At 40.3% G+C, this 72089-nt stretch overlaps 2 protein-coding genes and 1 long non-coding RNA gene across 7 annotated transcripts; 1 reads left to right on the top strand and 2 right to left on the bottom strand.

The window, feature by feature from the left end:
- Positions 1 to 15017: 15017 nt before the first annotated feature.
- GTF2A2 (general transcription factor IIA subunit 2) lies at positions 15018 to 23574 on the bottom strand. The gene is made up of 5 exons (XM_077827995.1): positions 23478 to 23574; positions 21715 to 21866; positions 20475 to 20579; positions 17298 to 17424; positions 15018 to 15333 (listed from the first exon to the last, which is right to left on the bottom strand). The coding sequence occupies exons 2-5, from the start codon at positions 21784 to 21786 to the stop codon at positions 15308 to 15310; spliced, it is 330 nt and encodes a 109-aa protein (XP_077684121.1). The 5' UTR covers positions 21787 to 21866; positions 23478 to 23574; the 3' UTR covers positions 15018 to 15307.
- A 182-nt stretch (positions 23575 to 23756) lies between these two features.
- Positions 23757 to 40501, top strand: LOC144270914 (uncharacterized). Its single transcript, XR_013347272.1, has 3 exons — positions 23757 to 24002; positions 38121 to 38229; positions 38841 to 40501. It is a non-coding gene; the product is annotated as an uncharacterized LOC144270914 (long non-coding RNA).
- On the bottom strand, positions 36470 to 68552 carry BNIP2 (BCL2 interacting protein 2). 5 transcript variants are annotated; one of them, XM_077827859.1, is made up of 12 exons: positions 68423 to 68512; positions 64574 to 64631; positions 55689 to 55786; positions 54164 to 54231; positions 51763 to 51930; positions 49296 to 49472; positions 48335 to 48437; positions 47969 to 48100; positions 46653 to 46739; positions 46421 to 46519; positions 42376 to 42411; positions 36470 to 37900 (listed from the first exon to the last, which is right to left on the bottom strand). In XM_077827859.1, exons 3-12 carry the CDS (start codon positions 55736 to 55738, stop codon positions 37852 to 37854), a joined length of 969 nt encoding a protein of 322 aa, XP_077683985.1. In that variant the 5' UTR covers positions 55739 to 55786; positions 64574 to 64631; positions 68423 to 68512; the 3' UTR covers positions 36470 to 37851. The 5 variants fall into 5 exon arrangements, with proteins under 5 accessions (XP_077683985.1, XP_077683986.1, XP_077683984.1 ...); XM_077827860.1 differs by having other exon boundaries at positions 64574 to 64611; positions 68423 to 68510; XM_077827858.1 differs by lacking the exon at positions 64574 to 64631 and having other exon boundaries at positions 68423 to 68552.
- Between the last annotated feature and the right edge of the window lie 3537 nt (positions 68553 to 72089).

Genomic DNA, 72089 nt, shown 5'->3' with positions numbered 1-72089 from the left:
TAGATTTCGTAGAAGTTACCAGAGAAACACAGTTTGGCACTTCCATATCCAAGGTTCTAATGGAGATACAGGAGGAAAGAGTATCTAGTTCCTGTTTGGCCATTACTCACCATTTAATTCAAAAATATTTGAGTTCAAAAAGAGGAGTCCTGTATCTTGCTGATAAATGTTTTTTTTTAAACTCAGACTCTTTTCAGAATTGAGCTAGTTTCTTATGGAAGGACAAGAGTTAACCCCAGAGATGAGCAAAGACAAATATTCTGACGAAGGAATGTTCTTAATAATTCCATTCAAAAAGCATTAGAATGATCAGATTTGTGAACCAAGGCATACATACCAAACCAGCAGTTCCACTCTAGATTAGTTAAGGGACAATGATTACAATTAGAATATACTCAGCTCTTATCGAGATCCACAGGAGGTCAGAATCATTATATCCTTTTACACTTTAGGAAACTGAGGCACAAAGACATGCTGTGACTTGCCCTAGATCACCCAGCAGGCCAGTGGCAACGCCAGGACTAGGAACCAGGTCTCCTGAGTCCCAGTCCAGTACTTCACCCATGAGCCCACACATGTAACCTACCCATTCCTCCATAAATGGGTCCAAACCTCAGACTGTCCAGAACATTACATAGTTTACATATAGAAGTATCCACACCAGAAACCTTGTCAGTTACTCATCCAATCAAGGAACCAACATACATTGTGACCGATATCTACAAACTTCACATTTTGAATATCACGTGGCTAGCAATCAACTGCTTACAAAATCTATTGCCCAAGAATGAGGTAAATTAACTATCTGGTCAATAAAGTGAAACAAATCGGAGGAAGCCAGTTTGTTCTCAAACTGAAAAAGGCAAAAAGTTGATGAATAAATGATTCATGATTGTTCACCTGGATCTAGCTAAGACAAGCAAAACAGAGGTCTTGACTATTCGCAGTTACTGAAGATCCCCTGGCACTCTGCAAGAATCAAGGAGCTAGTATCAGTGAACTGACCAGATTCCAACATTTGACTTACTTAGGGAGGTAGTCTTGATACTATTCTATAGGTTCCTCCAGCCCTCCCCAGGAGATACTGACTTAGGACCCAGTCCTACTTGGAGCACCACACTGCCCTGCACCCACTGAGAGCCCCACTAAAGCCAATGAGGTTCCATACAAGGATTTGTCCTTGCAGAGCTCAGGGCCTTAGCCCAGCTGTTGTTCTGGATAGGAGTACATTAGACATTTACCAATAATCTTTTAGACGAGACTGACATTTATTGGCTAATTCTGACTCGGACCATTGAGACGCAACTCAGCTGGCTTTAGTGTCACGTTTTAGGTCAAGTTCTCATTTATCTTCACAAAAGGTACTTGATGTGAACTGTAGTCAGTGTAATGAACAGTGACAACAGACACCTGCAGGGAATGCTAGCAGAGCTTCCGCAGTCATCCCTTCTTTCTCTACTCAGAGATTGGTTGCCACAGGTGTCTTTGTTTTCCAAGATCCTACTTGTACATGTGTAGGTGTGAGTGAGAGAGAAATATAACAGAAAAGGAGGATTAAATTAAAATATATTAAGAGGAAACTAAATTAAGTAATAAATCACAAACAGAACCAGGGGCAAGAGATACAATAGACCACTAGGAAAATCTGCAGAGTTATCGTTGAGGCAAATGTGGGATCATCTCTTTTCTCATTGGACTATGGCAGAATTTCCTAGCTGTGAGAGAACGGCCAGGGAGAGAGCTCAAACAAGCTGGGATCATAGCAGAATACTACACACTTCCTTTAAACATTTGTAGAATTCAGATGCTTTGAGAACAAGAAGAGAAAGCACAAAATATCTTACCCTTCAAAGGCCCTGCCACAAAGAGAAGACTCATTTCTGCTACAGTCCCAAAATAAGGGGAGAAAATACTTACCCCACCACAACAAACAACCTAAGCACTATCTAACTTCAAGCCAGCATGTACCCTTCCTGCAGGCTTATATACCCCACAGCTCTTCAGGGAAACAGCTGCCTGCCACTAACAAGACTGGTTTGCCTTCTTACGAGGAACACTTGCACTGCTACCCATCCACATTAGCCGACTGCAGAGATGCTTAACTCTTCAACAGGGGAATTTTAACCCTTTCCTCGCCAGAACCTTTGTGTGGACTTTTACTCTGTCAACCAACCCTATCAATCACATAATTGACCAGATATAATTTTCTAAAATACTCATAGCCCTTCTGCCTGGGCACGGCAGAAATCATTGGCTTCTTTCAGCAGCATAAGGGGAAACCTCCCGTGGGACTCTACTAATACTAGGCCTTTGGGGGAAAAAACTCTCTCATACGTGCTGAACACCTGAATTCACTTATCTGGAGGAGAAATGTCATGAGCATGCCCTGCTAGAAGCATGAGGGCCCATTAAGCCATGCGGGCTGTATCAGCAGCTATTTTTGGGTGGGGGTGGGGGTTCAATAATGTAGTATATTGTCATTTGCAGACTCATTTTGCTAGCGAAAAATCTAACGAGCAGCAAGTAGCATGTCCTCAGTGGGATGGAGAATGTTACTAGGAGATGGATCACCTAAGCATAGCCAAGCTATTCCAGGGAAGTTAGGGGTGTGCTGAAGAGCATTAGAACTTCTTAACAGATTTCGTACACAATCAAGACAACAAAGAAATGTAAAGAAAACCCCCTTTTCAAATTTCAGTATCCTGGGCACAATGCTTGTAGCATTTTACAGTCTCTTAGCACAAGAGCAAATGACTACACAAACCACCCCCTCTTCCCCAGAGGGCCCCGAGACATCACCCTTACAGTTTCTTTTGCTGTGACACGTTGCATCTGGCAGCAACATGAATGCTGTATAGGACCATACCATTGCAAACCACTTCCTATGAGAGGCAAGTCTGCAATTGCAGCCCAGTTTGTTAAGACTTGGTACAATATATATGTTCAGCAGAAGCATTATGTGATGGACAGCTCTGTCCCCGTTTGAGCAATGCAGTGGAATGATATATGCCATAAACATTATGATATTGACAGTATCTCATAGCTTATGTCTGAAAAATAATCCAGGTGGCAGAGCCTATTAGAGCACATGGGCGACTCAGGAACTAGAAGGGGTTAGCATTTGCAGACACCTGAAAAGAGTATGGCTTTCCCAGGAAACACGGCAGAGAGTGTGCAGGGACCAATAAATCTTTGCCTGTACTGGATACCTTCTCCTGAATGAGCTTCCATTAAAAGCCAAATTAGCTTTAAAAGGAGAGTGGGAAACTTTATCCTCAGGTGGCATGTGCATGTGATTTCACGGGTTTCACAAAATACGCTGGACTAGCTGAGTTTTAAAGTACTGCCACTGTATTTTAACCATGTAACCACATATAAAGTTTTGCCTGTGTTGGTAAAGAGTTCAAAGGTTGAACTAGTTTATTTTACTACAGCACGCAGCAGTCTTCTCTTAGTTCAATTTTAGCTGCCGTGTGTCTGTTTTTAAAGCGCTAGGACGCTGAGGATGAGTATTCAGTATATCAATTCATCGTCTGTATCATACCTCTGATCACAACTGGACCCTCAGTCTACGCTCTATGACAGTTCTTCTCTGTCCCGGACTCAGCTCCTACCACCCCAGGCAAGTTCCTAGCCTGAGGGAGTGGCTGGGAATGGGTAGAGAAGAGAGGCAGGTTATGATCTGGAGGAGGCAGGGAGGAGAGTTCCCAGAAAGAGGCAGGCAGAAAGTTTCAGTACTTATTTCATGCTAAAGTCTGGCCCCGACTCCAATTCCCAGAGGCCAGAACTACTCCCCCACCTTTCTCAGTACAAGGTGCCTAAGAGGCCACTCAGTCCCCATGTGAACTATTCTTCCCCAGGTACCATTCACATGGGGATTAGCCAGTTTCCCTAAGGATTAAAAGTACTGTGAGAATAAATCTTTTAAAAAAAACAAAACCCCAAATAACAGCGAGAGAATGTTTGGCAGCTGGTGGAAACACAATAAGTAATAGATCACCTGAGGGGGATGAAAGTGAACTGCCAACCTTAGCCAATTAGAACCAATTACTTGCCTTCCCATGTTGGCAAAAAAGCCAGGCAAAAGTAGCTAAGTTTAACATCTTTTATGTCAGTTGAGTAGTGGAACACGTCCTTGTTTGGCCTGGGAACAGAACCAGAAACTGTTAACATCTATTGCTTTTGTGTAAGCTCTAAATGTGAAACAAAGCAGAACAGAGTCTAATAATGAAATAGTGTTTTTTTGCCACCATAAAGGTCAAAATCTAAGGTCCTGATCCCACAAAGAGTTGTGGTCAGGCAATAGCCTGCCCTTGAATGGAAGTAAGTTCAGAGGAATAGGGTCTCCATTTGCAACAAACAATGTAATCAACAAATTTTAACCCCTTTTCCAATTCCCAAACGATCTGCAAACAAACTTTACTGGAAAAAAATTGTAATCTGTAATTATTTTAGGAATGACTTGCAAACATATTTCAGCCTGTGAATTTCTTGTCACTACTACTAGTTGGCATTTGCTAGTCACACAGTGTCACCGGTCATCTCCAGCATATCCTGCTATACCCACAAAGAACTGCCAAGGTGGCATTGTGAACATTTGTGTACAGTTATCCATGTGAGGAGTCACACTTCTTCCTTCCATATGCAAAAGTGCACTCATAAGAGTATTCGTGGGAGGCAAACAAATAGGTAAGCGGGCAGAGAACGTGGAGGTGAATTCATGATTTTTATTCCAATAGATGCTCAGGAATACTTCTCCCCACCCCCTCCAGTATTTGCCCAGCTATAATGAAAAAAATCTTCGTCTACTCACTTTTAATCTGAGCTAATAAATACATCATGATAGCTACCACAACCAATAAAGATTCGGGGTGGGGAGTTGATATTTTAGACCCACCTGTAACTTGAAACCTGCTCTTTTGGTTTCTGCTAGTTATTTTTTTAATCATCATTGGCCATTAATTTCTTTCAAAATTGATGATTTTAGCTGAGTTGCTTTGGAATAGACCAAGCGAAAAACAAGGCAAGCAAGCGCTCACTTGATATTAATTCCTTCTTGTTCTCCTCATTCAGAACTAGTACCAGAATTTTATGTTTTTAATACCCAGTTAAATAAATGAGACTTGACAGAGTAACAGGTCCAACTCCAGTAAAGCAATAGTGGTTTTATTCAATCTCCACTTGATTTCGTTTCATGGCACTTTTCCAGGCACTTCCTTGATATCATTTAATTACTAATATAATTTAACAGCTGGATCTAATTTAATTATTAATGTACCCCTGTACTATTTTTGGTTCTATACATTGCAAATGCTAAAACTCACTGGATTTTTCTCCTTTATTTTGTGCAATTTTTCTCCTTTGGACCTGGAAAATCAATAGAGAAGAGGTCATGAAGGCCTTGGGCTCCATGGCTGAATCAGTATCTGATTGCCTGTGAAATTATCTGCTCTTATAAGAAATGCCTCTGACCTCCCCGCCGTGAGCCATGTGAAAGGGAAATACTCCTGAAAGGAGTATATGTCCATTCGACCTACACAGAAGGACATATCATGCGTTCCCAGGTGATCATCCCATAAGTGACAAAAGTGCACTTTAGCAGTGGTCACTACCTTCTTTCTTTGAATATACATGAGTGAATCTAGGGCCTGTGTAACAGGGGCCCACCGCCATGGGCGCCAGGTTTGTATAATTTTTGGTGGTGCCCAGAATGGGTCCAAGCAGAGCCATCCCATCCCTAAGACGGGACCCAGGCCCCACGCTTTGGGGGGCCTCAGGCAGTCTTGGGAGTTAGCAGGGGGCCTGGTGCTGGCAGCAACAAGTGACCCGCCCTCCCCAGCCCGCATCGCTCCATCCTGCCGGCTCCTGGCATTGCTTGGGGGAGGGGGTGGAAGCCGGAAAGAGGGGAGGGAGGGATAGGGGCTTAGGGGAAGGGGCAGAGCAGGGGCGGGCAGGCTGCGGTCTGGTTGCTCGCTGCTGCCAGGTCCCCTGCTAACCCCCCAGGCTGCCCTGGACCCTGTATCCCCCTGAAGCATAGGGCCCTTCCAAAGCACAGGGTCTGGGGGGATTGCCCCATCGATCCTATGGATGGGATAGCTCTGATAAAAATATAAACTCAAACATTTGCAGAGCAAGGGCACCATGGGCCCATATAACTCACCACCTATACCCACCACCACACCCGTTCTCTTCCCTGCAGAAACCACAGAGACTCCACAAAGTGTGCGCTCAGCAACAGTTTATGTCTATTTCCCTCCACCAGTATCACCACAGTTCCCCCTACTCCTGCCTCTTTGCTGAGCTTTAGGTCCTCTTAGCAGGACCTGAGGGGGAAGCAGAAATCGCCCTACTCTGAGCCCTCTGCATGACTAGCCACATTCCTCTCTTCTTCCCTCTTTGGGCTACCTTCCTGTGCCTCTTTTATCAGCCCTGGGCTGACCTGGCCAATTGAGTTGTTACCCCCACCCAGCCCACTAGCCTGAATGGATCATTAGCCCCTAATCAGCTTCTCCTGGGGCGCTAATTAGCCTCCATGTGATCAGAGCACAAGCTCTCCTACTCACTCCCTGCACTTTGTCACAGCCTGATCAAGTGAGTAGCTGATCAAACAGCTTTTCCCTTGTTCCTTCTGTCTTATCCCCCAAATTATCTGTTTTGGTATTACTTAAAATGAGTTAGTTACCATGAATTTCCCCAGGCTGGACAAACAGCTTGGATTGTGCACCCTTCTGCTGTGTTAAGCAAGCTATATAATCCCTTTAGTTCACAGTTATTGCAAATATTAAAAACCAGGCAGGGTCTAAACACAGGCTGTCAGAACCCCTTTATCGGGTTAGTCTTTCTCTTGCTTTCTTCACTTCCTTTTTATTTTCTTCTTGCTTCTTTCTAAATGCACAGGTCCCTGGAATGCACGATCTGGGCAACTTGTGCCTTTTGACTTCCCACCACTGCTGGTTGGGCTGATGCCGTAGAAGCTACAAGAATGGCCCTTCAAAAAGCCACCATGTTACAGGCACAGAGGAGCCAAGAGGCAGCTCCCATTACACCTGATGTTGCAGGAACAGGGATGGCCTGACATGTTTGCAAAGGAAATAACTTATGACAGTGAATGGTAAAGTAGCTCAAGTCACACTGAAGATGGATGGGACTGGTGGCATTGTTGTTTTGCCATACTAGTCAAAATAGTCAGAATATGTGGCTAAATCAAGTAGTACATTAAAAAAGTGATAGCAAGCCCTTTCCTAGTTTATTAACATGTATTTTAGCATGTTTACCACCACATATTATCTAAAACCATGTTGATTCATACTCTCGCCGATGTGGGAGATGGTAGGATTAGTATATTCATGTCAAACGCTCATCTCACAGCACCTCATACAACCAGATAGTGCATGATGTAGAGATTGTTTTAAAACATGTCTCCATTGTGCTGTTTCCCCCCACGCCCTGTGATTTATGAGATGGCATTTTCCTACCACTTCAGCATGCTGGACCTATTCTTTGAAGTTGCCCTCGGAATGGGGCCAAAGTTCTCAGACAGCCTCTGATTTTACATACCCAAAGGTGTGTGCAACTGCTTGCATTGGCAAAAAATGGGTGTATATATCCATTTGAAATACAGGAAAGGCTGTTTTTTATTCACAAATGAATCTGAAAAATCAAAGGCCAGGGCTGAAAATTTGGCCCACTGAAGGTGGTGTTGGAAAAAGCCTATGGCCAGTTGTAGTGGCCCTACCAATTCTGCCACTAAGGAGCCTTTCCAGAGAATATTTCCCAGTATATTTACTTTCCGCCCTCAATATATATAGCCTGATTAATGCATTTCTGATTAAAGAAATAAGCAACTAAAGATTAGATGAGAATGATGACATGTTTCAGTCCAGGCTGTTCTCACAAATTGATTTCTTTTATTTCCAGTTGGGTGGGAGTTGAGAATGAAAAATGTTGTCTTCATGAAATCTTAGGACACAAAGTTACAGTGTGACATTCTTACAGAGGGGTAGAGTCCTCCATTTAACCTGTACACACAGAAAATCATTGATAAAGCCAGTTAGGACACAGATATGAAAAAATCCTTATTACCCTATAAATCAATATTATCTCCTTAACATGCTGCTATTGGGTCTTTCTGCAGTTCCCGGCTAAAGAGACGGTTTGCCTGTGAAATTTACTCTATGGCCCCTGCTGCTGAGGTCCACATCGCAATAGAAGTTTGTCTTGTATGTTGTATTCAGGGAAAAGGAAGACACGTCGGAGATTTCAATTTACCAAATGTCAAGTCATTTAAGAACTTCAATCATCTTTCATTTATTTGAAATGACTTAGGTACTTTGGCCTGGCCTACAATATTCTACACTACAGATGTTTAAAACGTTCCCAGGCTGAACTAATAATTTCTGGTGCATAACTAGTACGTCCCGAACACACAAAGGCAACTGGAAACACACTAATTTTGGGTCAAAGCTGAGGCATATCTTGGCTGGATACATAAAAAAAGGGTCTCTTCATTAGCTTAGGAATGTCAATGGACAAGTGCAATATAAAAACCTTACAAAAGTCATTTGCATGATGACAGCAGAGAGGTTATTGGGATTTGTAAATAAAAGTCTTGAGACAGTGATTGGGGAACCTTACCTGAATATTTACACATATCCTGCTGTATAGGTGTTTGGCTTTTTAAAAAAATTACTGATACACCATTTGTAATTTGTGGTTTTCTTGTTTTAAAAATTAAAATATTTTCATTTTCACACGATGAATGTGAGTTTTGTCTGTATGTTGTCCACTTAGATTGCAAGCTCTTCTTGGCAGGGATGTGTCTTATCTTATCAGCTGGGAAAGTGCCTTACGCATATTGGGTGTTATGCAAGTAGCATATTTTAAGCTTGAGTGCTCAAGACATTGCCCAAAGTGGATTGTGAATAGTGCATGTTTGATTGTAAAATTGCTCCAGCTTGGTGAGTTGTGGCATTTAAATCAAGAAATGGAAACAATGCCATATAGCAATTAACTAACACAATACAACTGCAACTATTTGGAATTCACAAATGGTCTCCAGCCTAAAAATTATTTAAAACATTCACAAGTGATTTTTAAGAGTTTCTCAAGCTGATCATAAATAATTCACAAACAGCAGGGGAAATAGCAAAGAATTGTCAGATACATTAGAATTTATTCTCCTATTTGATCAGTATCAGTCAGCAGGAAGTTGGAAAGCTCATTTCCTGGAGAGGGTTCAGTATGAACATAAGGTTAATTTCAGCACTCAAAGATTTAAATCAGTGGACAAGGTTCAAGGAATCACAGACTTTGAGAGGCTTTAACCAGATATTTTAATGAGGTGATAACATTAACCTAAAGGAAAATGTTCATACTGATTTAAAAACTGCGGAACATAATTTAAAAATTAAGAATGAAAAATATTTAGGAAACTCAGGAAGAAATGTTTAAGACAAAGGGCAGTTAGCATATGGAATAAAATGCTTGAGAAGAAGATTGAACCAGAGGAGGTTTCCAGGAGCAATTCCAATTTAATACACTTAATTCATGCAGTTCATTCATACCGGTTGTTTTAAGTAGTGATAAGCTGTGCATTCACATTGTTAAAACACACTATCACGGATAGTGCGTCACGGATGTACTGTGGCACTCATTTAATAAATCCTCTTGAATGCAAGAAGCAGAACTGATGTTTTTGGATGCTTCTGAATGCTATAAATACATCACAGAAATTCCAGTGAACAAGAGTCTAGTAGAGAATTAGTACAAGCATCTCTTAGGATTCCCATTGGCTTCAACAAGTACAGACTATGTAATCAAGAACCACACTGCAGATCAGAAAGGAAAGTTCATTCTTCTTGTAGCACAGATGTATGCTTGCCATTCTAAACAATTGATCAATCATTTGTAACTGGATACTATGGCATAACAATAGCAAATAAATACATAATGTGTATCCTCTAGGTGACTGGGAAGCGTAATAATGTGTCTTGGCAAGTGTGCTGCAACCTCAATATCCTGGTCAGAAAACACTGTACAGTATATGCAAATAAGTCTAAAATAGTCAAGCTTAAAAACAAAACACTTATTTCACAAGATACACTTACAATATGTTGAAGAAATGTAGGAGGGACTCTATCTGCGATGTCTATATGTGAAGTGTCCAAAGTGATGGGTTCCAGAACAGCGACTCCTTTAAGTCAAACAGAAAATCCTAGGGAATCTAGAGATAAAGGTACATCGGTAGGAAAGTTTCAATCAAGAACCCAAGATGATAAACTCAGCCTGAGCCTATTTATTTTAAAACAGTGGTTTGCAACCTGTGGTCCGCAGACCGCGGTCCGCAGACCGCTTGCGGCCTGCAAACTATGTCTAAGGGGTACACAAAAGCTGACTATGAAAATAAAGTTTCAGATCCCAGAAAATGCATTCCGTTCTTCTGATCAAAAGTATGCGACTACCCCCAGTCAAAACCTGGAAGTGTTGTTGTTACCACAGAAACCCACAGTTTAGCGCCTTTTCTCATGCGGTGTCAAATGCCATGCTGAGCATGTGCACCATTTACAGTTGAATTCTGTTCAGTCAGTTTTCAGTCCAAGACTTCTATGGTAGGGGTCTGCGGACCACAGGCTGAATTTCCAAAGGGGTCTGCATCTCCATGTGAAATTTTTTAGGGGGCCCCAAATGAAAAAAGGTTGGAAACAACTGTTTGAAATCATCCTCAACCATTAGCCAGGGAGCAGCAACATAAGGAAGGTCAGGTCTTGCCTTTAGTATTTTTTTAAATACAGTTCTTATTTTTGCTTGGTGACTTCCACTTGACAAATGGATGAATGGTCTCTCTTATTTGACGGATGTGGCACGAAAACCAAGATTAGACAGAAATTCAGCTACATCTCCATTGGGAAAGCTAATATTGCCTTTCTGAGTACTCTTCTTTCTCACTCAGTTGCAGGCTGTGCTTCACCCAAAGCACCGTTATCTCCACAGCCCACGTTCAGACATGCAATGAGCATTAACTAGTTTATTTACTTGCTCTGGACATTCTTACATCAATTTTAATATTTCACAGTATCAATGATTCAAAGCATCATAAAAGATGGCCTATCGCAGCGTAATAACTCAACTGGTTACTGACAGGGGTTAAGAAAGGTGAAGCATCTGTCAGAGAATGGAAGGATACCTTATTGTTGAAGAATGGGATAGGGAATGAGATCTGGACTTGAAATTTCAAAAGTTGCATACATACAACTGTGCATAAAGTTGCTGCCATTGTGTAAGTATTGCACAAGTTTAGGCCCTGGGTTCTATAATTGGCTCTGCCACAGCCTTCCTCTATGACCTTGGAAAAAGTACTTAATTGCTCTGCCTGCGTTTTCCCAGCCATAACATGAGGATGCCAACCCGCTTCTTTGGTATATTGTGAGGCTTGGTTTATATTTGTAAAAGATTACAAGATGCTTAGATACATACAAGTGCAAATCATAGTGAACTTGTATCAAGGACCCTGCAATACCATTGACAAGCTACAGTCTAAGCCTTGACACCAACAGTAAGCTCCAGAAGGCATGCCCAGCAAAGGAAACATCAGGCAGAATCTAGGGCCAGGATTTTCTACTTATACAAGAATTAAGCACATTAGTAGAATACGAAGGGGAACAAAATGCAAGAGGGAGACAAAGGAGTGGCGGGGACGTGCACAGGGAGAGGGTGTGTTTTAGAATAAAATTAACAGTCTGAATGCTACACAGCAGGTTTCCCAAAACAGAAATGAACTCATCCTTGTGAATTTAAAAAACAGGAGAAGAAAGTCACAAGAGCAAGAACATTCAATTTTGGTTTTGCTCTTATCCCCTTGTGATTGTGGCAAATGTGAACAATATTGCCAGTTGACACAGTCCAACCAGCTGTCAACGAGGAGGTCACGCAGCCAGCCATTAATGCTATGTGACATTGGTAATCCAACTCTGGGTTGAAATATCAGTCAAATATGAAAATCAAGAGACTGGTGCGTTGATAATAAATTTCCACAAAACTCTTAGATGTTAACCCCAAAAACTGGCCAAATTCTTATTTGTGTAATTACATTCTGTCCACCGTTTTCCGCTTACATTGTCAGTTAGATACAGTGTTCTTTACGTTCTCTTCCAAATTGTTAATACCCTTGTATACTCTTAAAGAACACAGTCAGGTTAGTTATTTCTAAAATTTATATATATATATTGTCCCCCTCTTACTAACATCAGATTATTCAAACTGAAAGTATTTCTGCAATCTAAGTTTACAGTGCACCATGTGTGATCCTTTTCCACTTAATTCAATCTGGATAATTAACTAATCAAGCACATCTTGGAACTTAAGTGAAAATGTTGATTTCCAATGCACCAGTCACAGCACTACCAGGTTTGGATTGTAAAAAGTGTAAGTTTAAATCCAATTCAGAATGCCCACTTAAAAAAATAAAGCCCAGTTATTTGATAGAGAGATTCTAATTATTACCTCAACACCTAGACAACGCAGGAATGATGGTGTATGTTAATTAAATGGATCTAAAATGTTTACCTCTGCCGTGAGTTACCATGGTTTCATGGATTTAGAAGGGAAAAGTGATGTATTTGATGTTCTGCATTTGAAACTGTTTCCTGGATGGATCTTTTGAAAAGTGAATTACCAACAAAAGTACTGCAGATACGCAATGTGTACATTTTGGTTTCTTCTTGTTCTTTGACATGAATTCACCGCATGCAAGGAAGTAAACCACTTTGGCAATGAAACCTCTTTTACATTCTCAGTTTGAAACTTCTGATAAAGAGGATAGGAATTGGCATTCAGGATAATTTACTTCTCCACCCAGACATTGTTTTATTTTGATTAACACAGCCCGAAGTAGGGCTGAGCAAGGGTAGAAGGAAGTACAGAAAGAGATAGCATATGGTTGGTATCCAACAGGTACAAATAGCAACTCTGCCCTGAATCCAAACTAGAGTAAATTATTATACAATTATTACAGTAGTTCCTGAAGGCCACAGTCACGACTGTGGGGAAGGGATGGTCTTCTACAGAATGGGGAAGAGGATGGTCCCTCCCCATTACAGCCAATCAGGAGCCTAAAGAAAGGTGAAGAGAAATAGATCAACATGATTTTAGCTGGTTTTAACTCACCAAGGGACAAATAAAGGAATGAAGGTAACACCTTTATGCAAATGTATATTTATCTTGTGCTGGGGTAACAGGTGCATATGAACAGAACTTCAACAACTTTCGACATACAGAATATTAAAAAACATGAAAGCTGGAAGGTCTCCCAAACCCACTAGATATTTCTCCCAAATTTTAATACCTACAGGATATGACAGACATGCCAAACATATACATGAGGGATATCCCCAAGACATTAAAGACGTGCAAATTATTGGTTAACAAGGAAGAGACCCCATAGATCTATATCACCTGAAAAGGGAGATGTTAAAAGGCAATGCACATTTTATCTTGGATCAATACAAAACATTTGTAGGCCTACTTGACAGAGATGTCCTTTTGCTATTGTAAGGCTTCAACTTGTGTCTTGATGCTGAAAAGGCTTGATTGACCACTAATGGACATAGTTCCTTTGAAAGTTAAATGATAAACATGAATCTGTCACCAAAAATTTCCAGTTTAAGAGTTTTGCCATAAGACACAACAGGTGTGTCTACATATGTCCATTTTGTATAAGCCCTACACATGCCTGTACCTACAGCATCAGTGTGAGACTTAGGTTTCCAGGCAAGTAGCTAGAAGGATTAGTGCTATCTGCTGAAAATTGGTTTGTGGCACAACCACAAACATATAGCCACAAAGTTGTTTTTTCTGTTGTAACCCCAAATAAGCCTTTACACAAGTTAGTAGAAATTACATTGCTCTGGCAATCAGCATGGTATATAATTTTTACTATGATCACTATTACAAGTCATTCCACTTTTTATAACTGTCTTTACATGTCCTCTTGTTATATGGCCTAATCCAAAAAGCTACAGCTGATCTCAAGTGGTGAATAAGGAGGGATAGTAATTGAATTATAAATACAAAAAGTATACACTACTAAGTTTAGGCATAAAAGTATATTTGGTTCAAAATTCAACCAAGAATTTTTTTAAATAGTTGGTTTAATGAGAGATGTGTTCTCTGGAAGTTTTAATGCCTCTAAACAAGGCATAATTACCCATTCTAAAAATATTTATCGACAGATCCAGCAGAGTTAGTTAGTAGAGGGAATAAACTTACACAACTATTCCCGGAGCTTTTTCAGCTGTGACACTTCAGATTCCAAAAGGACCTGCCTCATGCATAAAAAAAATCCCTATGTTTGTCGTATCCAAATCACAGGAAGAGTAATTTTAAAGCATGCGATGGAGTATTAAACAGGATTTTTTTAAAATTCATAGCTGAACATTAACAGAATTTCAATAGAGCACTGTATTGAAGTCTGATAAGCGTTCAGTCAAATATATTAGACCAGAGCTTGAATAAAATAAGTGAGATAAATTCTATCTATACACACCTAACATTTGAGAATTTAGAATGTTCTCATGGGACTGGACTTAATCATTTTCACTTCACTGGTTAAGCCCATGACACTCATTTTCTAATATGTGAGTTAATGCAGGGTTTCTAAAGGATGCAAAACCGACAATGCTACAAATGGAAAGATTTTACTCCAGAAACAGGCACAGCACATGCCCTGGCAGCGCAAGTGCACAACATATTGCCAGTGTGCCTCCATCCCATTTATAGCAATCATTTCTAGTGGTGACAGTACGTCAGACTCCAAGGCGATTTAGTCACTAACCGCAAACAAGTGTCCCCATTTGTTTCAGTTATGTGGGCCACATTCGTACTAGTGAGCTAGAGCTGTATGCCTCTACATCCTGTTTCTCATCACTACTCCAAGAGTAATTTACCTAAGGCTTAAAGTAATTTTGTGAGAAGGTTGCTTTAACTAAACAAACACCTTTCTAATTATCACTCACTTCTCTAGAAAATTTTAAATAAAAGTTTATTAGAGAAATTACTTTGAACAAAAAAGGCAACAATATTTGTTTTGTCATTTAGAAAAGTAACATTGTTTTCTTCATGCCCTATTAGGTGAATTGAAGAAATGCTACAGAAAGATATTTATTTTCACTGCCTTTCTGCGATGCATTCTAGCATGGATTAACGCATGTCTGCATCACTAGAATAAATTATGAACAGTTCTTTTCCATGCTTCTCTCCAGAAAGTGCTGCATATTAACAGAAAATGTTGCACAAAAAGCCCCCACATTTCTCGTCATTCTGCAGTATTGGAACCAGTATCTAGAAAAGAAAGAGAAAGTGTACAAATAAATACAGATAACTCGTACTCAACTTTGCAATGTCTTAACAAAAAATGAACATTCTCTATGTTGGAAAATGTTTCCCTGCTGACCTCAAAATACAGTGACTTAGCATCTGTATTATAAAAGCTGAAACAGCGCCACACCTGGATAATTTTGTTTCCATATGTATCCTCCTTCATTGCCAGGAAGAAAGTGTGGCATAATTGTGTTATTTTACTTGGTTAGCAGTAATGAAAACTTTGAACACAAAAAGTCGCTGTCCCCATACAGGGTTTGCTAATAAGTCCCCATTTTTAAAAACTGAAGTAAGTTTGCTCTCAATTAGAGTAATACACTTAAACACTTGATTCTAGCCAGCTTACAAGATATGCTCTTTGAGCATGCAAGTGCTAGAAAGCCATGTAGTGTGTTCAAGAGATAGGTCATCAGATGTCAGATAGTGACAACGTACAGGCTTTTGTAGAGACTGGGCAATAGTGTATTTAACATAGATTTATAGACATAAGAGTTCTTTATAAAGCTGAATTACTTAAACACACAAGCAACAGTGTATTCTGTAAGAGAGAGGCTACAAGCTGATATTGCTATTTCTTATATTTGCAACTGTTACTTCTCTCTTATTCCTGGTGGCATGGGACAAATGAGTAGTCTAGTTATTGACACGAAGACAAGATAACAATGGATAGGAGAGTCCTTATTTTAAGAAGCTAACTATTTGCTGAAAAATACTAAAGATATCGTCAGCAACTTTATGGTACCGTGGTCTTCAAATCCGGTACTTATACTGTGATATTATAAATGGAAATTATTCAGACATGGAAAATTACATTTTCCTTTAACTGCTACAATAAATACATCTTAAGAAACAAAGAGGTGAATCAAGGTGACATGCATGCCCAACATTAAAGACAAGGTACTTGGAAGGAATAACTTATCAATCGTTGAGAATCAGTTACTCTAAAAATATCACGACAATTGAGCCAAGGCCAGAGAGCCCTAAAAGATCAGTTCCATGTGCCAAGACTTTTTTTTAGAAGATGTACTATAAAGGGTTTTCTGCTCTCACTTCTTCCTTTTAATGTATTAAGAAAGGAATCTTAAGCAACTGAAATCCATCAGCTAGAAACTATGAAAGTTATTCTTTGGTAAAGCATTTCAATAGAACATTTGGCTAAACAAGCCAGACAAGTAGAGAGTACATATGAGCTAATGACCTTCCATGGACAGCACATATGTGGCAGTCAAGACAGAGTGCACAAATTACAGGCCTTGGTCTGTAATACTAAAAAGACAACATTTCTCAAACCCTGGGATCCCTCAGTCTCCTAAGAACAGAACTAATGTTTCACCAAAGGCTTCCAACAATGCCCTTATTAGTCACTTATTGCTGCTGAACCAACTGTGACACTTTTCATCCTTTGGATTAGACCTTTGCGTCAGTGGCATTCTGATAACCAGAAGGTTAATGAGACTTGGGAGAAATTTAAGTACTTCAAAGAGCAATTTCTTCTGTAGAAGTAATTCCTATCTTGTTATTGTAATTGTTTTATATAATTTAGTAACTAATGACCATTAAGGCCTAGTCACATTTATCTTTGGTAATACTTTAGCTTGTCACAAGCATATTTATGTTTATTCGTACACCACTAAAATCCAGTCCCCAGGCAGCTTTAACTAAAATAGCTTTAAATAAGACAATGATGCAATGCAGAACACACTTGTAACTTGCTCATCTGAATTAATCATCTAATTTCTGCATGTGTGCAGGAGGGTCGTGCACTCCTGTTTTAGTCTGAGTTACGCAGGATGTAACCAGAGGTAGAAGATAGCCTGTGATTGGAGCTATTTAAGAACTCTGGCTGCACAAAGTGTATTTCATAATATCTTTCAAGTCTTCTCTGCTAACCTAATATTTATACTGCGGTTCAGTACTATACTTACTTTTTCCATCACATGCAACAATTTTCACTTTATCCACTTTCACGAGTTCAGTTACCTCTCTAAATTCAACATCGTTCAGTACAAAAGTCCACACATTATCACAGAATCTGTATGTATTCAGAGAGCCCTTTAAAAGAAAGATGTAACATAAAAAAAACTATTTTCAAAAGATCTCCAGTACAGTAACAGAAATAAAGTTATTCTTGTAGCTACAGCTAAAAAATTCTTAACATTTGAAAAATTGTCATCTTATCTGCTTCTAAAAATAGTTAAGAAGTTTACGGATATTCATTAATTTAAAGTAGGTGCTTTTATATTTATAACCAGATTGGACGTGCTGCTTTTATTAAGCTAACTGTGAGCCAGAACATGCAATCCTAAAATCTAAGAAACAAAGATTTAAGCAAATCTGAGGAAAATTGTTTGAGTGCCCCCAAGTGGTAGAAATTCTCAGGTTCATACAAGAACATTATGCAAGTAAGGAAGATCATCATAAAAAATAGCCAATCTTCTGAAACGGTTATGAGTTTTCCAAAGTACACGAAGAATGAGGTCACAGGCTTCATCAGCAAGATTTATGTAAAGAGGAGATTATGGGTCATTTATAAGCCTTTCACTTATTGATTCCTTCAAACAGGATACAAGTTCTGTGTGATAAAAACAGTCACACTATTCTCCCTTCGGCTTTCTGAATACCACAGTAGTATAAGTTAGTGGTTTCTACCAAGGGTACACATATCCCTGGGAGTACGCAGAGGTCTTCCAGGAGGTAGAACAACTCGTCTAGATATTTGCCTAGTTTTACAACAGGCTACATAAAAAGCACGAGCAAAGTCAGTGCAAACTAAAATGTCATACAGACAATGACTTGTTTCTACTGCTCTATATATTATACACTGAAATGTAAGTACAATATTTATATTCTAATTGATTTATTTTATAATTATATGGTAGAAATGAGAAAGTAAGCAATTTTTCCAATAATAATGTGCTGTGACCCTTTTGTATTTGTGTGTGTGATTTTGTAAGCAAGTAGTTTTTAAGTGAGGTGAAACTTGAGGTACGCAAGACAAATCAGACTCCTGAAAGGGGAACAGTAGACTGGAAAGGTTGAGAGCCACTGGTAAAAGTGTTAACACTGACAGGATGAACGATGGGAGGGGGGAAAAAAATCACACAAAGAAGTAGAGCTACATGACCCGAGATGGAAATTTATTATTATTTTTGTTTTCTGAATAAATGACAGGGGTTTGTTACTTTTTTGTACATTTCTATATATTTTATATCATTTACAAAGTCAAAAACACATAATTCATGTACAGCTCATCTCAGATGATTTTTACTTGAGGCTACTTGCCGATTTAGACCCAGTGTGTGAAAGATTTTTATTTTCATTCTTCATTTAAAACACATGCTATACACTTGTTAATTCAACCAGTGTTTCTGGACTTAAACGGGTTCATTTGTGATGCTGGACCTCCTCTCAAAATCAAATTCAGACTGACATTTGAGAAAGGGTTTGTTTCACTTTGAAAGTCTATTTCAGTAAACACGAACATTTCTTTGCTCCAGAGTATTCAAAACAGAAGAAGAATGAATATCAAAAACATCTCAAAGGCAGAATATGAAAATTAGGAAGTTTTATTAATTTGGCAGATGATAGAAAATTTGTACTATGAGTTTAACATGACCTAATCAAAATGATAAAGTACAGTGGTTGGATAGCTTATGAGTTTACATTAACTGTTACCCTTATTCCAAGGATGGATGTACAGGGGCTTGTTGGTAATGGAACTCTGCAGGGGGGTCCAGGTAAAGGTGGTTGTGGCTCAGTGGGGGAGAGAGAAGGGGGGGTGTCTGGGTGTGATAGAACTCAGCAGGGGAGTCTGGGTGTCGAGGGATCCAGATGTTGGGCTCAGTGGGTGGGGATCCAGGTGCTGCTGCTTGGGGCTCAATGGGGTGGGAATCCGGGTTGCTCATCTGGATGGTCCAGGTGCAGCGGGAGTGGAGCTTATCAGGGGGTTCTCAGTGCAGGGAGATGAGGCTCGGTGGGAGGGTCTGGGGGAGAAATCTGGATGTAGGTCTGACCCAGCCCCAGATGTTGTGCAGGAGAAGAGGAAGTCCCGTCCACCCCAGCCCAGCTAGGACTAGCAGCTGGGCCCAGTGCAGGGTAGCAACCACCCGCTGTGTCTTCCCCAGTCCTGCCCCCTAACCCACAGTGATTTACCTCTCTGCCGGCTGCCCTGGGCACCCAAAACATACTGCTGGGAGGGTAACATGATTGCTCTTGTGGCTTCCCTGTCAGAAAGTCATTCTGCGGGAGGGGGTGTATTCACTGAATCATGCATGGTTAATAAACTATTTTATTTCACCTCATTTCTGTACACTGTGTCCAAGGAAGTTACAGACTACCTGCCTCCCAAATATTGAGCTCAACCAGAAATGAAAATGCCCACAATAGAAACCAAAAATCTCTATTTGGCATTCATAATTCAGACCTTGCAGCTGAATGCCTTACCATTATAGGTAACATTAACTAGTTGTTCAAGCCAAATGTGCAAAACAATTAAGCTAATCAAGAAGGGGTGCAGGGAAGAGGGTGACTGAGCACTCCTCTCTGAAGTGTTTAAATGATTGCATAACATTTTAGTCACCTATCCCATTATACACTAGTGATTTAGGAAGCATGAATTATCCTCTTTAGAGCATTTTGGAATACCAGCAACTAATTTAATGTAGAGCTGGCAGGATCTTACTTTCCACTACCTTTCCTCTAAATCCCTGTCAACTTTCTGGCTGCTGTATATCTTGGACGATTCCATGGCAGAATTGTGACAACTACATGAAACTCAAACAGCCACCAGGAAGTTAGGCAACATATTATAATCACATAAATAAGCAGGAATTTAGTTCAACATGCTACAGCTAGCCATAGAATGTTGGAAGGGACCTCAGGAGGTCATCTAGTCCAACCCCCTGCTCAAAGCAGGACCCATCCCCAACTAAATCATGTGGAGTAACACAACAGTATTATTTTTAGAAATAAAGTGGACCCTTAAAAGACTTGTTTCCATCCATAGCAGACAGAGATAACAAGCCTTATAGTTCTCAGTGCGGTGTCTGAACACTGATGGAGAATACCAGTTAGATGGGGACTTTAGTATTTAGTGCACTTACCCTGAAATTGACTCTGTTCCTGACCCGTTGTGCCAATGCTGAATTTATAGCCTTGTCAAACTGAAGTAGCACTTGAAGGGCAAGCTGAGGGGTTATCTGCTGAGACTATGGTTTAAAAAAAAAAACAAAAAAAACCCCTTGACTTTATAACTGATTCAAAAATGCATGAAAATGGATTATCAACGCAAAGCTTTCATGTAACAAACCTCAAGATGTAGACTAGTTTTTCCAGTAGCTTTATTGGAAATATATATTTATGACTTTATATTTAATGAGGAAATGGAGTAAAGTGAAATTTGTTAGTTTTTGTAACTTTGTGGAGGAGACAAACTTGACCAACATGCAAAGAGAGAGTATCTTCCAGAAAACATGCAGTAATTCCCACATTTGAATTGTCTTTGCATCCATGGCCTACAGCCTCCTCTACATACACACAAGACTAGGAATTGACATCAGATTTCATCACATCAAAATTGTCAGTTCACTCTAGACCCAGAATCTCTTGATTAGTGACTCATCGAGCCAAACCTGACAGGGACAGCGCCAGCCTGCAGCACAGTCCAAAGTTACTTAGCAAAATCAATTGCAAAGACTGGAAATCTGAGATTTGATGAGACAGATGAGTCTCAGAGTCCAATAATTAAAATACAAAGAGAAGGAAAAAGAGTTTTTTGGTAGTTTTTTGGCACTCATGAGGAAGCCTAAAAAAGGCATCCCGAAATTGTTTGTCACCCCAACTAGGTTTTATCCTCTTTATGTGAAAGTTATTAACAAAGGCTTCTTTACTCATGGAAAAGGAACAAGTTTGCTATTTTAGAGGTTTTTGTTACATCAAAGATTCTGGGCAAAACCACATGTGCTAAATATTCATTATGGATGACTGGAATAGCAACATCAAATAGGTAGTTTCAGGTTATAGGTCAGACTTTCATTTACTAGGATACACAAAAGTTGGCCTCTTAATTTGCATAAGATGCTTTTCTTCAACCGAAATACTTAAGTGAGAAACTTGCTTTCATATTTCAATGAAATGCTAAATGGCAGTTTTAATTTTTACTTTTAATTTCATATGACAGTTTGATTTTTCAAGTAATCAACTACAGAGAAATGAGTAACATACCTGCATTTGAAGTGCAGTGCTTTTAGTTCTTAACACTGTCTAGCTGAGTAGTTTGGAAATTTAATTAAACTGTTAGCTCACTGCTCAATCATACTTCACATTGAGTTACTTGTCTCCCACCTGTATGAGCTCATCCAAGCTCTCCTGAAGGCTGTTCCCCAGTGTGGTGTTTCTATACAGTTGATACGCCATGGTTTATAAAGATGAGAGAAGTGTTACTGATCATCCACAGCTATGAAACAGCCAATAGGTTTCACACTTTCATTGATGGCCTAGAAAATCCAACAGGACAATTACTGAGCTGAAAAAATAATCAAAAGCAGCAACATAGGGGAAAAAAATGACCGGACAATGAATACTAAGCAGAATGCCTTTAATCTCAAATTGGATATAGCTTAATTCTTCGCTATTTAAAAAATATTATCTGTAAGTTGTCAAATTTTTCATTACACGATGGAAGAAAAAACAATTTGACTGAATAGACAAATAAGGAATTGAATGCTACTCTATACCTTTCTTTCACAATGTTTTTCAATATTATTAAGTCTTACTTTGGGTAAGTATTTAATTGTATTTCACCAGTTCCTTTATGCAGATTTTTTCCAATACCTGTTTGCTCAGATATACAATTCTCACCACCACCTTTAAATTTGCAACAGAACCGATAGGGCTGATTTCACATAACAAGAGTTTCTGAGCACCTTGCCTCATCCATGATCACCAGCCCAGCTTTGAGAAAAACTTATTAGTTACCTACAAAGGATACCAAGATGCTGCTTTTTTATTTTAAGGAATACTTTATTCGCTTACTGTTAGAATTAATGATGGGTATTTTTAAAACAGAAGACTCTACTCAAAAAACGAACAAACAATTGTCTTACAGAATCGGTGAACAGCACCAGACACCCTGAAACCTTATACCCATTACCCATGAAAAGAGTACTGGCCTGGACCAGATTCTTCAGAGGAAAATTTAGCACCCCAATACCAACTATGACAGTCAAAATTCTTCCTAACAGTAAACAGTTAGCTGTTGGGTTATGTTCTTCCCATTTTTAGCCTTATAAACAATATAAACAGCTAGTCTTTTAACAGCATTAATGTAGGTTACAGAGGTAACAAGGAGCACTTGCTACAATCTTAACATATCATGTATATTTTGTTTTTCTCAGGACACTGCACAGGACAAAAGAGAAGAGAAAATCTGGCAAAAGGGTCTAATGTCAAGGGACTGTTGCGGTGTTGGAGGCACATTCCTTCCTCTCCCCAAGGATCACTGCACTTAGGTCATCAAAATTTGGGACCAGAGGGGACTTTGAGAGGTCAGATAATACAGCCCCTGTGTTGAGGCAGGACCAAGTAAACCTAGACCATCCCGACAGGTGTTTGTCCAACCTGTTCCCCAATGATGGGGATTCCAGAACTTCCCTTGGATGCCTGTTCCAGACCATAAATACTTTTATAGCAAGAAAGAGTTCCCCTAATATTTAACATAAATCTCCCTTGCTCCAGACTGCGCCTGTTACTTCTTGTCCTACTTTCAGCCGACATGGAGAGGAAGTGAGCCCTATCCTAACGTATCCGGAGACTGTTATGAGCCCCCCTCATTCCCCACGGAGTCTTTCTCGTCCCAAGTCCAGCCAAACCCCGGTGTTAGCCTCTCCCCTGAGACCACATTTTTAAACCTCTTCACATTTTCCTTGCTCTCCCCTGGACTCTGCAGGAGCGCAGTGCCCAGCCCGGGACTCAGCCAGGACCCGGCAAAGGGCTGCTCTCGCCCAGGGGACCAGGCTCGGCATCGCAGGCCCCCCGCCGCCCGCCGAGGACTCAACAACTGGCAGCGGGGCTCTGCCCAGCCCCGTCTCACAGACCCTCCCCTTCACCTGCTGGGGGCAAATCCCTCCCAGAGCGACGGCACCTTCCGGCCTCTCCCGCTCCAACCGTCCGCGACAGCGGAAGGACCTCGCACCTCTAACCCGGAAACAGAGGAAGTGAACCGGAACCGGAAGCTTCCGAAAGCCGCGGGTCCCGCAGGCCTTTCCGGAGGCAGCGGCGCGGGGGTGCTGGGGACGGCTAGGGGGATGGGCCACGGGGCCGTCTCCCTGGGGCGCAGGGCGGGTCCTAGCAGGCGGGGCGGGGCGGGGCTCAGCCTCAGCCTCAGCCCCAGCCCCAGCGCAGGGGGACGTGCGTGATCCCGAGCCCGGCCCAGGGGTTACCGAGCGTGTGGCCAGCCTGAGTCTGCGGGCTGGGCCGGTTCCCTTCCCGTGGGGCCCGCTCGGGGGCGGGGGGGAAGCTCAACAGTCCGGGCTGCGCCGTCTGTGACATCCAGCGCCCCCGTTAGCTCGTGCCCGCCGCTGCCGGTGTAGCGTATTGAACTGCTCCGCGTAGGGATGCGCCGCTGGCAGCAGGTACTGACACGTCCCGGATTGTAAAAATCCGCTACCGCCGTAAACAGCCACCTGCTGCCGCAAGTGCCTACGGGTAGCGGGTTCTTACGCTCTCGTGTATGTGAAATTGCTACGTGTAGAAATGTGGGTAGTTGAAGCAGTCATTTATAGGGGTAGCTTGTAAGAAACAGCTTTTGTAAAGAGATTCTTCTTCCCTCGTAGCTCATGTTTTCTAGACCTTTTTTTTTTTTTGCCTTTGCTCTGGACTCTCTCCAGTTTGTCCACATCTTTCGTGAAATGTGGTGCTCAGAACTGGACACAATGCTCCAGTTGAGGCCTAATCAGCGCAGAGTAGAGCGGACATCCCAGAATGATCTGTTTTTTTGCAGCAGCGTTACGCTGTTCACGCATATTCAGCTTGTGGTCCACTGGGACCCCCGCTTCCTTTCCGAAGTGCTCCTTCTTAGGAAGTCATTTCCCATTTTGTATGCGTGCAGCTTATCATTCACAAACTTTATAATTGTACTCTCTATGCCTTTATCTCAAGTATTGATTAAGATTTTTAATAGAAACTTATCCAGAACTGATCCCTGGAGAACCCCACTTGTTATGCCCTTTCACCTTGTGAATCACTGATAACTACTGTCAGAACTGTTTTCCAACTAGTTTTGCACCCATCTTATTTTAGCTCCATCTAGGTTGCATTTCCATAGTTTGTTTATGAGAAGGTCATGGGAGACAGTATCAACAGCCAAGATAAACCAAGATAAGCCAAGATAGACCATGTCAACCACATCCCCCCCATCCACAAGGCTTGTTACACTGTTCAAGAAAGCTATCAGTTTGGTTTTACGTGTGAGACTGCTTGAATTAGCTACATCAGATGTCCTTTTTTTTCAGCAAAGTAGGACCTGTTGCTGCTGCATATGTTTCTGGATGGTACAAGGCCCTGAAATCTAATCATAGAATCAGAATATCAGGGTTAGAAGGGACCTCAGGAGGTCATCTAGTCCAACCCCAACCCCCTGCTCAAAGCAGGACCAATCCTCAACTAAATCATTCCAGCCAGGGCTTTGTCAAACCGGGCCTTAAAAAACTCTAAGGAAGGAGATTACACCACCTCCCTAGGTAACCCATTCCAGTGCTTCACCACCCTCTTAGTGAAAAAGTTTTTCCTATTATCCAACCTAAACCTCCCCCACTGCAACTTGAAACCATTACTACTTGTTCTGTCATCTGCTACTGCTGAGAACAGTCTAGCTCCATCCTCTCTGGAACCCCCTTTCAGGTAGTTGAAAGCAGCTATCAAATCCCCCCTCATTCTTCTCTTCCGCAGACTAAACAATCCCAGTTCCCTCAGCCTCTCCTCATAAGTCTTGTGCTCCCGCCCCCAATCATTTTTGTTGCCCTCCGCTGGACTCTTTCCAATTTTTCCACATCCTTCTTGTAGTGTGGGGCCCAAAACTGGACACAGTACTCCAGATGAGGCCTCACCAATGTTGAATAGAGGGGAACGATCACGTCCCTCGGTCTGCTGGCAATGCTCCTACTTATACAGCCCAAAATGCCGTTAGCCTTCTTGGCAACAAGGGCACACTGTTGACTCATATCCAGCTTCTCATCCACTGTAACTCCTAGGTCCTTTCCTGCCGAACTGCTGCCAAGCCATTCGGTTCCTAGTCTGCAGCGGTGCATGGGATTCTTCAGTCCTAAGTGCAGGACTCTGCACTTCTCCTTGTTGAACCTCATCAGATTTCTTTTGGCCCAATCCTCTAATTTGTCTAGGTCCCTCTGTATCCTATCCCTACTCTCCAGTGTATCTACCACTCCTCCCAGTTTTGTGTCATCTGCAAACTTGCTGAGGGTACGGTCCATGCCATCCTCCAGATCATTAATTAAGATACTGAACAAAACCGGCCCCAAGACTGACCCTTGGGACACTCTGCTTGTTACTGGCTGCCAACTAGACATGGAGCCATTGATCACTACCCGTTGAGCCCAACAATCTAGCCAACTTTCTATCCACCTTATAGTCCATTCATTCGGCCCATACTTCTTTAACTTGCTGGCAAGAATACTGTGGGAGACTGTATCAAAAGCTTTGCTAAAGTCAAGAAATAATACGTTCACTGCTTTCCCATCATCCACAGAGCCAGTGTCTCGTCATAGAAGGCAATTAGGTAGTCAGGCAGGACTTGCCCTTGCTGAATCCATGCTGACTGTTCCTGTTCACTTTCCTCTCTTCTAAGTGCTTCAGAATTGATTCCTTGAGGACCTGCTCCATGATTTTTCTGGGGACTGAGGTGAGGCTGACTGGCCTGTAGTTCCCCGGATTCTCCTTCTTCCCTTTTTTAAAGCTGGGCACTACATCAGCCTTTTTCCAGTCATCTGGGACCTCCCCCGATCACCATGAGTTTTCAAAAATAATGGTCAATGGCTCTGCAATCACATCCGCCAACTCCTTTAGCACTCTCGGATGCAGCATATCCGACCCCATGGACCTGTACTCGTCCAGCTTTTCTAAATAGTCCTGAAACCACTTCTTTCCTCAGAGGGCTGGTCACCTCCTCCCCATGCTGTGCTGCCCAGTGCAGCAGTCTGGGAGCTGACCTTGTTCGTGAAGACAGAGGCAAAAAAAGCATTGAGTACATTAGCTTTTGCCACATCCTCTGTCACTAGGTTGCTTCCCCCATTCAGTAAGGGGCCCACACTTTCCTTGGCTTTCTTCTTGTTGCCAACATACCTAATGTAAACACATTAACCCTCACGGGGCACATCACTATACAAAAAAAGTTGTGTCTGTGCCTGTAGTGGGGTGGCTTCCCCACTCCGATAAGCAGGGGGTTAAAAGCAGCCAAGGTAGGCTGATTGAGGGAAGCAGCCACAGTTGTGGCCAGCTCAATTGGGGCCCAGCTGGCCCGGATAAGAGGGCTGTGGGCCAGACGCTGGAGAAGTCTCACTCTAGCCCTGGAGTGGGAGGGGGTGTAAGGTACCTGAAGTGGAGCAGTGCTGAGGAAGGGCAAGGGGAGCTGGGGAGCTCCAGCCTGGTAAACCCCCAGGCTGCAGGCCTTGATGAAGGCCTATGAAAAGCTACTGGGGCTGCAGAGGGGCAGCCCGGGGATAGGCAAAGGCAGCAGGTCCTAACCCCTTGCCAATGATGAGTGGCCATGACAGACTGCAGTCTGCCCCAGTGGGTGGGGGCTAGATGATGACTGGCAGTAGCCACTGAGGCCAGGTGGGTTTAGAGGGTTGGGGGTAGACATAGTAACCGTAGCGACTCTATGCTGACATAACTTGAGTTAGGCTCGAGGCATTGGAACTGGCCTTACTGCGCCCTACAGCCTCAGGAACAAAGAGGCACATAAAAAAATCATTTATTTATTAAAATTTCTTGACTGGAAGGTGTATAACTCATGATTTTAGAATTCTTGTGGTTGTAAAGGTATCTTGGGGTTGTAGATATGTTGTCATATTTTGAAAGGCAAAACTAGGAATGGGTTGAACAAAGAATTTGATCAGTCCCTCAGGATAAGTACACTGGCTATTAGCCAAGATAATCAGGGATGCAGGCCCATGCTCTGCATGTCCCAAAACTGTGCTTTGACTGCCAGATGCTAGGTGTGGACAATGGGATGGTTCGCTGAGTCATTGCCTGGTCTGATCATTCCCTTAGAAGCACCTGGCATTGGCCACGATCACAAGACAGGATACTAGATTAGGCCGACTATTGGTCTGACCCATGATGGCAGTTCTAATTTTCTGCAGAAATTACAATAGATTTTTTTTTCCAGGGAGAAAGATGTTATAGGAGATAGTATACTGCCTTTATTGAATATTTGAGAATCAAGTTGTACACAATGGCATGCGGAAAAACACTAAGGGCTAGACTTAGAGGCAAAATAACAGTTGCAAAAATGCAATCCCCATTGGTGGATTGGCACAAAACAAAGTTTTGACACTAGGCCAGAAATTCAGTGAGCTCTAAAATGAGAAGAAAAAATTAAATTTAAAAATTCAGGGAATCCCAGCAGCAGATAAGACAACTGGGGAAACTGCGAGGAGACTCTATGCAATCAGATACAGTGATAAGGGATTCTTTGTTTCTGAGGGGATAGATGTAAAATGTTTCACTGAATTAAGTCTCAGGGGTTATCTACACTGGCAAGTTAAAGCACTCTAACTTGCTGGCTCAGGAGTGTGAAAAATCACCCCCCCTCCCCAAGCGCAGCAAGTTTGAACACTTTAAAACGCTAGTGTGGACAGGCACGGCTCCCAGTGCTCAGAGCTAATCCCTTTGTTGAGGTGGATTACCAGGAGCATGAGCACCCTCAGTAGTGCTTTGAACTTTGTAGTGTAGACATAGCCTCAGTTAGATAAGACAAAGAGGAGCTGCATTGACTAGGCATTGGGATACCTGTGCCTTTAAGAACCCAGCCCTGGGAAGCCGATGCTTAGAGATGCTGTCTGTGAGAGGGGAAGTAAAAAAAAAAGCCCCTTTGCCCCCCACCATTTTTGCAAACACTGGTGTCTCCGTCCCACTGGGGTACCTGTTACTTCCTGTGCCAGGTTTTGCCTTCTGTCAGCACCTCACACCGAGCTTAACTCCTGCTCCTCCCGCCAGCCCTGATTTTGCCTTTTAGCCCCTCTCCTAATCCTGCCTCCAGCTGCTTGACCCCCCGACCAGTCAATTTCTGCCCCCTGCTCAGACCCTGGCTACCCCCCTGCTCCAAGTCGCCCCTTTTGCCCCTTTCTAATCCCTGTAAATAGCAGTCAGCAGAATTTTTTGTCTAATAAGGGCAGGGTGAAGGGCAATGACTTCAGCAGATGTTACTGAGCATGCTCAGTTCGTGTGACCATACAAAAAAGCCACTTCGCTCAAATAAAAAAAGCCTCCCCCCAAACAAACTATTTTCCAAAGCACTGGTGTCTCAGTCCCACTGGGGTAACTGCTACCCCTGTCTGTGCCGGGTTTTGCCCTCTGACACCCTCTGCCAGCGCCTCACTCCTGGGCTTAACTCCACCTCATTCCTGATTTTGCCCTTTAGCCGCTCTCCTAATGCTGCCTCCAGCTGCTTGACCCCCCCGACCAGTAAATTTCCACCCCCTGCTCCAATTCACGCCCTTCGCCACTTTTTAAGCCCCATCAAAAGCAGTCTGCAGAACCTTTGGCTAATAAGGGCAGGGTGAAGGGCAGTGGCTTCAGTGCACAGTAAGTAGCACATTACTACGGAGAGCACTTTACTACACTACACCGGGGACGCAGTGCTCCTCCTGTGGAGCCTGCCGGACTAATGGGAGAGGGAAGGGAGGAGCAGGGGAAGCAGAACCCAGCTGAAGCTCGCAGGGAAAGAATGGACAGTACGGTGGCGAACTGTAAATTTTGGTACCAGGGTTTTGCCCTCCTCCTGGCAGTGCCCCACTTTCAAACTTGAACAGGGTACAAGTGAGCCTTGAAGTTTAGTGCGTGGGAGGGAGGGACATAGCGCCAAGAGCTTATGAGACAGACCTGTCCTCTAAAAATAAGTAATAGAGAAGATGGCCAATGGGAGGCCAGGGCCATGCGAGGCTTTGGGACATAATTTTTCACACTGCAGTAAAAATTTCAGTGATAAAAGGAATAGACTTTTTAAGGTTAAATATTATTGACAATGGCAACCTTTTGCTCTAGGCTTACCCGCTCTTCAGTTAGTCTAAAATGCTGCCTAAAACACGCATACTTTGCCTTGCCTGCTACTGCCTCCAAATCTACAACAAAGTTAAACTCCTTGTCTGGGCTTTAAGGCCCTGCAGAGCTTTGCTCCCACCTCTCTCTCTCTCATATCCTTCTTCCACCACTTTTGCTCTACCCAAGACCTGAGACTACCCAAATTCTTAGTTTTATTCCCGTCTTCAGGCCTCTTTTGATGTAACCGTAAGCAACCCATTCCATCATATTTCTATCCTTTTCCTCCAAATACCTTTTGAAAACGCACTTCTCCCAAAAAGGCCAGGCTGAAAATCCTCAGGTTATAATCGGATTACAGGGATACTAACAAAATGTCGTCAAAACAATAAAAAGCAGCACAAGTGAATGTTGATCTCCACCCTCTATATACTGGCTTTGATTAGTGATATTCAGACCTCAGAGGTTCAGGAGCCAAATTAGCAATTAACATTACCCATAAGAGCCACAGTAGTGTGAATTCACTGTTTCATTTACTATACATTCATATTTAAATAGTAAGATGGGGAAAATATGTAGAGTGAATATATAGATACACACCCCACACACATATATACACCCACACCCACACCCACACACACACACACAGAGCAAAATGATGGACCAAGTATTATTTTATCAAATACAATTGGTTACCGTAGTAAAAGTATCCTGATGGTTTAATAATTAAATTACACAACGTTTTACTATCAGTGCTGCAGACAGCTGCACAAGACACACTGAAGAGCTACTTGAGGCTCGGGAGCCTCAGTGCTTTAGATCGTGGCTTTCTGGTGGAGGGACTTTTGCTTTGCAGACAGATGTGAAGACACCAGGCTAACATTGTTTGTTGTTATTCAATCAGGAGCTTAAATAAGGAGAACTTTTAGGGAAGTATTTTCAAAAAAGTATTTATTGAATTTTCCACATTTAACTTGTTATTTTAGCTAATTAAAAATACAAGACTCACGTAGTTTCCAACAAGTGCTAGGTGACGTGTTCAGAAATACAAGCGTCCTCACATTACTCCATGTGAATGACAGCTTATAAAGTTAAGAAAATAGGGAAAAACATTGGTTCATTTGAAAAGGAAGGAGCTTAGTACAGTCATCAGATGTAGGTGAAAAACCTCAAACCAGTTGAAATTAAAGGGGCAGAAGAGAAATAGTACATGTACTTCTGTGAGGAGCGGTGGTGGTCATTTAAGACTTGTGCTCCAGATGAAGGTGTTGCCTTTGTAACTAATTCAGAATCTAGAAAGTTAGGATTAAATACTGGGGACTCAGTAGTTCAGGCAACGTTACAGCATCTGAGCAATGCATAAACTTTCAAATGTCAGACGCTTTCCACATATGGCTTTGGAGAGGTGAATGTTATTTAAAGATTATATTGCAGTAGTGCCCAGATGCCCCAATGAGTACCCTCATTTTACTAAGCATTGTACAGACACATGGTCCCTGCCGTGAAAAGCATAAAGGCTCAGATGTACCAGATGTTCCATCCTTTAACAAAATGGATCTCAAATGTGAAATGACTCCACACTTCAAGACATATCTAATGTTCAGACCAGTTTAACCCCACTTCTTGGGCTTCTTCATTCAAAAAGGTGCTTTAGAATACAGTAGAAGCTCCTCAGTCATTCCCTTCCCCAGTGAGCCGCAGAACAGCATTGACTGAAACATCAAAATTTCTTCTGTGAATGTTTACTCTGGATATTTACTCAAAATTTTATAGAAAATAAAGGCCAACCACACAGTATGTAATGTTAAGGCTGTCTAACAAGACAACATTAATGCTGTCTTAATGCACACCAATAGTTTCAGTACTGAATAATCAGGATGCCTCATAATACTGATGCACAGAAACCCATCAGTACTCTAACTGAATTGTGAAATTTTGAAGAAGACAGTTGTATTTCAATGAAGTGGAACTATTCCCATTTTGGTCATAATGCTGTCTCTCAACAATGAGAGAAAAGAAAGCAACTTGAAAGAGTATATACTACAATATACTGCACTGTTATTTTCTTCGTGCGATTTCTAGAGCTGTGCTAATTGATTTTTCAGCTCACTGGTAGTCCTGAAAAAAACACATTCTGTGTAGAACAAAATGTTTCATGCAACTCAACCCAAACTTTTTTGTTTTGATTCAGTTTAGGTTGTTCTTTTTTTCAAATAAACCTGAAGGAAATTTCAGAACAGTTTTTAGTAAAACAAAACAAAAAACAAAACACACTGACTTCCACAATTTATTTTATTTTATTTTTTTGTTTCCTGGCCAAAGCATTTTGGTAAATTCAACTCAAATTTGTAAAATGTTTGGGTTGACCGAAAATTTTGCTCAGCTCGAGCAAATGTATTGCTGTGTTTGCTTATGTTGTACTGAGGATTCATATCAATGGAAACCTTTTAGCACAATCTAGAATTCTTAAGTTTTACAAAGGGGCAAAATTCCTATCTTGTTATTCATGCTGAGAGAAATTAATCCTTAAATTTGAGTGCTCCTCTGCGGAAAATGGGTTCAGTATCTTTTAAAAAGTGCGGTATAACAGATGGAAGCATAGTTCTTCAGAAAGCTCCTAGGATCTGCTCATAGAACTAAAAACCTCCAGAAAATGACCTGCATCCACATGGATAATTCAGTACTAGAGTTCTAATGGGAACTTTATAAAACATCAGTAAAAACATACTAGCTGCCAACTACTTATTGGCCACCTCTATAAAGGAGATTAAGAGGTCATATACTTTTAATCTTCAAAGCATTTTACAAAACAATAATTTGTGTTCCTGACAGACTACAGTTAAGCCATTTTCTAACAGCAGAATATACACGCTGAAGCTCCATCCACAAAGAATGTGGAGATGTTAATCTGAAATTGAAGAAAAGTTATATCCTTGAGCATGGATCTGCTGTTGTGACTCCATAAAGCTTAAACTGACCCGGTTTAAATCACTTCCCCACCTCCTTTTTGCTTCCTAGAAATCCTATTTAAATCTCTTATGCTATTTCTCACTAGAGAATTTTCCAGTGAATTGGAGATTAACTGGCCAAAACTTGGCAAATGAGAGCTTTTATACTTTGTGGAGATAGATTTTTGGATAATCATCTCAAAAAGGCTCTATTAACTCCAAATCGGTCTTACTCACCTAATCTTAATGAAAACTAAACCTTTACAAAATTTAAAAAGTCTGAAGCAAAAAATTTCAAACTTTGTCAATGCATCACTAATCCTTATAAAGTCTGTGATGCTCAGTTAGCACAAATAGCTTTGCTGACATTTGTTCAACCGCAGTAAGCAACAGACAGTGTTTTACTAATTTACTGTCTAGAATGTAGTCTGCAATACATAATTTCACAGAAAATACCGTCTCTTTTCCTTGATCACTGAAAACAAAAGCAAGTCACAGACCAGAAAATATATCAAGAAGGGGTTTAAGGCTGTGAATACAAATTACAAAATTTTTAAAGTAACACTATAGTTATGTGTTTGGAGGCCAGTAAATTCCAAATTTAAAAAGGAACATTTTAAAAACCTGGGTGCTTCATGATCAGGGTTTCAAATTGACTAACTTTGGCTGTGTCTCAGTGCTAACCCTTAGTCTAGCCAACATCTTTACACCTAGCCACCATGCAATATTACTACTGTACTTCTAATGGAATATCAGCTACAAACCCTTGCTTACCATACAGGGTAAATTTTTCAGAAGGGCTCAGATGACATAGGAGCCAAAATCCCATTGATTTTCAACAACACAAACTTCTAAATTCTTAAGTCACTTTTGAAAATTTTACCTATTGTAAACACAAGTCTACAAACATCTTATATCCATCACCGTGGGCCATTAGCCCAAATAAGATCACCTCCACTTCAAACATATTGATAGCAGCAAAATAAAGTTGCTAACATTTTGCTGCCACATACTTTATATTCCAGAAACACACTGAGCAAGTCAGCCCAAGTTATATAATTACGGCAATGCCTCTTTATTTGCCTCGACAGAACTCAGAATCCGCACCCGTAGAAAACTATTCCTGCATCTCCTGCTGAAAGGAAAATTCACATTACAAGACAACACAAATCCAAGTCTCCTGTCAGTAAATCATGGGACAGTGTACAGCAAGTGGGTGGGAATACTGGTTGAAAATGAAAGTTGAAGTCTTAGCTGTAAATCTTTCCTGTTTTTAAATAGAGATTATGACTTTCCAATAAAGTTTGTCATTATTATATTTTAATTCCATCACAGAGATGTCATTAAGAATATATAAAAGTTTTAGACCATCAGAATTGTTTGACATCTGCCTGCTGTTATTGATGCTGCTGTTTCAGCAAGTATTGGCATTTTGTTGATCCTTCAGACTGATCCAGCTGCTGGGAAATGAGTTGAGACTAGTATTTACAGCCTACCACTGAAATGCATGATAAAGTTTGTTTTATTTTATTTGAACTACTGATCGGCAAAGTCTTTGGATTTTAAAAGAAATTTGGCAATTGAAATTAAACAGAAGTTCTTATTTTGAAGCTGCCTTTGTGTTTCAGTGGTGAGCTGCATTTTCTCTCATCAAACAATCATAATGGTAGCTTTAGAGCATTTACTATGTGAAGTGATTTTTTTTTTAAATAGTCAGCTGTTTGTAGATGTAGCCTTTGGAATCTCATTGCAATACAGCAGGATTTGGTTTTGAGTATAATACCCCATGTACAATGTTTGAGAAATTGTACAGCAATTGCCAACTTGGTTCCCAAGCTATGTTGCTTTAGAAGGCAGTAGAATTATGAAAATGAACATTTCTATTTATACACAAGCTTATAGAGAAATAGCAAGTGATTATGGATCAGTGTGTGCATACATTTTACAGTAAGTATTAATGCAACATTAAGATTGAGAATCAAGTACTCATTTGTCAGGTAATACAGAGCTGAAGTTGAAAATTCAACCTTGTTGGGTACCTCATGCAGCTATAATTGAAGTCTAAAATGTAGGCTTCAGAGAAGTGTGTTTATTATCCTTCACCAGTGCCTGGTGCATGAAGTTTAACAAGCAGCAGATTTAAAAAAAAAATAAAATCTGTATCTAGTCTTTGCTTCCCGGTTTTTGCTGGGATTCTCATAGAAGTCCCAGAATACTAAATCCTCAGTGTGTTGGGGCGAGGGAGGTCTGAGTCTTAACAAAAGTTTCTCCTGCAATTTGTTAGGCATTTGAGTTTAATTGAGGAGAAAATTTTATTTGGGTTGCATAGAACTCGTTTTTCAACACCTAATCACATTTTACTTCCTTTGCATCTCTGCTATCATACACCAATTAATGCTCCAGTGTAGAGGATCAGTCAGAAAAACAGCATAGACAAAACTTGACTTTTTTTACACATGAAAAAGCAGGCAGAAAAAAATATCTTTCAGACTTCCTTTGATCACACAATAAAGTAGAAAAAAAGGTACAAACCTTCCCACCCTTTGGAAGTCACCTTTAAAATTACTGAACATTTGGTCAAGTACAAAATACAGTATGAACTAGGTTTTCTACACAACATATGTACTGTTTGAACTGCTGTTTAGGATTCTTGGCATGCAGCTTTTGTAGAGGTAAGAGGAAAGGAGAAGCAAGCATGGGGTTAAAGGAAGCAACGAGGAAGATGGAGAAAGAATGTCTATAGCCAGTAGAAATTCTACCAACGTTTTTCTATTTGAAACATCTTTAGCTATTGTGTTCTCCACTACATACAACAAATGACATCTTTCAGTAATCTGAGAGACTGATTTAACTGTATCACACTATATCAATGCAAGTCAACTGTCAGACCCTACTTCTAGAAGAACTGCTTTTGGTAGAAGTCATCTTTATCAGAAGAAAAAAATCTGAAATGAGATGGTGATCCCTTCTTATTCTCCAGGCTTTTTCGAGATCTAAATCTATTCAGCTTTAAGGCCCGAAAAATGAAATCAAAGATTCCCAATTTGCATGCATGCATACACCTTGCACGTGGCCAGTATTGGAATTTTATTTTCCAGGCTGGGGAAGGTTTCAGCCAATAAGCTGGAGTTGATATAACTTGAAAAATAGAACGAGGAATAGAAGTGATAGCACCTAGCACTTATGTAGCTGTTTTCATTTGTAGATCTCAAAATGCTTTAGAAAAAAAAAAGGTGAGTATCATTATATCCATTTTACAAGTGAGGAAATGGAGGTATAAGATGATGAAGTAACTTGCTCAAGGTTGTCCATCAGGCCCTAGCTCCAGAAGAAAGTATCTTCATTTAGGTTCTTTGCTTTCAGACCAAAATAGAAGCCTTACAAAAATGCATATAGGGCAACTTCAAAATAAGGTCGCCTATTTAGGCAGACTACATAGCATATTAATCTGCACAAACTGTTGGAGACAGATGCTGACCTAAGCAAAATATGTATGCCTTGAGACAGATTTCCCTGAATCATGCATGTTAAACAGATCTCTGTTAAGTTCAGATGCACACTACTGGCCTGACCTGGCATCAGAATTAGCTAGTACTGCACCTATGCATAGTTGATTAGAGACGGCGAGGAGTCTGCAAGGATCCAAAGGTTAGTAAGTCCCAGTTGTATGATTAGCCTATGAGTGTTATACCTCACTGATGAGTAACCATCTAGTTGAAATCTGTCTTACTTTTGTAAGTATACCGGATTTATTTTGATTGTGTGTAAGACCTGTGATACTACTACTATTTCCAAGAATATACTGTTTAGAAGTGTGGAATAATATCAGATGGGGATTTTTGATTTTATTATTAGGACAAAAGTAGTGAGCACTGCAGTAAAAACAGAAATGAAAATATTTAATGCTTGTTTCAATGTCACTTAAATGTTTAACTTCTGAATGGATTTATTTGCATACACCAATAGGCAAAATAGGCATGATTACCAAATAGAAGATTTTAAAAGTTCGACGTTTTCATTACATGATTCACCCAGAACATAGTATAATTTAGCTATGCTAATAGAACCTACGAAAGTCAATTTATGTGCCCAAGAACACCAAGTGAAAACGTGTGGACACATCTTGAATAACCACAGCAAAAAACCAGACTCATTACATTCTTTAAAGTGAATTTAGTGCTTGTGAGAAGTGCCAGATAACACTGGAGATGGAAGATCTCCGTCTACAAAGTAAAGGCAGTGCAAGATTTTCCACACCTCCTCTCCAGGGTACTTCAATCTTGGCCTGAATGGATAACTTTTATGGTTGAAAGGACAGTTCAGCTCCACGCCCAGGCAATTCTTTGTGTGTCTGCTGAGACTGAACAGAGGTTCAGTTAGTGCCAACTGACACTCATCCAAGAGTAACAGGACAGAGCTCATTTCACATTGATCACTGACTAGACAGCTTTTATCTACTAAACACCTGAGCAGAATTTAAACTAGTGACCTAATGGTGAAAAGCTCATTATGCTATTAGTCATTTGAACTATATAGTCCCCAGTATGGCTTAACTAGGCTAAAAGGTGGTAGCCAATAAGCTGAAATTCACGGACCTACAAATCTGTACGTTGAAGAAAAACGAAGACAAAGCAAAGCTCAAACTCATTCTGGGAGTGTAAATGAGTTCTACTTGTATTAGATACATAATCATTTTTGTTCATCCTCACATTTATGAGACACAACTGCACTATGTGAACACTAGCATATAAAAATCATTAGGTTTCTAAATCACTCAGGAAATGTATTAACTATTTACAGCAAAAAACATTCATCATGCACTTTACAAAATAACGACAGCACTCATTTATGGCCTTGTCTATCTGCAAAAGAATTCATTTTGCAGGTAAACATAATAAAATATTGCTCAAAACGTCATAAAAATATATTATCTCTTTCCTTTAACATTTAGGTATATAAATATTTTACTGAAGAACATGCATCATTTAGATAATTGCAAGAACGCCTCCTATAAACATACGGTTCTTTGACATTTAGCAGTATAAAATGATTACATGGTAAAGTAGCTATTGAAGTCAAGAATTAAACCCGAGATTTGCAAACCAATACTGTAGAGAACAGTCCCTTGTGTATAAGTCCAGAGATATATCAAGGCACCTTTTATAACAGGTTACATAATAAAGGCTAATGAATGCATTGTAACTGCAGAAAAGAGCATCATTCCACCTGCACAGTCTTCAGTCTTGTCTGGACACCAAACTTACTGTTCACTTTTCTGTTCTTGTTTCCCATCAAGCTCTTGGTCAATTCTGTTCAATAAAAAATGTTAGAATATAAATTACAACTTCAGTAGTGTATTACTTTCTATAATAGGCAAAAAAGCTGATCTTAATAGGAGAATTGAAGTTTTTATATAGAAAAGGTTTTTAGTAAGTATCATTCAACTGTTAAAAACAAACATCAGTGAAGTGGGTTCAGTTACAGCAAAATGTTAAAGATCCACCTTGTTATTGCCCCCTAAAATTACAGATTTTAAAGATGGTTAAGAAGTGTTTTCAAGCAACAACTGATATGGTATTTGGAAGAAAAGTATTAGGAAAATGAAATATCCAATTTGGCCATGTTGCAAGAGAAGCAGGTTAGTTTTCCATTTATTAATAAAGTGTGACTAGGATGTAAGCCTATAAGACATACAATAAAATGAAAGATGGTTTTAAGAACAGAACGCAGTTTATATTCTAGAACTTGAGCCTATCAAACCTGTAAACAATGGGTTTGGTGGTGTTTTTAGAACAGTTATATTAAATGTTAAGCTGAAAGAACAGTGTGGTTGTGCCAACACTGTTTACTACATACATTTTTAAAGTTTCACAGAATTGTTTTCTAAACAGTTATTACAAATAACGTGCATTGTATTGATCTGTGCTATTTTGCAATAAGTTGTATTCAATTAGTTACTATATATAGTTAGATTTATTACAAATATGGAATGCATTCTTTGTATCTAGTCTGTGTATGCAGGATAGCAGATAGCAACTTTAGAGTCACTCGGGTAAAATATGTGCTATTCAGCTAGAATGCAGTGTGGTCTAGCGCACTGAACATGGTACTGTGTAGACCTTAATTCTAGTCCTGGCCCCGAGCACTGACTCTTTGGGGAAGTAATTTAATATCCATTCCTCTTAGCTTTCCCTGTGCAAGATGAGGATAATGATTGGTTACGGGGGTTTTTTGTTTGTTGTTTTTCAGGGGAGGAAGCCTCCAGGCCTATATGCATCCTCTTGCTTAATCAACTGGTGAGTGAAGGAATCTACATCAACAATTTCTGCAAAATTTAAGATTGCTTTTTAGTGAAGTTTCTGGCTCTTATGGCTGCTAGGAGAACCTCTGAAGTGTGAACTGACATGTTCTGTCCTGCTGAGTGTGCAGCCAGCTTCAGTCTACTGTTTCTCATGACAGTCCCAAAAAGTGGAATGAGGTTAACAAGACTCAGGCAAGTTTCTGCCTACAGGATTCTGAACAGCAGTTGTGAAACAGACAAGAACACTGCCAGTTTCACTATGTTGCAACTAGGGAAAAATAGGAAAAGTGAAAGTACTTACAGGAAAATGACTAAAAAAAGGCTTGGGAAAGAGTAGAGTAGCAAAAACACCCTTCTTACTCTCCATCAGCCAAGAGGCTCTGAAGTTGAGGATGAGAAAAAGCTCCTTCCAAGCAGCTAGAAAGGGACAACAGTATTTAAATCCATCAGCCAGAGACCCACAAAAGAGAACAAGGTGCCATCCTTGCTTATGAATCCCAGTGCCCTTTCTGTTCCCAACAACTGGGGCAGAGTTATTGGCTTCTCACCAGGCCATTGTCCACTGACATGTCTGGTGTTTGGGGGCATTCATCTTTCATGCTGCCTAAGCCTAGTTCACTTATTTCTCTGGCTAGTAAATACCTAATAAGTTTTTCATGCCCAGACTGAGCTTTCCTTTGAGCTTTATGAAATAAAAGTGCTATGTAAGCACTAAAAGCTTCAATTTCAATTATTACAGACAGAATTAAGTCACATACTATGATCAAATATTTTTCCCTTCCAATTTAGTTTTTGGATATATCTGGTTTGTGTTAGTATTTATGAGTACATTTTACCAACATTCCTGGCTCATTTTAGAAGAGCCTATCAATGGATTTAGAATTCTAGATCCAAATACTGCAAACACTTACATGCTTAACTTTACATAATCAGCAGTCAATTCTTCAGTGAGACCACTTCTGTACATAAAATTATTTTTTTGCAGGACTGCAATCCAATCTGTAGTACCCCTGGCGCGTAGCCAATTCTGGGTCTCAAACTGTCAACCAGGCAACATTTATCAGGATGTTAACAAATGACAAACAGGGCATCGGTTAAAGCCAACTCTGCGTTTCAAATACTCAAATCAATGTGTGTGTGCAGAAAGATGGTCACCTAACGCTTCTGAGAGATTTGTGTTTTTCATCTCTGCACACTACTAGCTACATAGTACCAAATACATTGTTGCAATGGAAGTTTCCAAAAAAATCACCTCTCCAACGTTTATTTACATGTACTAAACTGCATTCTAAAATCAATGCAATAAGGGTAGAGGTTCCATAAATAAACCAACATAAAGGAAATGTTGAACATAATGCATTGCCTAAAACACCCAGTGACTTCATTTAAGACTGTGATTGTACTTTTGTCACAGAATAACTCTTCTGGCTTAATCTAATGGCTCAACTGCTTCAAATTTTACTTAAAGCGATTACTTTTTCAGAAGAGCTTTTATTGTACATGCTTACTACATTTATAGCATAATCTGATGGGGGGGAGGGGAGAGTCCTCTCTTCCCTAGCCATTTGCTCTTTCACTTTTGCAACAAATAAATGGTTTAACTGACTAAGACTGTTCTCTGATGTTGATATAGTCTTTGGTGAATGCAGTAAAAAAGGATCCACAGCTCCAATGCTATGGTAGTAATACTCGCAATAGCCGAGAGCCATATTTTCATGTATTTAATATTTTATTGTTTGGGATGAATATTCTGCACCAAAAGTGATGGGGAAGGGACGAAGGGGGGACGACGGAGACTTTCATTTGGCTGTTTCGGATAGTAAATAAAACACTGAAATCTGAAGAAACAGGGTTTAGAAACTGCACGGCAGTATCTGAAAGTGTTGCTCTTTACTTGCACAGTACGTTACTCTGCAACACTTCTCAATCCAGTAGCAGAGTAGATCATCTATTTATGTGATCTCTGACTGTTTCTTTTAAAAGCGAGTTAAATAATTCCCAAAGGAAATGATGTACATCAAGTGTAACAGGATACTGGCAACTTTAAACCAAAAGCATCCACAATGATGTCTGAAGAATTTTTCATTACTGTTATTACAGTTAACTCCCATGATTATTATAACAGACTATGGGGGAAAAGTACTTGTGTTGTCAAATACACAAAGTAAACACTATCTAGTTAGTTCCATTTTTACTCCGCTATAATCAGATTTTCACACAGCAACATAAAACAAACATTTGAGAAAAAGTGATTGTAGGGGGATTACTGAGGGGAGGGACTCAGTGTATGTTGAACCTGAGACCTGAAATTTAAAGTTGATATCCCTTTTAAGAGCTCAATTCTATACCCACTGCAGTCCATGGCAAACCTTCCCATGGAGCAGGATTGGGTCTATAGACAGTCAAAATACCAGGCATTAACAAGGTGAAGTTAAAGTTGCTGTGAGAACTAACTGAATTTTCTGTAGTTGGTACCTTTACTATCTCAGCTATAATACTGCAGAATTAACGCTTACAGTTTTTCATACAGACTGACAGTTTTATGCTTTTCCACTAGCTTTTTACTTTCTTGTTTTTTTATGAAAGCTAGTAAAATCCATAGGGAAAAGTTATTTCTGATAGGTTTAATTCTTAATACCTTTTCTCTTTTCAATCTTCCTACTTACAATGACATGTTTACAGAAAGTGACTTGTCCCTAAAGAGTTTATTGTTTTGCACATAGCAGCAGGAGTGCTCAGAATAAAAGTTTAAAGTTAGAAGCAGAGCGTTTTAGTGAGGTTATTGGTAGACACTGAATGGCAATTACTCATTTGTTTTAAGTATTTTATCAGATGCGAGAATTGCTTGAATTGTTAGCAGGCCACTTAAGTTACAGCATACAGAAAATCCAATCTTAATTAGCAAGGAATCTAGGCACTGCAAATACAAACAGCACTGAGCAAAATATAAACTAATTTAGGGCCTGTGCAAGTTAGATATCTTGAAAATAATTAAAATTAGTGAATACTGAATAAAGAAAGATAGAAATTCTAATCCTGAAATTTGTAAGAAGCTGTTTTCCAAGTAACTTCTACAATTGTACCAGTTTGGCATTTAGAAATTAAGCATTCAAACAGTTAATTGTTATTCTTAACAACAAACTTAGTTTGTTCAAGCAGGTTCAAAAATGCACATGACTTTTTGCCTTTTTGAAGATGCAGCTCAAAGTCAACACATCCCCTTAATAAAAGCATCTCCGAAGTGATAAAATATTGACAGATTACAAACCCATCCATGGTTTACACTTCTACATGGAGCGCTCTTACAAGTTATATTTACTGTAACTATTTCAAAACAAGCTTAGTCATTAGTGCATGTTTATATTTACAAATGCTTATTCATGTCTGCAAGCCAACCAATTGGGAAAGAGTTAGTTTGTGCACTGCAAATGGTCTTGTCTAGATGCATCCCTAAGTAAGGTGTGCATATATATACATATATACCTTTTGTGTTTCTTTCTAAACTTTTCTTCTTCATACCTTAGTGGGGAAAAGTTTGATTTCAGTAAGTACAAGATATGAAGGCCAACCAAACTCAAAACAACAAGTGTTAAATATTCCTCATGGAAACAGAATATCAAGTCTTGAAACTAGCATAGTTATTTAGAGCATAAAATCATGAATATATACCAGCTTGAAATAAAATGACAAACTAGCAGAGATTTATATATTTATATGTCGCTGTGTGGTAACAGTAGTAATGTACACTATTTAGTCCATTCTGATTGCAATATCTACCTCAAAATCCAGAGACCTTATGACCTAATTTTGAAGTACAGCTCAAAGGGTCATAGTCTCCAAAATAGAAGTATCGCAAAATGTTCTAGTATATACCTTGCCCTGTGGACCAGCAAGCTTGGTCTCTGCAGAAGATCAGTGCTTGATCATTATTGCAGCTGGTTGCATCAAGGCTGTCTTGTAAACCTTAGGCGGACATAAGTCTTTTCATTTCGTAAACAATCTCTACTTACAGAAGCGTCCTCCTTCAAATCCTGTGCTTTTGAAGAGAATTTGTTCCAGGCAGAGTGTCAGATTTACAAGTTTATGTTAATTTCGTTTCTGCCTTTTCCACAGAAAGCCACATTCTGCACGTGTTACAAAATGTTTAGTTTTGCAATTTGTACCAGCTAGACATTTATTCCTGGCTATGTCTACGCTACCGCAGTAAGTCGACCTAAGTTACGCTACTCCAGCTACATGAGTCGACGTAGCTTAGGTCAACTTACTGTGGCTTCTACACCGCACTGGGTCGACAGGAGACCTTACTCTTCTTGTTCAGGGTGGAGTACCGGGGTCGACCAGAGAGATCTGCGATTGATCTGGTGGGTCTTCACTAGACCTGCTAAAAATCAACCCCCAGTGCATTGATCGCCAGAGCGTGCATCTGGCTGTAGTGTAGACATCGCCCCTGTGTCAGCCTTTCAACAGCAAACACATGCCTTGTGACCATGAGGTGTGATTATTCTAATGCCTTCCTTATGTGGCTTTCAGTTCAAAGTAATGAGCAACATTGCCATTACATTTTGAGCTAAAAGAAAAGGCGCACCCTTACTACCCTAGATCTTTAGGCCAATTGTCTATGAAGTAAAAGTTCAGCTTCAGATTGTCACTATAGGTTCTTAGGATCCTTAACTGTTGCTCTGGATGCATCAGCTCTACTTTGTGAGCACTGTACTATTGAGTAACCACACAGAGCCTGGTGCTAAAAAAATTCCACCCTCATACCTGAAGCTGGAAGGCAGATGTGTTTTTTCTGTTGTGGGCCAATTAGTTTGGAATGCACCCCTTTGACAGCTCTTATTTCATTGATACCCACTTCAAAAAAGAAAAGGAGTACTTGTGGCACCTTAGAGACTAACCAATTTATTTGAGCATGAGCTTTCGTGAGCTACAGCTCACTTCATCAGATACATACCGTGGAAACTGCAGCAGACTTTATATATACACAGAGAATATGAAACAATACCTCCTCCCACCCCACTGTCCTGCTGGTAATAGCTTATCTAAAGTAATCGTCAGGTTAGGCCATTTCCAGCACAAATCCAGGTTTTCTCACCCTCCACCCCCCCACACAAATTCACTCTCCTGCTGGTGATAGCCCATCCAAAGTGACAACTCTTTACACAATGTGCATGATAATGAAGTTAGGCCATTTCCTGCACAAATCCAGGTTCTCTCACTCCCTCACCCCCCTCCAAAAACCCACCCCCATACACACACAGACTCACTCTCCTGCTGGTAATAGCTCGTCCAAACTGACCACTCTCCAAGTTTAAATCCAAGTTAAACCAGAACATCTGGGGGCGGGGGGGGGGGAGGAAAAAACAAGAGGAAATAGGCTACCTTGCATAATGACTTAGCCACTCCCAGTCTCTATTTAAGCCTAAATTAATAGTATCCAATTTGCAAATGAATTCCAATTCAGCAGTTTCTCGCTGGAGTCTGGATTTGAAGTTTTTTTGTTTTAAGATAGCGACCTTCATGTCTGTGATTGCGTGACCAGAGAGATTGAAGTCGGAGAACACTTATGTCATTATGCAAGGTAGCCTATTTCCTCTTGTTTTTTCCTTCCCCCCCCGCCCCCAGATGTTCTGGTTTAACTTGGATTTAAACTTGGAGAGTGGTCAGTTTGGACGAGCTATTACCAGCAGGAGAGTGAGTCTGTGTGTGTATGGGGGTGGGTTTTTGGAGGGGGGTGAGGGAGTGAGAGAACCTGGATTTGTGCAGGAAATGGCCTAACTTCATTATCATGCACATTGTGTAAAGAGTTGTCACTTTGGATGGGCTATCACCAGCAGGAGAGTGAATTTGTGTGGGGGGGTGGAGGGTGAGAAAACCTGGATTTGTGCTGGAAATGGCCTAACCTGACGATTACTTTAGATAAGCTATTACCAGCAGGACAGTGGGGTGGGAGGAGGTATTGTTTCATATTCTCTGTGTATATATAAAGTCTGCTGCAGTTTCCACGGTATGTATCTGATGAAGTGAGCTGTAGCTCACGAAAGCTCATGCTCAAATAAATTGGTTAGTCTCTAAGGTGCCACAAGTACTCCTTTTCTTTTTGCGAATACAGACTAACACGGCTGTTACTCTGAAACACTTCAAAAAAGGCCTTAAAAGCTTCCCCTCCCTCCAAGGATTTTTAGAATCACTATTGTTAGGCTTATGTTTATAGTCTTTTCCATCTCCTATCTCATTGTCAAATGGATTCCTTATTTGTTTTTTATATACTTGATTGCTTAGCCCCGGGGTCTCAAACTCAAATGACCACAAGGGCCACGTGAGGACTAGTGCATTGGCCCAAGGGCCGAATCACTAACACCCCCACCTCGCTGCCCCAGCCCTGCCCCCACTCCACCCCTTGCATGAGGCCCTGCCCATGCCCCGCCTCTTCCCACCCCCCTTTCAAGCCCCTCCCCGAAGTCCCTACCCCAACTCCGCCCCCTCCCTGCCCCCAGGGGGTGCAGGAGGGGTGCAGCGGGGGCTCAGGGCAGGGAATTGGGGTGCAGCAGGGGGCTCAGAACACAGGGTTGGGGTGCGGGCTCCAGCCCAGCACTGCTTACCTAGGCACCGCTCCCTCCCTGCCTGCCCTGGCCCCGCGCCGCTCTGGGAAGCGGCCAGAACCACATCCCTGCGGCCCCCCGGGGTGGGGGGAGGGGGGAGGAGGACAGGGTTCCACACACTGCACTTGCCACTCCCCCAGGTACCTCCCCCGAAGCTCCCATTGGCCAGTTCCCCATTCCCGGACAATGGGAGCTGCGGGGGGCGGTGCCTGGAAGCAAGGGCAATGCACAGAGCCCTCTGCCTGCCCCGCCCCAGGGCCGCAGTGCCAGCCACTTCAGGGAGCGGCACGGGGCTCACAGCGCCACGGGGCCAATCCCGCAAGTCAGATCTGGCCCGCGGGCTGTAGTTTGCCCACCCCTGGCCTGGAGGTAGGCAGAGGAGTGGGGGCTGCGCCAGGAGCTTGGCAGGCCACACGAAAGAATCCCGCGGTCCACTTGTTTGAGACCCCTGGCTTAGCCTGTTTTGCTTGTATTCTGCTGTACAACACCTCAAATGCTTTGGCTCAGTACGACATAAAAGGGGCTTATAATATAAGCACTTGCAAGACCAGCATTTCTCACTAGCAAGTCAAATACCGAAGGAAAAGAGTTTCATAGAGGTCTTTTGTGCATTATGATCTTATGATTCCACAAGACTAGTTCTTACTCAGTATAATGTTGGAATTATATAAACCATAGAGCTAAGTATTATTTCATTGCCATGCTCTGGGTACCATTATGTTGCTGCATGCAAAATAGAAATTTAACACCATCACAACAGACAGACAGACAGAGAGAGAGAGAGAGAGAGACTTTGCCTCGACAGCAAGGGTACCACTCTTCTAGATTACTGCTGATTTATAGACATGTTGAAAATCCACATATAAGTTTTCACATTTGTGCTCTACACCAAGCACACCTTTGCATGTTTGAATAATAAAACGTACTGTTTTATGCATTCTGGTATGCCAACGTATTCCATGGGGATGAGTTCAGCTAGCTCTGCCAGGGTAAAGACATATCTAATTTTTTGGCTGAATTTTGAGCTGTGGAAGAACAAATGTAAAGAACAATTACTAAAATGTTGAGTACATCTTTAAATATTAAGAATTACTTTCTGAAATTTAAGTACGAATACATTTGTACTTTCTTTAAATGAAGTAATTTCCAGAATATTACCTAATAAAAGGTTTTGTGATGGCCAGAAGTGTTCTGATAAACCAAGAAGGATGAACTATTATTAACGATTTCAGGTTTTTCCTTAACCTAAAGAATTCAAGTATTGAACACCAGTGTTAAGGAACAAAATGAGTCAAAAAAGCAATGCATTTTTAATATAAAAAAGTACAAGTGTCCAGTTATTGCATAATTGCCACTTCTGTGTCATATGTAATCTAATGAGTAAACTCCTAGTGAACAGAGACTCCACTGTCATATTCTTGTCTACCAAAGTTGAATAGAAGTTGAATAAAAACTAGCAAAACCAGGTTATGTTGAAATTTGTCATGAATAGACAGTTGGAGTATCAGATTGTGATGAGAAAGAACTAAGAAAAAGTTAGCCAATGAAGAGTTTTTTGACCAAATGTTAGTGGCATGTGTCAAGGACCAATATAGCTAACTCATGTTTCCACACACGAGAGAAGAGAGCGAGGTTCACTTGGGAAATGGGTATCTGTATAATGAATGAGATAAAGGGCAATAAGGAAAAGAAAGTGGAAAAGAGCTGCTTTAATGATTATATGCGAGACCAACACCAATATGTTTTGCGGGGGAAATGGACTGCTAACAGTAGCTTCCTCAGTATTTTGGCATCTGACACCCCATCTAACGTAGCAGAGCTGCATATCCACTTGTCAGATAAGTTAAAGTTAAGTAGACTTTCAAATCCAGATTTAGTGTATAAAACTCCCTCCTCCCCATTTGTGCAACTCCCACAGAATATATGTAATCTAACTGCAAGCTCAGCAAATGGGGTCTGCTTAGATTTTTTCTGTAAACACTCATGGGAAGAGTTCAGCTGGAAAGAAGCATTTTTTGTTGCCTCTTATTACAGCTGTGCAAGAGGTTACAAGTACCTTTTTATTCTAACTAGTCTTTCCTTTTACAGTTGACAGTGACCTGTTCAACTGTGTAACAACTTTCCCGCAAGATTATTCAGGAATCTCACTTTAAATAAGACCATACAGTACATGGTGAAACCTTTATTCAGTAGTATTTCACAATACAATTGTACGATTGAGGGAAAGATCATGTTGACAAGCATTTTCATTTGAAATTAAATGAAATTCTCCAGCAGTATTTCTGCCCTGGGGCTTCAGTGCCTAAATCATACAAGTGTGAAATAGGACAATTGTTGCAGGGTTCAGCATTCTCCAAAGCCTAGCAAACTTAAATTCACAATATGCTAATTAACAGTTTTCACAAATTACAGATAATGAAAGAAAAGTGATATAAAGAGATTTCTAGATATTATTGTAATAGAATTTATCTTACCTTCTATCAATTTGCTGGTAACATTTCCTGAGCCAGCCTAAACTTGGCATTTTTCTCCGTGTTGTAGCACCATTTAAGTAAACTATCATATAGTTCTCTGCTACTAACAGTTCCAAAGTGCCAATAACATATCTGTAACAACAAGTAAGGAGAAAGCTTTCAAATGACAAACGGAGTGACAGTTAATGTGCAAACGAAAGAATTTATATTTTGATAAAGGCTCAAAGGCTACAGAAAAAATTCACAATTTCCCAAATATAAAATTTCATGTAAAAAGCAGAAGAGGCCGGTAGCCCTTTTTGCATTGATGGAACTCTACTATGAGATCATTTACTGACAATTCTTAATGGCAAAAAGACTACTTACTTAAATAGATTATCCATTAGATATCTGTAGTTAGGCTGATTGCTTTCAGGCATAAAGCAAACAGCAAACACAACGATCGCATTTAACCCATCACCATAATAACCTAGAAGGGGGAAAAAAATTATTAATAGCAATAAAGTAAAAAACAAAAGTAAAAAGTAATGGAGAAGTCTGACTACACTGATCAAATTCTACAGTAACAAACATTACACTTTTGTGCTTTTTAATCTATTTCAAAGTGCTTTACAGATGAAATAATGAAGGCACAAAAAGGCTAAAAAGACTGCATCAATTTTTTAAAAGTTTGATTTCCCCCCCCACACTTACTGTTACTCAGATAGCTACAGTTTACTATAAATGAAAGATGCTCTCTAATTTCTATAGTATGTTTAGTTTATGTATTTTATAGCATTTTCCATGTAGTCAATTTCCCTTCTGAATGGATTTTTACATACACAGCAGGGGAAGACAGACATTAAACTGGACAGTGACTGTAAAACCATAAAAGCTGTTGCGGGGTCTACAAAGGCTGCAATAGCACCCAAACCTATATTTACTTTTTTAAAAACTGGTTAAATTGGCAATCCACATATTTAAATCCTGGTAACTAGTCTGTCACTACAGCAAGTGTTCAGTTTGGAAGAGTTAAACATACTCCACACGTTCTGATGTTCTTTTAATTTATTTTAACAGTCACCTCTCGTTTTTTGTCCCATTTCGGTTTTCACTAGTTAAAAAGATACAATACTATCTTCATCAAGACTAGGGTAGCTTTCTTTTAAGCCAATATCCCTAATATACCCATATGCCTTGCTACTGCAGCTCAGGACGTGGAAAATCTAGAGATTCCTCAATACCTATGCCTTACCACGACTTACTTCTGTCCCTCCCCCCGAACCCTACTCTGTTGGCGGTCGTAATTTATAGGGGCTACCCCTCAGCCCATGTAATTAATCCTTACCTCCGTGGCTGATAACCTTTTTATAGGGTTCAATTGCCTTCATGTCCACCCTGTGATCCTGTTCTCCAATCCTGAACATACGCCAGCGTCGCCCATCATCTTTCTCCTCTGCAGCAGTGTATTCAGGAAGCGATCCTTTTCTAATTACTTCAGTAGTTTTTGGTTTTGGAAGATCATCTGTCAACATTAAAATACACCTATTATGCATGATGATCTTTAACGTGACAGTACCAATCAGATTGCAAGTTAACCACTTCACTCTGTTTGAATTATTATAACTTTCTATACCACCAGCCAGAAATACCTGACTTAGTTCCATCACTAGAAGATGGACATCTAACACAGTATCTGCCAATAAATATTGGGCTTAGCATTTACATGAAGAAACTGGTCCTCTTGGCTGTATTTTATATGTAGAAGGCCTTTTAGGGAAAGTACATATGCTTTTAAACATTCATTACCATAAATGCTGCCAAATTAGATACGAAGTGGTTAACTTCAATTATCATGTTTTGTTTGATCAGAGATTTACATGATAAAGCATAATTTAATACATTAATAATAGCTGGTAAGCAGACATGCAAATAAATCTCGTAGAAATTAAAGCTAATACATATGTTCAAAATAATTGAAATTTATGCTAAAAAGAGAATCTTCAGAAAAGATTTTTCTAATAAAATCATGATTCTTTGAATTTTAGTTGCACAGACCTTACCAAAAGTGAGAAAAACCTACTGCATGTTAGTTGTCTGTTTCCAAGACAAAGCTGTTAATGGAAACTATCCTTCCAGGTAAATGAAGACAGCAGCATTAAAGGAAGAAAAGACAGAAACCCTTTTCAGCAACTTTTTGTAACAAATGAACTGGAATATTTCCTGAATCATGTTATAAAGTTATCCATAAACACCAAACCATATTCCCTAAGGCAGTAAAATATGGCCAGCCCACCACACACGTGTACCCATATATTCCCTACTCTCACTTCCAATGCATTTAACTTAATCTAAGATGCTTAAAAAAAATTAAGCTTTTTTTAAAATGGTTTCCTAGTTCACATTACTCTTTCCTTCCCTTCAAAGGATTTTTTCTCCTCTGTCCTGCTATATTAAATGCAGTAGCATTCCTATTTATGCAAGAATGAATTAATATCTTACAGTACAATAGAAGTATCTAATAGGAACAAGCTTTTAGCAATGTTAAAGAATTATGGATTTAAAATTTCACTTGACATTTTAATAGATACATTCTTAAAGCAAGAAGAGAAATTATCAGAATACTGAAATATAGGTAATTGTCAACTTCTGTATAAATTCTTAAGAGTCCCAATGCCAGACAGAAGGATTCTTGAAAGGTGCCCTTTAATGTAACCATATTTTGATAACATAAAATGCACTTAAATTTAGGTCCCAATCCTGCAGTCTGATTCTTACATGTGGATTTCTGCACCTGTGCAGAGCCCCATTGAATTAATGGAGATTTGGTACAGGCATAAGGTTCACCTCTAGGAATCAGACTGTGGGATCAGGGACTTACTTCCCAATTTTAGAGTAACCATATCCAGTTAAATAGAGCTTTAGAAGTCAAACAGGAAATGAATTTTCTATTGTTATCTTAAAGATTTTAAATGCAAAGGCTCTATGCATACCCGTTCCACGACCACTATTCTGAAACTGAAAAGCAAACTGTTAATTAAGTTCTGTAAAAGCTATTGACCATTTGTCTTGCTTATTAGTGAACCAAGTGATCATGTGTTACGTTAATCAATTTTGATATGTTTCCCAAATATTTTTAAATGGTAGTTTACATCTTTTCAGCAATTTTTTATACTCTTGCAAAAAGGGAAAAGTAACTGCTCCTTTTTTGTTTTATATGAACTAGTGATTGATTTTTATTTTTATTTTTTAAAAACTATGGCCAACTGAAGACTCAAAGAAAGAAAGTGTAGTAGCAATTACCATCCCATAAAACTAATTTCTATCCTTTGAAAAATAATACCTATTAAAATTACATGGTCCATCTCCTAGCCAATTCAGAAGTGTGCCCTACAGTTCACTTTCTAGTGTTCTGTTCAGTCCAGTTTTGGAAATACAAAGTCTCCAGTGACAATTCTGTAACTTAATAGGACTTTCACATAGCTTCTTCTGACATTCAGCCTAAAAAAGTATTAGTTTTAATTTCATACAATCACGCTAAATAAACTTTGTCCTTTGTTTTCTGTTCTGGCCAATAGTCTTTATAAATCCATGCTGTCTATTTTTCATGATTGAGTTTTCCTCAAGGTGTCTAATGAATCTTAATAGTTTGCTTTCCATCTCTAAACTTCTGATTCTTGGAACCTGCTAGCTCTCATCCTGTACATCTGATTCTTTGAATCTTCTAGCTCTTACCCACATGGAATACTGTGTACCTGAGCATAACCATCAGAAAACATCTACTTAAATACCAAACAGAAGCAATGAACCCTTACCTTCCCATTCGAACTCATTACTGTTCTCAGATGGAGTATCTAAATCATCCAAATCGACCTCCCCACTCTCATCTAAGTCATCAGACAATACCGATTCCTCGCTGTGATCCAGTGTTAAACTAATATCTGGAGCCATTAGTTTCTTCCTAACTTTGTTTCCATTCACTTCTAACGGGTTTGGGAGTAAAAGAAAAGGCAGGTTACTTAATTTGTAGAATACAATGTATGTAGACATGTTTATAACAAATCAGAAAAAAAAAAAAAACAAAAAACACACAGTCCAGTGCTTAGAACAAAAAAAGTCTCATTAATGCTCATCACCTCACAAACAACAATATTCCAAACGCCTCCCACAAAATACATCAATAGAATTTTAAGGTTGCAAGAATCAGCGCTTGAGAGTCCAGAATTTTCAAGTTAAGGTCATAGATGGTCCCTTAACTGTGCCCACTGGTGTACACACATGATAGTCTTTCATTATATGCAGTGCTGCTGAAGCTGTGTTGGTCCCAGGATATGAGAGAGACAACGTAGGTGAGGTAATATCTTTTATTGGAGCAACTCCTGTTGATTGAAGGTACAAGCTTTTGAGCTACACAGAGCTCTTCTTTAGGTCTCGGGAAGGAAGCAGACCTGAAGAGCTCTGTGTAGCTCAAAAACTTGTACCTTCTACCAACAGGAGTTGCTCCAATAAAAGATATTACCTCACCTAATCTATCTGATTATATAATCACAGTACTTCTCAAACATCACAATACCGAATTTTTTTTTTTTAAACACAACCACAGACAGAAAAATATACAGTACTCAACATACTTAACTGGCGAGGGAGTCCAGGATACTTATCAGAATGTATATGGTAGACTGTGTTTACACAATACACGACATAAGTATACAATAGTACTGAAGTTGGGTACGTGTAAAAGACTAGTTTACAGTCTCTACGTAAAAGAATAAATGGACACAAATCAGATATCAAGAATTATAACATTCATAAACCAGTCGGAGAACACTTCAATCTCTCTGGTCACGCAATCACAGACATGAAGGTCGCTATCTTAAAACAAAGAAACTTCAAATCCAGACTCCAGCGAGAAACTGCTGAATTGGAATTCATTTGCAAATTGGATACTATTAATTTAGGCTTAAATAGAGACTGGGAGTGGCTAAGTCATTATGCAAGGTAGCCTATTTCCTCTTGTTTTTTCCTCCCCCCCTCCCCCAGATGTTCTGGTTTAACTTGGTTTTAAACTTGGAGAGTGGTCAGTTTGGATGAGCTATTACCAGCAGGAGAGTGAGTCTGTGTGTGCATGGGGGTGGGTTTTTGGAGGGGGGTGAGGGAGTGAGAGAACCTGGATTTGTGCAGGAAATGGCCTAACTTCATTATCATGCACATTGTGTAAAGAGTTGTCACTTTGGATGGGCTATCACCAGCAGGAGAGTGAATTTGTGTGGGGGGGTGGAGGGTGAGAAAACCTGGATTTGTGCTGGAAATGGCCTAACCTGTTGCTCACTTTAGATAAGCTATTACCAGCAGGACAGTGGGGTGGGAGGAGGTATTGTTTCATATTCTCTGTGTATATATAAAGTCTGCTGCAGTTTCCACGGTATGCATCTGATGAAGTGAGCTGTAGCTCACGAAAGCTCATGCTCAAATAAATTGGTTAGTCTCTAAGGTGCCACAAGGACTCCTTTTCTTTTTGTAACCTACTGTGTTAACTAGCTCCTGCTATTTTCTTCTATTACAGATTAAATACAATTGTTACTATAGTTAAGAGTTATATAAGTTATTGCCTTTGAAAAGTCTTCATATGAAGATGATATAATGACAGATTTCAGAGTGGTAGCCTTGTTAGTCTGTATCAGCAAAAACAACGAGGAGTACTTGTGCATCCGATGAAGTGGGTTTTAGCCCATGAAAGCTTATGCCCAAATAAATTTGTCCGTCTCTAAGGTGCCAAAAGTACTCCATGATATAATGAGTAATGGCTGACAAACTACAGTAAGATGGAAGGTTAGATATTAGGCAGGTGTATGCTTAACATGCTTTAAAAGGTCAAGGCAGATACCCTGCATAAATAACACATCAGTTGAAAGCAGGGAATGAAATAAAGCAACTGATCCAGCACTGGAAATGCCAAAACTAAAGCAGACTGTCATAGTCCAGGAAACCCCAAGTTAAAAGCAGGAATATGTTAAGAAATAAACTACATAAACCAATGTGTGATTTTAATTGAGCTCTGAGTTTACAGTGGAAGTGAAGACAACACCTTCTCGGCCCAATCTGTATTATAGTAAACCCATTTTGTCTCTACTACAAACTTTGATGGTATTCAAACACAAATATACTGATTTGAACACTGCTTACCCAAAACTTTCTACTATGTTAAGAGGTTCTTACCATGTGGGCCTTGTCGACCAGCTGCAGCTAGTATATCTGCTTCAACATTATCATCCTCTGGTAGGGGCCTGGTCCAGAAAAAGAAAGACACTTGTTGCAGGAAACACTTGCAAATTATTTAGTGAAAAATCCGATATTAATCTTTAGACCAACACATATAAAGTGACATTGTGGGTTTGGAATCAGATTAAACATAGCTTGGTTTAGACCACAAACATCAGCCAAGCAGAGCATTACCATGGCTGAACAGTGATTTGCAGTTTTCAAGTGAGCCTTATCTGCTGATGTAATAAAAACCCAAACCAGTAGTTACTGCCAGTTATTATTGCAAGCACTGGATTGTTCTATGTTCTTATTAAAAATGTGATGTTTTAAAAGTTAAGCAAGACCAGAAAAGTACTTAACTTGTATTTTATTATGAAGCACAAAAGGTGCCTTAGAGGCAAATAATTTAGTTAGATGGTGCTTTAGAAACCCTATGTCCTAGTTTCCATCCAGGCAATCTTAACAAGATACCTATACACTAAGATGAAGCAAAAAGGCGTAAAGATATATATATATAAAAGAATATTTTAACTGAATAGTTTAATTACAACTATTAAAAAAAACAACATGCCACACAAAATTGGAAGCTAAAATGAAACAAGGTTTCTTCAAGTCTTGGGCCAAGCTCGTTATGAAGCAATAAAAAGAAAAAGAGCAAGGCTGGGTAAAGTTTTAGATGACAATTTATAAAAAACAGTATATAAATGTTTCGTTCTTAACAGCTTAAACTATCCACAGTGTACGTTTCAGGAAAATTTACTGTCCTATTCTAAAGCGCACCTGAAAGCTCCAATTTGAAGTTCTACCACCATATCAAAGATCAAGCTCCAAAATTTGACCTGATTTATATTTAAGTCTTTTTCCCTACTTGCACAGTTTATGTAATTTTCTGGGGTGTTTTGGAAGTGTTTTAATGAATTTTCAAAAAGCTTGGAAGCGTAGACAGCCCAGAATTGATTTTCAACTTAATTTCCACCCAGGGCATTTGAGCACATGATACTTTTTAGTCTTTGAAAGCATTCATAAGAATATGTAGCACTTCAGAATTATGCAAAGTTACCTTAAAGCTTTAAGGTATAGTTCTCATTGCATGAATGTAGGAAGTTCACAGACTAATATTCCTCCTTGCTTACATGTTGCTAACAATAAGAGCCCTTCCCTATTCATTAAAAGGCAAGTTCATCCATTAAGTTCTGAGACCCTTTAAGCCGTACTATATTAGTAGAATTAGTTTTAAAAGAACATGTTTCTAGTGATTGGTTCACATGAGATCATATTAACATCAGGCATAGGGGCAAGTGGCCCATACTGCCCAAGGAGCATACAAACATAAATATGCTGTAGAGGCAGGATGAATGCCTGGCTGGCTCAGGTTGAAGTGCTAACTATACTGCAGTTGATAGCCTTTGTTCTAAAGGGGCACAATTTCAGTTTAACAGATTATTGGAAAAGTTTTACAAATAAAAAGAAAATCTCTCACCTTGGAAAGTCTTCATCTTGCCACTCTTCCTTAAATTCAACACCTTCCATCCTCAGCCTTGCCTCAGTAGCTAATACGGACTCCTGGTGAGCCAAGAGCTGTAGACAAGACATTTTAAAATGTTTAACACTGCCATGTTCTCTCCATTCCCACCCATCCACTCCAGAAACAGCATTTAAGTAGTGACAGTGCACTAGACACTCAAATGACAAATGAAGAACAGTCTATCCTAGAAGAGTAAGATAGTAAAAGATCAGACAGAAAGGCACTAGGAGAGAGAACAGCCTTATGGTTAAAACACTGGACTACAGTTCACGAGTTCTGCATTCAGTTTTGCCACAAATTTCCTGCGTGATGTTGGGTAAGAACCTACTCTGCCTCAGTGTCCCATTTTTAAAATAGAGATAGACTTGTCTATCTCACAGGGATGTTGTGAGGATCTGATGTTTTGGGAGATACTCAGAGAGGAATGGAATAGTATAAGTACCTACAAAGATCAAATGGAGATTACTTAATTTTTTTTTTTTTTTTTAAATTGGGATGTTGAGATGTTGTCATGGGTTAGTGTTTGTGGGCCTTCAGTTTTCAGAAATCAGTTGACTGAAAACAGAGATCCTAGCACGCTGTTCCTAACATTGTGGGCAACATTATAAGAAATAAAGGAAACAATGAGAACGGCATGAATAGCAAGAGTGTAAGGGGAACAATGGGAAAAGAGACATCAGCAGATACACAAACTGCGGCAACATTATGCAGAGAACTAAAGAAAGGATGAGAGCATCAAGCTTGATTTGCTTAATGAAGAAGGAAAGCCACAGAAGAATGGTATGAAGAGGGGGACATTTGATCATGGGACAATTATGATTTTGATAGATAAAACCAGTTCTCTTCAGTGTCCCTGCCATGATAGTATTTTCCATTCCTGAAAGGTGAACAGTATATCTGAAGAACATACTTAAGTATTTTTTTTGGCCTGTCCATTTTAGTATCTAGTTGTAAAATAAAGCAAGAAATTAGTCTTCTGAATCACTGTTGGGCTGTGTGTCAGTTTCTGGTGTTCTAAATAAGATCCTATCTGCTGGATTTTGGAAGTTATCCTAGTCTTCAATAATAGTAAAATTCTGCTCTCACAGCCACAATCCAGCTTTCAAATCACACCTTGTCATCCCTACATGGACCTGCCTCACAGATGGGAGAGCAGAGTTTAGTCTACAGAACTGCAGAATGAAGGAATTAAAAGGAATATGAAAGAATGGACTACTTGCAATTAGTCACATGAAATGCTCCTGGGGAAGATTCCTGACACTAGCACCACATGGGAAATCTGGAAGCACAACTTGCTTAATTTTATGTCAGTCCCCTTGCCCCCCCCCCCCCTTTTTTGGAAATTCTATTGGTTTAATTCAGCAAAATGAAAACTGATATTGAATACATAATCTTCTGTAATGCTGATGATTTCTTGGAATTAGCTCAGCACAGCCCACTGACAGTTTTAATATTGCTTTCTTTGTTCCTTCCTCTCCCCCCTGCCTTACTGCCATCATTGCAGTTTTATCTCAACATCTTACTTTCCAAGATGAACTTTCACCACCTTTTCCCCTATGATGCCCCCCTAAACAGCAGCAATGGTGTAAAGGAAGGAAGCATTATATAGAAGATTTTAAAACTACTTATTCAAATGTGGGAAACAAAGAACAGAAGATATGATTTTTTTCAGTCTTTGCAGTGCCTTTCATTTCATCTCTGTTAGAGGTGGTACAATCAACTGAAAATCTGTAACGACTGATGGCTTTAAGACTTCTCTAGAATCTTTACCACAATTCCATCTCTGAAAACAGCATTTACTTAGCATGTAAACTTGAATCATGTGATTTCATCAAAAATTACTAATGCAAATATTAAGCTGATACACCTCAGAGTTTAGTGATGAGCTGACAGCTTAAGGGATAATTGCCAAAATGAGAATTGAGGGAAAATGTTACATTGAAAACTTGAGAATCCTGGTAATTTTGCAAAGCCATACAATGTGTTTTGGACCTTGCTGATAATATAGATCAAACTGAACTAAAGGTTCTGGCCCAGTGAATTCATGTACTAATTTAAGTCCTCTCGGTAATACTTCGAAGCTTTTTATGCACCCCCATTAGATCCTCTTAATGATTTTGCTACTGTTTCTTTAGAATCTACAACTGATTGTAAATAAATCACAAGTCATATTTAGAAAACCCAGGGCAACATTTTTAATGTTGTGTACTTCTTCCCAGATGTTAGTAAGCTGACTTGTATAATTTAATGTCAAAGCTAGTTAAGAAAGACAAGAGGTTCTTGTATAGCTGATCTAAAGATTTCTTGTCATTCTGATTTCATAAAGGAAGAGTTCCTAAGTGAATCAAAACAATAGAGAATTCAGTCTTACCTGAAGAAAACTACTAGTTTTTATTTGTGAGGAAGTAAACCTACAAGAGATTTTATTCTTGATAGTTAACAAGAAAAGGAGATATCAATACTAAAGCACATTAAGCTTATCAGCTCCTCTCATGCTGGAGAGAGAGAAAGGAACTAAATGATTATCTTTATTTCTAGGATTTGTGCTCACCTTTGATGTCTGTGACTTTGGCAAAGGTGACCTACATATATATGACACTAACTGCTGGAGCCTTTAACCTTTATATCTAATACACAATTTATTATAACTTTATAAACATTATATGACTATGTTGATGAACTGCAGACTACAGCCAGGGTTAGGAATAATTTAACATGTCTGATTCAGAATATTTTCCTGGCATCTTTATAACTACGTCTCCTTTTTCATGTTAACTAATCTTGTTTTGTAAGCCACAACAAGAATGCAAACATTGCTTCAATGTGGGAAAATATCACCTGTATATTTTTAAATTAATATTTGCTCATTGAAGCTTCCATAAGCTCCTGGCATTTTTGCAGGAGCAGTCCAAATCAGGTGCCCAATTTGGACAAAAGTCATTCCACAATTTAGGCCAGAGAGATAGAATACTATCAATACAAAGGTAAAGCACCTGCACAAGAGGTGCTTTAAAAAAAAGTTCTGCAAGAACTAAAAGTGTGAAAGGGTCAAATCAGCATCTCTATAATGTTTCCACTTGCAAACAGTTTCAATCATCTATTGCTTTGCCACGTATCTATATGGCATCTATTCCTTCGAGCTGACCCAGATGTTGGATATTACATAGTTAATTTACTAACAAGTACAACATGTTCGCTTAAAAACCCCTGAGAGATGCTCTAGCAGGCTGAACCTTGTAGGGAGACACTTTGCTAAGTGTCACAAGTCAACCCACAGTGTCCAGCCAAATACTTTTATGGCAGACAGCACTGAAGTGTCTCACCTGAAAATGAGAATATGAACTGAGAATGATTAGTACTAGTAACTATGAAGATTATTATATCAAATAAGTTTCACTTGCTAGCTGTCTCCTAATTGTTCTGCTGGTAATTGGTTAATACTTATGAGGAAACTGTGCACCAGTTAGGTTTTGAAAAAATGTCAAGTATTATTGTAAGATATTAATAGCTTTTAGTTAACTGGATTACATCAATCCATTATTGCCACAAACTATCAAACAATAGAAATCTCCCAGTAATTCTGGAAATGGTAATGAAGTTATTCTCTTCTGTCTCAGACAAAATTAAGCAAAGTCTTATGGTCTAGTTTGATTTTGAACAGTGCCTTAAAGGTTTATTGGAATTCCACATTTATCTCAAAATTAGAACATTTTTTCAGATAGATAGTTAATTTTTTTTAAAGCAAATTCACTCTGGGACATTCAAATGAAGCTGTGTTGTTCTTTCAGGCTCACACATCACCAGTAACAAGGAGTCACAAACAGAATCCAGCTCAGAATCTCATAGCTATGTTGATTTTACAGGATTGACAGGAGTTTGCTGCAGTAAGAACTTATCACTGAAGAAAGCATGAAATGCACAAGAGTCAAATTTATTGATTAAGAAGGTGCCATTGGACTGCACTTTGAGTTACATACCACCACAATGGAGAATAAACTTTAAATCTGATCATGCAGCTAAAGCAGCCAGACTATATAAAGGGCTAAATTGCCAGAAAACTGTTTTGTTAATTCTTATTAAAAGGCACACAAGAAGTGATGGCCCTCCTACACCGAAACAAGAACCATCAATGTACAAAATGTACAGTCTTCTCCATTCCTGAATGGCATACAACCACTGGTAGATGCAAAAATTTTCTGCACTGTTTGAATCACAAACAATCCCCATGACATAAAACCAATTTCTACATTCGCTACAATTATTTTTAAGAGCTACTGATTTTATGTAGCACAGCAATGTCAAGTAGACAAAACTGCAGAGCGAGACCAAAAGATAATTAATATGATTCATTTAGCCAATGAGCAAACTCTCAATAGCTACCCCCTTGAAGAAAGCAGTGCACTTTCACCTGAAAATTCAGCTGTGTTGGCTACAACTTTATCACCACAGTTCAGTTACATCTGAGACACTAGTTTCTTAAACATGTACTCCAGAGGGTTCCCTCTCCAGGTCATGACAGACTTCCCTCTACAGTTCTAAAAAGTCATGACATAGCTCCTGGTGCTTGAGTCAAATTATTTTCCTTATAAGGTTTAGTCTCTGTTACATGTTGAAACTGGACACTAACAAATCAGTGTCTCCTAATTAATTAAGTGATCAATGTTTCTAATAGACAGTAAATATCAAACATTTGGAAGAAAGTTACATGATTGGAGCTAGACATTCCTATCAGTAAGGGCAGGTACATTTTGAACACGGCCTTTTCCATAGGAGTATTTCTCTTCTGGAGAACCTAACTCAGTCAAAATATTTCTCAATATAGACTGCAGAACAGAAGACTATATACAAAGGGAAGGTTTTGTAAGAGTAACAACCAGCAGAGAATACTTTGTGTGGAGTAAAAAGATAAGAACAATCAAGGTTAATGAGAGAAAACTGGAAAGAGCCCGCTTTAACGTGAAAATAAAAGATAATTAGAAATTAAAAAGAATAGGGGAGATTAAGAAATGAGAAACTCACGTCCATGCAGTTCCTAACGTGGCACTTTCAGATGATGCTCTTTAAGAGACTGTATACACTGCATTGACATTTAAAATCCCAAATACCATGAGCAAGTTTTCCTCTCACTACATGTGTGGAGTATGCTGTGTATCAGCTGACAACTGTTCTTTACCTCAGAGGTTGCTGCATTTCAATGGGCAAGCAATCCCTGTGTGTACACATTTTATGAGACATTTGGATAAACTTGAAAGATATTACTTAAGTATGTAACATGAACAGGATTTGAATATTTGCTCAAGATGCAAAAGTTCAGAAGTTATTCTATAAAAGAACTTCCCAGATCTATTAACTAGGCAGGAGGAGAGAGATGATTGCAACTGGATTCTTATCAGCAATATTCTATTCACTGATGAACATGTAGCTATATTTAAGAAGCAGGTATTTTTAAGGACTGTGTAACACAATTGTAAGTCATTTACAAGAAGAATTTCAAGCCCTGCATAAGATATTGTCTGCAAAATACATGCTGATTTAAGGGAAAATCAAATTTTGGGTCAACTAAACTTCAGTATCTCTTTAAACATTCATTCAGATTAAACAGTCAAGATAGACAAAACAGTCTAGTGAAGCTTCATGCATGAAAGCACTATCATCTAGAAGCTACAAGAACATGAAACTAATAACAGGAGTAATAAGCAGCATCAGTTTGAAGGAAGTCAGAATATTGCTGACTCGCGAATTAGCTACAGAATAATTTGACACATTTTGCTCACAAATGCTTACAAAGCAGAAAAAAAGAGAGCCCACTACTACAATTTCTGCTTATGCAGTTTCTAAACAAAAATCTTCAGTACATGATCCCTAACCTGCTGCTCTAACAGTGTTGGACCCACTATGTTATTTTATCTCCTAACGTACTTCCTTAACAAAGCACCTCAACCTATATTTTTATTTCAGTAACAGAAGAACAAATTAAAATTAAACTTAGCTATGTTTAGTATGCCCTGATAATGCAGTTCACGCTCAAAGTTTTAACGAAAGACTGGGGGGAAAAACGAATAATTTTTCTCTGGTTCTCACCCATTCCTCCCCACAAGCAGCCACAAGTACTTCTTTTCTTCTTGGAACAGTGAGCTTCGTTTTCTTTCAATACCTGTCCATCACTTTACCTGTATAATTAATTGAAGCTTGATCTCTTAGAAGCTAAGTTTGCTATATAGATAGCTACAGTAATGAAGGTCAGACAACTTCCAAGAGATGAAATTCACATCACATGGCTGGTGTGCAGTTCTGCTCCCTTACAAGAGCCAAAGTTTGGCTTTTCAGTGACTTTCATATTCCAGGTGTCCCAAAGCACACAAATTTGGATGTCAAAACCAGATTTTCTGCACAGGAAAGTATCATTAAAATCCAATTCTTACTCTTTTGATAGAGGCAGTAGCAGCATTAATGTTTCAAAATTAAATATACAATTGTTATTTGAAGGTCCATTTCTAGAATCTATGGACAAAAACACTTGGCCACTGACACGTTAACAATATATCAGTTTGTTTCATAGTTTGGAGTATCAGTAAATCAGCTATAGATTGAGTCTTCACATCCTATCCATTACCATCTCATTGTTTGAGGCAGGTCCTTTAGATCAGGGTTCAAATAAACTAGCAAACCAATATAGTAAAGTTTGCCTTCCTACTGCCCTTGCTTAACCTGGTTTGTGGTTAAGTAGCTCAGATCAATAGAACTAGAGATTGGACACCTATCCAAGTACTAAAAAACAAAAAACCTTGGTACAGAGATTGCGTCCTTCCTCTCTTTGGAATCTATACCACAGTTGGTTCTATAGTTAAAACTAGAGACCATCAGAAGTCATAAGATTCACAAGCAAACAGCAGTTGTTTGTACAAAATTAAGAGTGTGGTACAAGGAAGAGGACTTTATACATTCAGTCCTGGATCAGCATAGGATCACTTGGAAGTAGTGGTAGCTTTAAAGTACCTCTTCTGAACCAATATGGCTAGAACTAAATATTGTATAACAGAAACTAGACAGTCTTATCTTTCCACATGTATAGAGCATTCATTTCTAGCCCTAGCAAGCCCTAATGATCTTAGTCACTACCTTGTCAACAACTTGATGCTAAAGGATTATGCATCATGTTGGATGGAGTTCAATCTTTCAGATCAGTAAATCCATTCCATTCTAACACTAGCAGTGATTTTAAAGTGACTTCACAGCAAGACAGGATGTGTGGTGGATTAACAGTAATGGCTTCAGGTGTAGTAAGTTTTTCTAAGTACTGGCCCTGGACCAATGATCAGATAAAAAGTTCTATTTTCGGTTTAGAAAAATTGTTAACTTTTAGTTCCAATCTCTTTTGATCACTTATACTATCTAGAAAACACTGCTTTACATTTTTCCACAGCATGTAAGAGAGAACATTAAGTTAGTTATCTTAAGTCAGTTCAAGTTGCCTTTAAAATTTATAAACTTTTTGTAACGACAACAACATCATTTTCAGCTTTGGTAACACTTTCAGAAGAACTGTGACTAGAAAGAAAAGGAGTACTTGTGGCACCTTAGAGACTAACCAACTTATTTGAGCATAAGCTTTCGTGAGCTACAGCTCACTTCATCGGACGCATACTGTGGAAAATACAGAAGATGTTCTTATACGTACAAACTATGAAAAAATGGGTGTTTACCACTACAAAAAGTTCTCTCCCCCCACCCCACTCTCCTGCTGGTAATAGCTTATCTAAAGTGATCACTCTCCTTACAATGTGTATGATAATCAAGGTGGGCCATTACCAGCACAAATCCAGGGTTTAACAAGAACGTGGGGGGGGGGGTGTAGGTAGGACAAAACAAGAGGAAATAGGTTACCTTGCATAATGACTTGTAAGGAGAGTGATCACCAGCAGGACAGTTGGGTGGGAGGAGGTATTGTTTCATATTCTCTGTGTGTATATAAAGTCTGCTGCAGTTTCCACGGTATGCATCCGATGAAGTGAGCTGTAGCTCACGAAAGCTCATGCTCAAATAAATTGGTTAGTCTCTAAGGTGCCACAAGTACTCCTTTTCTTTTTACAAGTAGTCTGTATTCACAAAAAGAACAGGAGTAACACGGCTGTTACTCTGAAACATGTGACTAGAAAAATAGCATTTCCAAATTCAACCAAGTGGCAGAGAGTTACCCAAATTAAAACACCATTATATGTTTTACTGCACCTGAGCAAAACCCTGTTTGAATTGCTTGTAAGTTTGTGACATGAGGTAAAAAAAAAAAAATGAAATATCCATTAATCTTTATCAAGTACTAACTACCTGTTAAGTTTCAAGTCCTTCCCACCCTTCAGAAAGTAATAAAAATGCCTTGCTTCATAAGCATCTTGTAACTCTAAAAATAGCTTTCACTGATGAGGAAATTGCATTAAATTCCATTTCGTAATAGCAATACTGAACTCTAGGTAATGCACTGTACAGCAGTTATTGCTTTAAGTTGGGTAAAGGCACTTTGGCTTTGTGCCTCAGAATATAGCCCAAGGCGTTATAATCATCTTGAAGCTCACCACCTAGAATGTCTTATTGCTTAATAAACCAGTCATTTAAGGTGGCTAACAAGAACACAGCTGTGCAATTAACAGACTTGGCACCAGATTAAGCACAGATATGCTGGAAGAGATGGAGTTGTTTATGAATTTTATGCTGAAAATACTGTTAGAAGATTAGTAGTAATCACTTTAAATCAACATAATGATCATTAGTGTTTATCAAATCATTAGTACAAAGAACTTCTACTTGGAAAACAGAGGAGAGAGTTGCAAGTTGTATGTACTCACCTACCCTGGTAGTTTCCACTGAAGAAACTTGGGCATAACTGAAAAACATCTTAAGTGTCTGTTTCAGTTGTTAAATACATGTGATAATGCAGCCACTCTGTATCTATAGCCTAACTAAACACAATCATCATTTAAAGAAAGATTTAGAGTTCAGCCAGCAGTTCCTCAACTGTGATCCACCACGATTTGATTCATACATGGTGCTGGGCTCCTCCTCGTTTCCAACTATTAAAATACGCTAGAAGTTAACACTAATTTCTTTCCTCATATTACTTTTTGATGTATGCAACTGTTCTAGTTGGGATACAGTTATTTAATATTCAATGGCAGGGGTAATCCATTAAATCATGAGGGAAGAGAAGGTGGTCCATGAGACTAGTTTCTGAAAAAAATTGGGAAACCTACATTAATACAAGGCCAGTGGAGTTTTGAGCAACTTCTATTGCTGTGCTGTGTAGAGAGCAAGAACGTAAGCATTCAGCTGAAGTTTGAAAAAAAATTTAAGTGAATTTAGTATTCCAGGGGCCAATAGATTGAACCTAGCTCACTATTTCCTGTAAGTTAGTGTGGTGTATCCATCTAAATATTCAGAACCTGTTACTATAAAAATTGGGACAGCCAACATTTATCTATTTTAATCTAGCAATCAACCCAGGATTTTATTTTTATTTTTTTGTCAGTTTTGACAAAAAAGGAAGCTCAAGATTAACAAGTTTCATCTTTTCTGTAGGGTAAACACTAGAAGCTGTTCCTACTCTCAACAGCTACATTTTGGAAATAAGGGGTTGTCTGTTCATATGATAGTACAGCACTGACCACGCTCTGAACTTTGTGATATCGTTCCGTTCTGCCTGCTGCCTGTTGAATTGACCGCATATTAAAGAACACACTCCACACCAATTCAAAATATGATTTTTGTATGTTTCAATCAAACCTACTCACAAGAACAGAGTAAGACTGAGCGGGAGGAACAACTCTGATATCATAATCAAAAAGGCTGACAAAGGAGGTGCTGTCGTTATCATGAATAAGTTGGAATATGAACAAGAGGCTGCTAGGCAGCTCTCTAACTCTTCTACAGGCCATTATCCTCTGATCCCACTAAGGATTACCAAAAGAAATTACACCATCTGCTCAAGAAACTCCCTGAAAAAGCACAGGAACAGATCTGTGCAGACACATGCCTAGAACCCCGACCAGGGGCATTCTATCTGCTTCCCAAGATCCATAAACCTGGGAATCCTGGTCGCCCCATCATCTCAGGCATTGGCACCCTGACAGCAGGACTGTCTGGCTATGCAGACTCTCTCCTCAGGCCCTACGCTACCAGCACTCCCAGCTATCTTCGAGACACCACTGACTTTCTGAGGAAACTACAATCCATCGGTGATCTTCCAGAAAACACCCTCCTGGCCACTATGGATGTAGAAGCCCTCTACACCAACATTCCACACAAAGATGGACTACAAGCCGTCAGGAACAGTATCTCCAGTAATGTCACAGCAGATCTGGTGGCTGACCTTTGTGACTTTGTCCTCACCCACAAGTATTTCATGTTTGGGGACAACGTATACCTTTAAGTCAGCGGCACTGCTATGGGTACCCGCATGGCCCCACAGTATGGTAACATTTTTATGGCTGACTTAGAACAACGCTTCCTTAGCTCTCGTCCCCTAACACCCCTACTCTGCTTGTGCTACATTGATGACATCTTCATCATCTGGACCCATGGAAAAGAAGCCCTTGAGGAACTCCACCATGATTTCAACAATTTCCATCCCATCATCAACCTCAGCCTGGACCAGTCCACACAAGAGATCCACTTCCTGGACACTACAGTGCTAATAAGCGATGGTCACATAAACACCACCCTATACCGGAAACCTACTGACCGCTATACTTACCTACATGCCTCCAGCTTCCATCCAGGAAACACCATACGATCCATTGTCTACAGCCAAGCTCTAAGATACAACCGCATTTGCTCCCATTCCTCAGACAGAGACAAACACCTACAAGATCTCTATCAAGCATTCTTAAAACTACAATACCCACCCGTTGAAGTGAAAAAACAGAACAAACAGAGCCCGAAGAGTACCCAGAAGTCACCTACTACAGGACAGGCCCAACAAAGAAAACAACAGAATGCCACTAACTGTCACCTTCAGCCCCCAGCTAAAACCGCTCCAGCGCATCATCAAAGATTTACGACCTATCCTGAAAAATGATCCCTCACTCTCACAGATCTTGGGAGACAGACCAGTCCTCCCTTGCAGACAGCCCCCCAACCTGAAGCAAATACTCTCCAGCAACCACACACCACACAACAAAAACACTAACCCAGGAACCTATCCTTGCAACAAAGCCCGATGCCAACTCTGTCCACATATTTATTCAAGTGACACCATCATAGGACCTAATCACATTAGCCATGCTGTCAGGGGCTCGTTCATCTGCACATCTACCAATGTGATATATGCCATCATTCACCAGCAATGCCCTTCTGCCATGTATATTGGCCAAACCGGACAGTCTCTACGCAAAAGAATAAATGGACACAAATCTGACATCAGGAATCATAACATTAAAAAACCGGTAGGAGAACACTTCAAGCTCTCTGGCCACTCAGTAAAAGATTTAAGGGTGGCAATTTTGCAACAGAAAAGCTTCTAAAACAGATGAGAAACCGCTGAGCTTGAATTAATATGCAAACTAGATACCATTAACTTGGGTTTGAATAAAGACTGGGAGTGGCTGGGTCATTACACATATTGAATCTATTTCCTTAAGTAACCTCACACCTTTCTTGTCAACTGTCTAAATGGGCCATCTTGATTATCACTACAAAAGTTTTTTTCTCCTGCTGATAATAGCTCATCTTAACTAATTAGCCTTTCACAGTTTGTATGGTAACTTCCAACTTACCTGCACGTGTATATCTTACTACATGTTTCATTCTAGGCATCCGATGACGTGAGCTCTAGCCCACAAAAGCTTATGCTCTAATAAGTTTCTTAGTCTCCCATAAGTCCTCCTTTTCTTTTTGCAGAAACAGCCTAACACAGCTGCTACTCTGAAAGCAAAACACAGCTGGGAGGGGGAGGGATAGCTCAGTGGTTTGAGGTTTGGCTGCTAAACCCAGAGTTGTGAGTTCAATCCTTGAGGGGGCCATTTAGGGATACGGGGCAAAAATTGGGGATTGGTCCTGCTTTGAGCAGCGGGTTGGATTAGATGGCCTCCTGAGGTCCCTTCCAACCGTGATATTCTATGATTCTATGAACCTAACTAATGATCTAGTACACATAACAGCTTTGCTTTTGAGATTTTATGTTAGATACGTTATTACTGCAGTTTCATACAGTAGTTTAACGTATACGTTACTGTAAAAGCACATCAAAGGCCAGTTCCTACCTCCAAACTTAGAGAAAGGGCGCCCAACAAAGAGCCTGGGCAGCCCAACTGAACCGTGGCCAAGGCTAGTTACACTTACCAAGTACGACGTTATCCTAAGCCACACGCCGCAGGCCACTGAGCGGCCGGCCAGAGACAGAGCAACCCCCCCGCCCTGCCCCTGCTCGGGGGATGACCCAAGAACGGGGCCGCCCTCCAACAATGAGCAAGGGACTGCCCAGCCGCCCCAGCACCCCCCGCCCCAGTCACACCCCTCCAGGGGGCACCTCTCTCCTCCCGTCCTCGCCCCCTCCCGCCACGGAGAGCTAGCAAGAGCAACTGGCCTCTCCCGCTCCCCGGCCCCCACCCCCGCCGCCCGGGCAGCCCCTCCCCAGCCACAGCGGCGTCTCCCAGCCCCTTGGGGGCTTCCGCCGCTCCGGCGGCGGGCGCGAGACGTACCGAACGGGGAATAAATCCTTCCAGGCGGCGGCTCCGAGTCGCCCGGGGCAGCGGAGAGACCCCAACGCCTCCCGGCCCCACCACCGCCCTGACCCGGAACCGGATAGGAGGGGCGATGGGAGGAAGCAGAGGCCGGAGAGCGGCGGGTCATAGGGCCCCGCGGGGGGAAACGGCCCGAGGCGTTGCACATGGGGCGCATGCGCAGCGAGTTCCGACCCAACCACCTCGGGCCGCGGGGAGAGCGAGATGGACGATGCTGTGAAGCGAGGCGCCGAGCCCCGCCAGTGGATGTGCGGGGGCATCGGCCGCCTCGCTACAGGATGGGGCCCCTGGGCGGGCGGCGCTGTGCGTCCCCCTAGCCGGGCAGCTGCCGGAGGAGGGAGGCTGGGCGCGCCCCCCAGGGCCCCGTTTGACAGGGGTTGAGGCAATGAACGCCCCAGTGGGCTGCACTGGGAGTTAGGCACCAAACTCCCATTGCAGAGCTGGGCCTCAGGCGCTGGGGTCTCCAGCCCTATCTATAAACAGGGCCCCGCGTCACATGGAGGGGAGGGGCTCCCGTACCCTGCTGGCAGGGGTGCTGGAACCACGTGTAAGTGAGGGTGCTGAGAGCCCTTGAACCAAACTGTAAACCCTGTACAAGCTGGAAACCACTTCAAATCAGGGGGTGCAGCAGCACCCCTAGTTCCAGCACCCATCCATGGTGTGGGCGTGTATCAGTGCCAAGGGCAGGTAGCTAGGAGTCAGGCTGGCTCCAGTCTTCACAGGGATGAAGCTGCTTCTCTCCCATCGAAATCAGGGAGAATGAAGCACCTAAATACCTTGGAGGATCTGGGTCTTGGTGCTCTATTCTCTACCCAAGCCCCAGGGGACTTTGTGACTGAAAAGCAGTAACAAGGCTCAGTGCTTATCATGCCAGTGAGAAATTATTCCCTATACTGCACATCAATTTAATAATAAAATTATAAACATTTACCAAAACGAAAAAAAAAGCAATGTGTCAGTCTTGTACCTCTAGAAGCTGGAGGTTCATATGAGGCTAGTGCTGTCTACCTTCAAGGCGTGGGGCAAGACCCACTTCACAAAAGCATTTTCCAAAGGATGAAGTGTCCCTGCCTTGCCCCTCCAAAAAAGCAAATACACAAAAATCACCACTGGAAAAAAAAGTAGTGGTCCATGCTCCATTCAGACAAATCTAAATAAATGCATCCACAAAGCATTTTGATGTGTGCTTTAGAAATGTGTGTAATTATTCTCAAAAGAGGACGGGCTCTTTTCCATAGAAAGGAAAAGTTTCTACATATTGATATGTATCAAGGTTATAATTTTTAAAATAGCCACACACTTGGAAAATAAAAAATTAAGATGTTTCAGTGGGTCAGGAGTTGCATCCAGAATGTCCTCCTACTGCATGAAATAATGTTATGCAATTGCATTTTGAGGAAAGGAGAAATACAAATACAGGTGGTTAGCCAAAAGGTCGTCTTCATCATTATCACATTCCTTTCTTGTGGTGGGGGACAGGGGAGACCGGGTCGAGGAAAAGGAAAAGTGTGCTCAATTGGCTGGTGGCTAGAACTGGGTCTGAAAATCAGGATATCTGTATTCTATTCCGCTTCTGGTGCTGACTGTGTTCTTGGGCAAGTCAGTTCAGCTTTCCTATTTGTAAAATCGAGAGAATACCTACATCAGAGATGATATGTGACACTTGTGCCAAAATTATCAAATTTGGGTCCCAAAAGTTAGGCACCTAAATCCTTTTGGTAAATAAGTGGCCTAATTTTTTAGAACTGCAGAGTCTCAATGTATACTTTTGAAGTCAAAGGAACAGGAGGGCACTCAGCACTAAGTCATAGCTAATTTAACTTAAAGTTAACTCACATTTAAAAACTGCCTTGAGATCTTTGGACTTCAACCATTTTAGATGGCTAGCTAAAACACTTATGCCACTGCTATATTAATCATAAACCTTTACAGAAGTTACATTTTTCTGACCACGCACATAGATCCAACTAGGACACTGATCTATTACCACATTATCCTCCACCCTTTCAAAATCTTCCCAGTGAAGTCATGTACCTTGCCCATCATAGACTTTGAGGTAGTCCTCCCACACAGGTCTTTATGCAAGAAAATCATTTTTGTCTGTAGTCTGTGTTCCAGCACAGGTGCAACTGCAGCATTGCTCTCAACAGGATAAAAATGCTAGTGTAAATGGGCTCAGGCATTTTTACCACCATGTCATGAAAACCTGATGAGCTCGCTTCCTTTCACATAAGCAGGTTTTCATAATGTTGGGTAAAAACTCCTGAGCACTGTTTACACTAACGCTTATATCATTTCTAACTGTGCAGCTGCATTGTTGCTAAAAATGGGTACAAACTTTTCTAGGGCAGGTGCAACGGAAGATTCAGATCAACACAATGTCACTCTCTCAGACTATTATACTGAGAGTGGTCAGATTTATAAAGAGCTCAGCACATTGCCACCATATTGCGGCAGCTGCTAACCCAGCCAGTTTCTCTTCACTTCCCCCACCCTAGGTTGCCAAGGCAAGGGTGGAAGGGTGCAAAAAAATGAAGTCTGTTTCAGGGCAAAGAGGAGGGTCAATATAGAACTGGGAATAAACAAGTAAGAATGAGGGGGAGAGATGGAGGAAAGAGGAGGGGGAATGGATTTAAAGGTGTGGAGGAAGAGAGGAGCAATGAGCAGAGAAAAGTGAGAAAAGGAAAAAGAAGACAAAGATGAAGAAAAATATGACAGAGCACATAGACAAAAGAAGAGCAATTAATAAGGTAAGGTCCTGAGGGTGGTGACCACATTATCTTATGTGTTTGTACAGAGGTTAGCACCATGGGCCCTAATATATATTGGGGCCTACAGGCACTACCATTATATATATGTTTAGTAATCAAATAATAATTATAACTCAGAGCAAGAGATGGTTTAAATAAGGAAGAACTGCGTGTACAGATACAAGTTGAAAAATGCAAAAAAAGGCTGAGACTTGAAAAAAATAGCAAAAGGGACACAGATGGTAAATACTCACCTCCTACCTTGATTGTACATCCCCATTTTGATTCTGGGAAGGTGAGGACATCAAAGAACAAGTTGGATGGGCATTGCTTGGTTGTAAAGTGCACAGGGATACCTTTTTTCTTTCTCTGCCCCCATGTCCTTTATACACCTCCTTGAGTGTCTGTCACACCACTGCTTGTGCACCTCACTTTGAAATATCCTCCCATCTATATGATTCCAATGTTCCACACTGAAGATCCAGTCACCTTAGTTATTTGATCAGTTCCTATTGGCCCAATGTATGAAGCATCTTCAGAACTGGGGGGGAAAAAGATTGCCTGTAGGCTGGTTTTCCAATGAGTCACTTGTCCAGGTATTGAAGACAGCCAGCTTGGGGCACTGTGAGCTTATTTGGAACAAAAGACTCATTACCATTTGTGGAAGATTGGAGTCCTGAATAGCACAATATACTCTGCTATAGTAGAATATCCATGAGTACTATTGGAATTATGCCAGTCTCCTGGGGCTGAGCCCTGTAGTTCATAGAGCTCTATACCTCTTATTCTGGGACATTATACTGAAGGAAAGTGGAGATCCATCATTCAGGCTGTTAAATTCCAACACTGCTCAAGACCTACTTATAGGTCTAGTA

This window comes from Eretmochelys imbricata, chromosome 10 (genome assembly GCF_965152235.1).
Source record: "Eretmochelys imbricata isolate rEreImb1 chromosome 10, rEreImb1.hap1, whole genome shotgun sequence".
Classification (NCBI taxonomy): Eukaryota; Metazoa; Chordata; order Testudines; family Cheloniidae; genus Eretmochelys; species Eretmochelys imbricata.
The sequence above is the reverse complement of the archived record's forward strand: the minus strand, read 5'-3'. Positions and strand labels throughout refer to the sequence as shown.

Coding starts and splice junctions, on each gene's coding strand:
- BNIP2 (XM_077827858.1), bottom strand. CDS start 55,738: ATGGAAGGTGTTGAATTTAAGGAAGAGTGGCAAGATGAAGACTTTCCA. Junction 49,473..51,762: donor TAATGAGTTCGAATGGGAAG/GTAAGGGTTCAT, acceptor TAATGTTGACAG/ATGATCTTCCAAAACCAAAA. Junction 37,901..42,375: donor TTTAGAAAGAAACACAAAAG/GTATATATGTAT, acceptor TTTATTGAACAG/AATTGACCAAGAGCTTGATG.
- GTF2A2 (XM_077827995.1), bottom strand. CDS start 21,786: ATGGCGTATCAACTGTATAGAAACACCACACTGGGGAACAGCCTTCAG. Junction 17,425..20,474: donor GGAACAGAGTCAATTTCAGG/GTAAGTGCACTA, acceptor TTTCTTTTAAAG/GGCTCTCTGAATACATACAG. Junction 15,334..17,297: donor TGTTGCATGTGATGGAAAAA/GTAAGTATAGTA, acceptor TTTCTTTTCTAG/ATACTGGTTCCAATACTGCA.